General features: G+C 43.9%; 2 protein-coding genes across 2 annotated transcripts in view; both read right to left on the bottom strand.

Annotated features, from left to right (window-relative positions):
- Positions 1-15,725, bottom strand: part of acad9 (acyl-CoA dehydrogenase family, member 9) — a 20,441-nt gene extending 4,716 nt beyond the window's left edge. The window contains exons 1-15 of the mRNA XM_079242266.1: positions 15,453-15,725; positions 9,496-9,589; positions 9,136-9,237; positions 8,074-8,180; positions 7,904-8,004; positions 7,105-7,183; positions 6,858-7,029; positions 6,713-6,786; positions 2,518-2,593; positions 2,357-2,427; positions 2,164-2,283; positions 1,966-2,094; positions 637-716; positions 310-436; positions 143-220 (exon numbers count right to left, since the gene is read on the bottom strand). Of these exons, the coding sequence (XP_079098392.1) occupies positions 143-220; positions 310-436; positions 637-716; positions 1,966-2,094; positions 2,164-2,283; positions 2,357-2,427; positions 2,518-2,593; positions 6,713-6,786; positions 6,858-7,029; positions 7,105-7,183; positions 7,904-8,004; positions 8,074-8,180; positions 9,136-9,237; positions 9,496-9,589; positions 15,453-15,632 (1,590 nt within the window). The 5' untranslated portion in view covers positions 15,633-15,725. The remainder of the gene's footprint in view (positions 1-142; positions 221-309; positions 437-636; positions 717-1,965; positions 2,095-2,163; positions 2,284-2,356; positions 2,428-2,517; positions 2,594-6,712; positions 6,787-6,857; positions 7,030-7,104; positions 7,184-7,903; positions 8,005-8,073; positions 8,181-9,135; positions 9,238-9,495; positions 9,590-15,452) is intronic.
- Positions 15,726-23,993: 8,268 nt separating this feature from the next.
- iqsec1b (IQ motif and Sec7 domain ArfGEF 1b) lies at positions 23,994-51,143 on the bottom strand. The gene is made up of 13 exons (XM_079241567.1): positions 50,869-51,143; positions 42,476-43,725; positions 40,904-41,065; positions 39,076-39,198; positions 36,685-36,851; positions 36,139-36,278; positions 35,588-35,617; positions 35,383-35,508; positions 35,200-35,299; positions 32,901-33,062; positions 32,635-32,811; positions 31,702-31,751; positions 23,994-25,071 (listed from the first exon to the last, which is right to left on the bottom strand). The coding sequence occupies exons 2-13, from the start codon at positions 43,717-43,719 to the stop codon at positions 24,541-24,543; spliced, it is 3,012 nt and encodes a 1,003-aa protein (XP_079097693.1). The 5' UTR covers positions 43,720-43,725; positions 50,869-51,143; the 3' UTR covers positions 23,994-24,540.
- Between the last annotated feature and the right edge of the window lie 20,946 nt (positions 51,144-72,089).

Here is a 72,089-nt window from a genome sequence, read left to right as displayed (position 1 = left end):
CAAGCTTTTTCCAGATGTTCAAATGTTTAAAGAGGGAAACAAACTCATTTCTAACTAAATCAAACACACATTGTTTTTATTTTTGGAAAGCTGTGATGCTGAACAGCATACGTTCCTGCCGTCACCATAGCAACAGCCTTACCTTCCCGTATCTGTACAGCAGGCTCTCCACGGTCGATCCAAAATGATGGACGTTCTGCTCAAACTTCTTTGCACTTTCCTTCAGACGGAGGCAGAGAACAGCTCTGCATCAGGAAAACAACTCGTATGACGAGAAAGGAAAGACGAAACCTGATGAAAATGTCTCACCGCCAAGCTGGGATGCACCACTCCATCCTTCCCTGTCAGGCCCAGGTCCACCGATGCGCCCAGTGACGTCCTCAGCTTCTTTCCAACCATCCCCATCGCCATGACGATATTCCCTCTCTTCATCTCCCTGCGAGCAGCATAAAGGAAAACACCACACTTAGAATAAACCACCTCATATGTCAAACTTTTCACAGGTTTTTCTGGAACACAAGCGAAACGGATTCACTCAACTTTGAATTAAACACAAAAAAATCCCTCTAATTTCTATCGAAGAGTTAAATCCAGGCACATCTCCTCATAACAACACAGAGTAGCATGTAAACGTACTTTATCTTCCCAGTCAGGACTTTGCCGGCGTACTGCATCCCCGTCAGGGCGACGTACATCCTCAGGATCTCATTGGTTCCCTGCAGGACACAGTTTAATCAGGATTAAACTAAAACCAGTTTATTCTGTCGGAGGACGGTTGAAAACTCGATTCACCTCATTTACATTCATCAGACTTGTTCAAATTCACCAAAACTAACATAAAATGCTGTCTGCATGTGACTGAACTTCACTGGATGCCATAGACCAGGAGTGTCCAGCTCCGGTCTTCAGGGGCCACAATCCTGCAGGTTTTCCATGTATTCCTGCTCCAACATGCCTGACTCAGACTAATCAGTCCGTGTGCAGATTGGGATTGGCTGTCGGATCCATTTAATGGAAGCAGGTGTGTTGGAACAGGAATAAAACCTGCAGGACAGCGGCCTGAAAGGACTCTGCCACAGGCTGGGTAAAAGGGCTCAATCCACACACCTGTGGCGCCACCTGCTGGACACTCGGAATAAAACTAGTTTTGTTTTTTCAACCTGAACCCGCCTGGAGAATCTGAAGCTTTTAGTCCCAGTCAGCCTGCAGACATGATGTTTCCATGGCGACGTGATGTTTTCAGTCTCAGCGGTCAGATTTTTAGGTGATCTTAATCCTTAAAACTCTGAGCCATATTGCTATTCTTGTTTTGTTTTTGTTTTTTTTTTTACCAAAGACATCAAGTAGAATTTGAATAATTTCAATCCCAGTGAGCTTGCAGACATGATGTTTAACAACATGTCAGATTCTGAGGCTAAAATGTAAAATCTACCTGCTATCCTCACTGCAGCACCTCCACCTCAGCTGCATCCCAAACGTCTTCTTGGCTTTATTCCAGCCATAGAGGATCATTATTTTCCTGCTTTTCTCATCACTTGTTGATCTTTGGCTGCTCCTGATTGGACGTTACCGTCAGTTTAAGCTCTCTGATCGGTGGAAAGTCTGACAGGAAGTGTCTTCATCATCATGTCCAGGTGAAAATAGAGGTCTCTTAGCAACATGGTAGTGATGGTGATGAAGATGTGATAAATAATGATGGATTTACCATCTAGAGTCTCTGAATAAACACTACATGTTGTGTCTGGATTGTAAACCTCCTGGACGGATAAAAATGCTGGAAAACCTCCGTAGATCAGCTGAAAGGTCACATATCCATCACCGAGTTAAACACTGCTGTTCCTGAGACTCTGATGATGACAGGAGATGTGACCCTAAATGGGTTCATTTCTCTTCAACCTGTTCAAACCTCTGCTGGTCAGATATTTGTGTAAACTGGAAGTTAGAACCAGTGAATGAGTTTCATACCTCAAAGATGGGAAGGATGCGACAGTCCCTGACGTAGCGCTCGAAGGGGTAGTTCTTGGTATAACCCAGACCCCCGAGAACCTGCAGAGCCTCGCTGACACATATCCAGCCTCCCTCCGAACTGAAGACCTGCACAGACCGACACACGTCAGGCATGTTGCTCCACAGGAACACTGTACGGAAACAAAGCTGTCTGACCTTGACCATGGCCGCCTCCAGAGAACAGTCTGGAACTCCCGGTCTGTCCATCATCCCCGCCGTCAGGTACGCCATGCTCTCCATCACAAAGGCGTTGAGAGCCATGACCGCAAACTTCTCCTGCAGCAACAGCAGCAACAGTCTGTCAAGTCAGCGAGAAACGGAGCTGTGCTTCCTGAGAGGGAGAGCGTACCTGGATCAAACCGAAGTCGCTCAGGCTCCGGTTGAACTGCTTCCTGGTGGCGGCGTACTCAGAGGTCAATTCTACAGGGAGTCAGACGGCGAGACAACAGCAGTGAAGAAATCCTCCAGAACCGCCATCAGCAGCTGGTCTCGGTTAAAACCAGTCGTTACCTATGAGCTTTTTGATCATCCCAGCAGAGGAGCTGCCCATGCTGAACCTGCCCGAGTTCAGGATGTTCATGGCAATCTGTCCACACAGCAGCAAGGCCAACGCCGCCGTTCCATCCCAGGATGACGTGGGAATAGGAACACAGTCATGCCGTCAGTACTGAGTCATACAGAGCTGCCGGTTGTGACTGAATGGTGCAGATCTGTTAGTTAGTTAGCATGAAAAAGGCTTTTTAACTGCTGCATTAAACCTGAATCTGACTGCAGCAACTCATCCGGAGGGAAAAGCTGGACGCGCGGCTGGAGGAACATGTGGCTACGGTGCTGTGAAAACGTGTTCACCTCCTTCCTGTCACACTGAAACGTTTCAGATTAACACATTTTATCAGACAAACAAACAAAAAAACGCTGTTTAAAGCCAACAGGTTTGTTAGCCTTTCCAACAGATGCCGAAGCAACATGTTTATAAATAACCCATCTTACGCGACAAAAACTCTTTCATTTGGACGAGACTGACATGATTTCATGATAAAAAACTAAATGAGAAACACACTTAAAGGAAGAAAAAACTTTTAGCCTTCATGACGGTGTGAGAAAGTATTTTAACCCGGAACCGAATTACTGCTCGTTCCACCTGCAGCAGCAGCGTGTGTGATACCCACAGACCGTATCAGAAAGATGGACGGAGCCTCCGGAGGTTAAAAGTGAAATCTATACAGAATTGCATAAACCTGCAGTTCCCCCTTCATCCACTAGGGGCTGCAAAACAGAGCAAATCCCCATAGACTCCCATGTTAAAAAGACCAACTTCACAGCAGAAATAAACATGTTTACAGCCTGGTTCAAAAATCCATTTTCGGTTTTTAGGTCAGGTTTACCTTCAAGACAACTGTGGGGGGAGTGAATTTTTTTTCTAACTCGCCAGTTTAAAAGTAATTTAATCTCGAAGTTCGGCATATTTAGGGGCGTGTCCTTTTGATTAACAGGTACCTGATCTCCTCAGTCTCGTCAGAAGAACGTAGAACAACCGCGGTTTTTAGCCGGTTAACAACGTGACTTAGCTTTAGCCCGCTTACCTCCGTTAGCTGGTTAGCTCCTGTTATCTCCGGGTTAGCTCGGTTAGCTCTTAGCTACAGGCAGCTCGGAGTTCGCTCGATGTCAACCATCCACCATGACGCTCACAGCCCCCCTCTCAGCTCCACCTCTTTGCCCATATTTGTATTTTGCAGGCGAGACGACACGCATGCCCCTGCCAAGATGGTGATGGTAGGAACCGCCCACCGAGCTTCAATTCAGCTCTTCCGAAACCTACGGGTGACGTCACGGAGGCTCCGCCCATCTCTTCATATACAGTCTATGGTGATAGCTGGCAACGAGTCTTTAACACAACTGGAGGAATTCTGGCCACTCTTCTCCACAGAGCTGCTGTAACTCCGCCACATGGAGGCTTTTCCAGCATGAGCTGCCTCTTTAACGTCCCACCACGGCATCTAAACTGGATTCTAGTCTGGACTTTGACTCCAAATCCTTCATTTAGTTTGTTTGGAAGCGTTGGGAAGTGGACTTGAGGACGTGTTTCGGGTCGTTGTCCTGTAGCAGATCTACAGCGAACTCGAGCTTGATGTGACAAACTGATGGCCAAACGTCGTCCTTGAAGCGGCGGAGATGATGGCTCCATCGATCCCAGCAGGCGGTCCAGGTCCTGAAGCCGCCCCAGACCATCACACTACCACCACCATGGTCCTGGCACGATGTTCTCCATTTACGTCAGACACACAGCGTCAACCCAAAGAACGATTTTCCAGAAGTCTTCAGGATCATCCAGACGTTTGGCAGATGTGAGACGAGTCTTTGTGGTCAGTCATGGTTCTGGCCTTGGAAATCTCCCATGATGCATTTCTGCCCAGTTGTTGAATCATGAACACTGAGTTCATAACCTGCGGTTATTCACATGTTCTTCAGTGGCCTTCTGGACGAGTCGTCGTCGTTGTTTTTTGGCGAAATGTTGGAAAGCCGACAACAGCGAGGAGGGTTTGAGTAATTTTTCACATCTAGATGTACAAAACTTCTTTTCTTTAATAAATAAAATCAGTTTAAAAACTGTAGTTTTATTTGTTTTGTCTAATATTAAACTGTGTGATGATCTGAAACATTTCAGTGCGACAAATAGTAAGAAATCAGGAACTGGTCGGTAATATGAGAGGAGCTGAACGCAGCTGAAACAAACATCTAGACGCCGCGGACGGGAAGGAAAGCATTCACGATTAAAAACATTTTAATAACATGATGTCATGTAGGGTTAATCCAGCGACTCCCAAACGTTTTGAGCCACAACCTCAAAGTAATTGACCAATGGCATGAGCGGAGCCAGCAACTCATTTCTAACCAATCAGAAGTGAGCTTGGAACGCGATGGTAAAGAGTTACGTCACATCTGGGGTGGGGGGGGTGAGTTAGTGGCGCCCAAAGAAGCTGTCCCAGTTAGAAGGTGGCTGGATTAATAACTTATTATCACAGACGCCGTCGCAAACAGGTTCAGAAACGAACCAGGAGGAGGCGGAGGTTTGGTGAAGCTGAACCACATCAGACCCGTTTCAGGGTCCAGCCTCCTCTCTTGGCATGGTAGATAATCTGCTATGAAGCGAAGCGGCCTGAAATCTCAGACAGAAATAATCTGGAAGTAGAGCTGGGCGATACATAGAATATACTGGAGATATCGTGGCTAGTCCCCTGTGGAATATAGAAAATGTCTATATTCGTCATATTCGAGTATCCTGTTGTCACGCAGTTGTTTTTAGCTGTGGGCGGGGTTTCCTCCCTCCTCCTCGACTCTCTGCACCGCTTTGCCCAGAGAGTTAAAGCAAGCGCTCCTAGCTATGTACATAACGTGAGCTACGTGCTACGTCATGAGAGGCAGCGTGGAGCAGCTTTTCTAGCAGAGAACTCCGGTAGCAGCGCGAGTTACAAAAAATGGAGAGAGAATTTCTTCCAAAGAAAAACAGTACAGGATCCATCATCTGGCGGTGGTTTGGATACCGGAGAGAGGATGTTGACCAAACAACTGTCGTATGCAAAGTATGTCGCAAAAGTGTTGCTGCAAAAGGTCGTAGTACCACAAATTTAAAATGACATGTTTCTGCCTTTAACTGTTCAATAAATACAGTTTTGACCAATTTGCTTCATTACAATTTCATCCTTTTGGCATGAATGTTTAAAATCAGCATATCTTAATGCAGTATGAACAATTATGTTTTAATGTAGACACAAAATCATCTCACTGATGTGATTGTATGCACCAAAGCATTCATTCAAGGCTAAGGTAAGTATCGAGATATATATATTTATAATATATATATATATATATATATATATATATATATATATATTACTAAAAGGTCATATCGCCCAGCCTTATTTGGAAGATTATGTTTGAGGTTAAAGGCAAAGTATGTACGATTTCAGTGCGATTCTTTCCACCACCAGGTGGCAAACACCAGGTTGTGAGCAAAACCACAAAACTGCTACCTCCACAAAGGACCAAAGGTTGGCAGTAATGAGCAAAACTGACCCCTCCTCCTTGCCAGCTCCAATGAGGGCAGGAATCGCTTGTGAGCTGTAGCTCAGAGCCGCTCTGCAATAAATGGGCTTATACTCCCCCTACTGGTGGAAAAAAAGTACTTTTTTTTTTTTAGTGGTCAGAAAATATTCAAGAAGGGTCTTTGTCATTAATTAAACTTGTAATTTAATAACACATCAAAAATGGACAGACTGGAACCTACATGTTTAAAAAAACTAATTATGATTGTAGTTACTTTTTCAGATAACTTATTTTTAAAAATATTGAAAATCTTACATACTCTACCTTTAAAGTAGGAAAAAATTCCAGGTTTCTTTTTTTTCGCTCTATTTTTTGATTTAACAAAAAAAAACAAAAAACGCTGCATCGAGCAGTTTCTGAAGAATCTGAAGGAATCTCTGTGCACCGGGCAGAAATGCAGAAGAGCAGCTGGAATCCTGCATCGGACCAGAACGGGACCTCCTCTCCTAAAACTCCAGCTGCTCTCCTCACCAGGCAGATGTTAAAGGGAGACGATGCTAAACATCATCCTGGAACGACGTTTCACAGACGTGTTTCTGCAGATCCACCCCACCACTTTCATCACCTGGTCTCCAGAAAACACCACAAACATCTAGTTTACCTTGAATCCGCTTCCGACTTCTCCGATTACGTTTTCAAGCGGCACCGGGACGTTGTCGAAGGACACCTCACAAGCTAGAAAAGATGAGAAGTCGCGGTGTGATGGACGCCGTGGAGGTAAAACCGGCAGAGAGACCAGGACTTACTGTTGGAACCCCGGATGCCCAGTTTGTCCTCAGGTTTGCCACTGGAGATGCCTCCGAACGCCCTCTCCACGATGAAGGCAGAGATCTTGTCTTTCTTCACGCCGTCCACCTCCACCTCAGTCCTGGCAAACACCGTCATGATGTCCGCCATCCCTCCGTTGGAGATCCAGATCTGAGCGGGAAATCAGGCAAACATGGAAGCTCCAACGTTTCAGGAGAACTGTGGGAGGAGCCGGACCCCACTCACCTTGGAGCCGTTGATCAGGTAATGTTTTCCGTCCTCAGACAGGGTGGCGCGGGTCTGGATGGAAGCCGCATCGCTTCCGCTGGAACAGTGACGTCAGAGTGCCGTTAGGTCATAAAGAGCTCCTGTCTGATTGGCTGGATGGTGGCGTGGGCCGTCTTTGGACCTGAACGTCTCTTGTTGTGTGAATCAGTAGCCGTTAGTGAATATTCCTGATCCAGCGCTCTACACACAACAACACGGCTGTCTAAAGCGCTACCAGTAAAGAAAAACCCCAGTAAAACCACAGCGGGAAGACCAGCGACGATCAGCTGGAAACGGGAAAAGTAAAAACCGGGCGAAAGCCGGAAGAAAAAAGTCTTTTAGACATTCATTGTTTTACAGTAAATATCGAAGCGCGTCAACGTTTCGGATCCGGAACAGGGAAAGCCGGACCAGTAAACGCCCGGTAAACCCGGTAAACTTCCCAACACACTCAGTACACACACCTGGTAAACGCCCCAACGCACTCAGTAAACGCCCCAACACACGCTTGTCCACCTTCCACACCCTCCCGACGGATGTGCCGAAAGGCTCTAAAAGGCACAGCGCTCTGCTGCAACAACGCTTGGCAGCCGATGAGTTCATGAAAGTAAAATATGAGGAGCACCCGAGGGAGAGACTTCCTGAAGAAAGCAGGACTACGCGTGTTCACGATGTGACGTCTAAATAAAGTTATAACAGTAAGTTCCAGCTTGTTTTACCACGCAGCACTGGAAGGTTTTCTGAGCGAAACATGAAAATGAGACGTGAGACTTTTTACCTTCCAGGTTCAGTTAGGCAGAAAGCTGCGATGTGCTCTCCTGACGCCAGTTTGGGAAGATACTTCTGCTTCTGGGCTTCATTTCCTGCCATCAGAATACCCTGAAACAACAAACAGCTGCTAGAACTTCCCCTAGAACTGCCTCAAACCAGACCCCCACAGACCTTTACCTTCAGCCCGATGGCTTGATGTGCTGCCAGAGTCACCGCGATGGAGCCGTCTAACGCGATGATCTCGTTCAGACGGGCGTACATGGTGTTGGACAAGCCCAGACCACCTGGGATTACAGAAGACCTGATCTTTATACTGCAGCTACACCTCACAGAAACATTCAACTCCAACATTTACATATAAAATATCATTTCAGACAAAAACATCAAATATGGAGATGAAGCTACAATATAATCATCTCATTATATTCCAGATTACATCATGTCTCATTATATTACTTTACATTAATATATTATATTAAAATATATTACATTACATTATCTGATATTATATTATTTTTTATTATATTATATGACATCACATTAATGTATTATATTATATTACAATATATTACATGATCTTATCTTACATTACATTATACCATATCTCATATTATATTATATTATTTTATTTTATTACATTATATTACTTTCTCTTATCTTACATTACATTATACTATATCTAAAATTATGTTATATTAAATTACATTATTTGAGATTACATTAAATTATAATATATTTTTTATTACATTATATTACATCATCTTATCTTACATTATACTATATTTTATATTATATATCATGTTATTTTTTTATAACATTATATTACTTTATCTTTTCTTACATTATATTATATCATTGTACATTATACTATATCTTATCTTATATTATTTTTCATTACATTATATTACTTTATCTTACCTAAAATAACATTATATTATATTATAGTATAGTATAGTATAGTATAGTATAGTATAGTATATTATAGTATAGTATAGTATAGTATATTATATTAGATGTTATAATGAATTATACTATTGAAATATATGATAACTATGAATTATACATTATATTATACTATATTATCATATATTATATTATGAAAAAGCAGGATCCTCTGCTGCCCACCTTGATCCCATTGGGGGAAGTTAGTTATTCTGATGGAAGTGGAAACAGCATGTATGAAATGTTGTTTTTAGCCAGTGGCTTCAGATGAGACGTCGTTAACAAGCATCACCTCACCGTACTCCTCAGGAATCATGATCCCAAACAGTCCCAGCTCCTTCAAGCCATCCAGAGTCTCTGGAGGGATCTTGGCTTCCTGGTCTATCTTCGCTGAGTCCACTGCAAATACAAGATAATTAAACCGGGTTTTTACATAAATTATACATTTAACAAAATAAAAAGTTTGAAAAAAATTTAATTAAAATAAAATTGAATAAAAATGTGAATTTAAATTACATTAATATAAAATCTTTATGAATAAAGAATAATATAAAATCAAACAAAAATTAAATTAAAAAGAAATAAAAGTAAAAATAACATAAAACTAAACATAAAAAAGTTTAAACAAACAAAATACAATAGTTAACCCTTTCTTACCCTCTTCACTGAAGAATTTCTCCACCGGTGCCACAAACTGCTTGATCTCGTCCAGCTCTTCATTTCCAATCTCTGGATAAGGAAAAACCTCCGACTGAAAAAAACAAGAGATTTTATATTTACAGTAAAAAGTCACGTTGTTTTCATCTGATTCATCGGTTAAATGGAAATCTAAAAAGGAAACTTCATGACAAGAGGAAGAAAATGAGCAGATATGATGTAACTAAACGGTTCTGGTTGTTCTCTGTAATCACCTCCGGGTTCTGTTTCTGTTAGAGTTTATCTGTCTGTTTGTCTGCAATGCCACGCAAAAACTACTGGACGGACGTTCACGATGTGTTTCTGAAAACTAGTACAGGAACAACATTCTGGATACCACCATCCAGAAAAGGAAGAACATTCTGGATACTACCATCCAGAACAGGAACAATGTTCTGGATACTACCATCCAGAACAGGAACAATGTTCTGGATACTACCATCCAGAACAGGAACAATGTTCTGGATACTACCATCCAGAACAGGAACAATGTTCTGGATACTACCATCCAGAACAGGAACAATGTTCTGGATACTACCATCCAGAACAGGAACAACATTCTGGATACTACCGTGCAGAACAGGAACAACATTCTGGATACTACCGTGCAGAACAGGAACAACATTCTGGATACTACCGTGCAGAACAGGAACAACATTCTGGATACTACCATCCAGAAAAGGAAGAACATTCTGGATACTACCATCCAGAACAGGAACAATGTTCTGGATACTACCATCCAGAACAGGAACAACATTCTGGATACTACCGTGCAGAACAGGAACAACATTCTGGATACTACCGTTCAGAACAGGAACAACATTCTGGATACTACCATCCAGAACAGGAACAACATTCTGGATACTACCGTGCAGAACAGGAACAACATTCTTGATACTACCATCCAGAACAGGAACAACATTCTGGATACTACCATCCAGAACAGGAACAACATTCTAGCTACTACCATCCAGAACAGGAACAACATTCTGGATACTACCGTGCAGAACAGGAACAACATTCTGGATACTACCATCCAGAACAGGAACAACATTCTGGATACTGCCATCCAAAACAGGAACAACATTCTGGATACAACCATCCAGAACAGGAACAACTTTCTAGATACTACCAGCCAGAACAGGAAAAACATTCTAGATACTACCATCCAGAACAGGAACAACATCCTGGATACTACCATCCAGAACAGGAAAAACATTCTAGATACTACCATGCAGAACAGGAACAACATTCTGGATACTACCGTGCAGAACAGGAACAACATCCTGGATACTACCATCCAGAACAGGAACAACATTCTGGATACTACCATTCAGAAAAGGAAGAACATTCTGGATACTACCATCCAGAACAGGAACAACTTTCTAGATACTACCAGCCAGAACAGGAAAAACATTCTAGATACTACCATCCAGAACAGGAACAACATCCTGGATACTACCATCCAGAACAGGAAAAACATTCTAGATACTACCATGCAGAACAGGAACAACATTCTAGCTACTACCATCCAGAACAGGAACAACATCCTGGATACTACCATCCAGAACAGGAACAACATTCTGGATACTACCATTCAGAAAAGGAAGAACATTCTGGATACTACCATCCAGAAAAGGAAGAACATTCTGGATACTACCATCCAGAACAGGAACAATGTTCTGGATACTACCATCCAGAACAGGAACAATGTTCTGGATACTACCATCCAGAACAGGAACAATGTTCTGGATACTACCATCCAGAACAGGAACAACATTCTGGATACTACCGTGCAGAACAGGAACAACATTCTGGATACTACCGTGCAGAACAGGAACAACATTCTGGATACTACCGTGCAGAACAGGAACAACATTCTGGATACTACCATCCAGAACAGGAACAACATTCTAGCTACTACCATCCAGAACAGGAACAACATTCTGGATACTACCATCCAGAACAGGAACAATGTTCTGGATACTACCATCCAGAACAGGAACAACATTCTGGATCCTACCGTTCAGAACAGGAACAACATTCTGGATACTACCGTTCAGAACAGGAACAACATTCTGGATACTACCGTGCAGAACAGGAACAACATTCTGGATACTACCATCCAGAACAGGAACAATATTCTGGATACTACCGTGCAGAACAGGAACAACATTCTGGATACTACCGTTCAGAACAGGAACAACATTCTGGATACTACCGTGCAGAACAGGAACAACATTCTGGATACTACCATCCAGAACAGGAACAACATTCTGGATACTACCATGCAGAACAGGAACAACATTCTGGATACTACCGTTCAGAACAGGAACAACATTCTGGATACTACCGTGCAGAACAGGAACAACATTCTGGATACTACCGTTCAGAACAGGAACAACATTCTGGATACTACCGTGCAGAACAGGAACAACATTCTGGATACTACCATCCAGAACAGGAACAACATTCTGGATACTACCGTGCAGAACAGGAACAACATTCTGGATACTACCATCCAGAACAGGAACAACATTCTGGATACTACCATCCAGAAAAGGAAGAACATTCTGGATACTACCATCCAGAACAGGAACAATGTTCTGGATACTACCATCCAGAACAGGAACAACATTCTGGATACTACCATCCAGAACAGGAACAACATTCTGGATACTACCGTGCAGAACAGGAACAACATTCTGGATACTACCGTTCAGAACAGGAACAACATTCTGGATACTACCGTACAGAACAGGAACAACATTCTGGATACTACCATCCAGAACAGGAACAACATTCTGGATACTACCGTGCAGAACAGGAACAACATTCTGGATACTACCATCCAGAACAGGAACAACATTCTGGATACTACCATCCAGAAAAGGAAGAACATTCTGGATACTACCATCCAGAACAGGAACAATGTTCTGGATACTACCATCCAGAACAGGAACAACATTCTGGATACCACCATCCAGAAAAGGAAGAACATTCTGGATACTACCATCCAGAACAGGAACAATGTTCTGGATACTACCATCCAGAACAGGAACAACATTCTGGATACTACCGTGCAGAACAGGAACAACATTCTGGATACTACCGTTCAGAACAGGAACAACATTCTGGATACTACCATCCAGAACAGGAACAACATTCTGGATACTACCGTGCAGAACAGGAACAACATTCTTGATACTACCATCCAGAACAGGAACAACATTCTGGATACTACCATCCAGAACAGGAACAACATTCTAGCTACTACCATCCAGAACAGGAACAACATTCTGGATACTACCGTGCAGAACAGGAACAACATTCTGGATACTACCATCCAGAACAGGAACAACATTCTGGATACTGCCATCCAAAACAGGAACAACATTCTGGATACAACCATCCAGAACAGGAACAACTTTCTAGATACTACCAGCCAGAACAGGAAAAACATTCTAGATACTACCATCCAGAACAGGAACAACATCCTGGATACTACCATCCAGAACAGGAAAAACATTCTAGATACTACCATGCAGACCAGGAACAACATTCTAGCTACTACCATCCAGAACAGGAACAACATCCTGGATACTACCATCCAGAACAGGAACAACATTCTGGATACTACCATTCAGAACAGGAACAACATTCTGGATACTACCATCCAGAACAGGAACAACATTCTGGATACTACCATCCAGAACAGGAACAACATTCTGGATACTACCATTCAGAACAGGAACAACATTCTGGATACCACCATCCAGAACAGGAACAACATCCTGGATACTACCATCCAGAACAGGAACAACATTCTGGATAAAATATTACAGGTACTTTCATTAGAATCTTACAGTTACCATCTTTTACTTTGTTGACACATTTTCCAGATTCTTCCTGTTGCCAGACTGGATTCTGTGGTGGACCAGTTTCAGTCCCTGGTGTTTGACACGCTGGTCTACACAGCTGAGCAGTTCTTTTACTCATTAAATAACAAACAGACCCTCAGTTTCGGGTTAAATGAAGATTTATTTCCCTGAATCCCAGAACGTTTTTCCTCCTCTCTGATGTTTCGCTTTGGACGTGGATGGTTTATTGCAGATGTCCCCAACCCTGGTCCTCAAGGACTGGTGTCCTGCAGGTTTTCCAAGTGTCGCTGCTGGAACACACCTGACTCACATTCAGACAAGCTCTGCCCATGTCTGCTAAATGCACATGCACATTTGAATCAGACGTGTTGCAGCTGGGACACTTGGAAAACCTGCAGGACACTGGTCCTCGCTGTCCAGGATTGGGGATCCCTGGTTTATTGGACCCAGTCGGCTTCCGTCTGCCATGGCTGTGTTAAGATTTTACATTCTCGTATGTCACCGCGTTCACTCTAGTATATCACCGTGTGCCCCAAACTTTTCTGTTTTAACACTTCCTTTTGTTATTAAACCAAAGTTTTCTTCTTATCCGCCCTATATGATAAACAGCTGAGCGGCAGCAGACATGGGAAGTGCTGCGGATTGTTTAATGCAAGCCTGACTCGGTCACTGACACAAAAATAAACCTAAAACCCCTTATGAGGCTGAAATTAGCTTCCGATTCGCAGCTTCCGATTCGCAATATGTGTAAAGGGCAATTCCACTGAATTTTTCGGAAACAACACCACATTAGACCATGTCCTGACAAAAAACTACAACACTTAGACTCTTCAAACCTGGGGTAAAATATTCCACATACTATGCAGATTCAATAAAACATAGTGTCTGATTTGTGAAACCTTTATTCTATTTGTGAAAATGCAAATAAGGCTCATTTTATGACATTTTTGGCATGTGGACCACATTACACCAGGTCCTGACAAAAAAACTACAACACTTAGACTCTTCAAATCTGGACTGGAATATTCTAAATAATATGCAGATTCATCAAAACATAGTCTCTGATTTGTGAAACCTTTATTCTATTTGTGAAATTAATTCATTTTGTGACAAGCGAAATTATGGAATTTTTTTATATTGTACAAACTTTAACCCATTTGATATTTTGTTTTGCAGATTATCATCTTGTATCAAATTACAGTTTTGTAATACAAGACAAAGTCATACTTTTTCGTTCTCATTTTTAAACAACAAAATTAAATGTAAATGTTTGTATTATGTGAATCTTGAAGCATGCTTGTAATATTTCCCCATTATCCAGCATGTCATTTTTTATACAATAAGTAGTGTTTTTAATTCCACTGTGTAACACACAGTAGCTGTGTGAGGCAACTGATGTTATCACTCTCTTGCAGTACATTGAAGACACCAATCTTTCTTGTAGTTAAATGTGTTTTAAAGTTATGACAAAATTATATGAGTCAAATGTCATTCTTACTTGTTTGCCCCAGTATATCTGGAACCGTAACATATTAAAACATCTCTTTTATTTATCTTTACAGCTGCAGTTGGTGAGCCTTATTTGCATTTTCACAAATAGAATAAAGGTTTCAGAAATCAGAGACTATATTTTGATGAATCTGCATATTATTTAGAATATTCCAGTCCAGATTTGAAGAGTCTAAGTGTTGTAGTTTTTTGTCAGGACCTGGTGTAATGTGGTCCACATGCCAAAAATGTCATAAAATGAGCCTTATTTGCATTTTCACAAATAGAATAAAGGTTTCACAAATCAGACACTATGTTTTATTGAATCTGCATAGTATGTGGAATATTTTAGCCCAGGTTTGAAGAGTCTAAGTGTTGTAGTTTTTTGTCAGGACATGGTCTAATGTGGTGTTGTTTCCGAAAAATTCAGTGGAATTGCCCTTTACAGATATTGCGAATCGGAAGCTAATTTCAGCCTCGTAAACCCCTTTTCACTTGTCTCTAACCCAAACACAACCCTGACAGGTCCTCCGTCTGCAGGTGAGTTACCTTGTTCACCTGGCCGAGGAACAGATCCTTTGCATAGGCCAGATTTCTGGAACTAGTTCTGATGTTCCTCCGCTGCGGAAGCCGAAGCACTCCTTTCGCAGAGTGTCTTAGATGACCGGAAATGAGCTGCTTCCCGGCGGGAAAAGTTCTGGACAAGACCAGGAATCTGTTCACATTCATCTTTCCTTCTCTACAACCTTCTACTTCTGACAGTCCATGGATGAATTACTAAACACTGCCAGGCCACCTTTCACCCCTTTCTGGAACACACTGATGACGTCCACATGGGTTAGAGAGGCGTTCACTGCCCCTCGTAAATATTAAGACTGTATAAATCTGCCCTCATTCCAGGGTTCTTTCCGCCTCGTGCCAATCAGTCAAACTTAACAAATTAAATTAAATTAAATTAAATTAAATTAAATTAAATTAAATTAAATTAAATTAAATTAAATTAAATTAAATTAAAATGAATTGAATTGAATTGAACTGAATTGAATTGAATTGAATTGAATTGAATTGAATAAAATTAAATTAAATACTAACACCAAAGGTTAATTTGACACTCAAAGATGAAAAGACATAAACAGTCTTCACTCAGGATTGTTTCTAGACTCTTTTTCACACATCTAAGGTCATTTACCATGAAAATTTATTTTCTATTCTATTCTATTCTATTCTATTCTATTCTATTCTACAGTGATTTAGCTGATGCCTTTCTCCAAAGCGACTTACATATGAGAGTAAGAACAACACATGTAGGTTTTGACATGTAGCGCTTCAGGCTGTGTTTTTCTTCCTCACCATACAATACTTCTTATTATAAAATACAAAGTATAAATACTACAATATTTGCTACAGAGAAATGGGCTAAGTTCTTGAGAGTAGGAAAGTAAAAAAAAGAAAAAAAATCTTTTACTTAATTTACATTTCAGATTTTAGACATGAACATATAAACATTGTTACATTGATTTTTTTTATGCGAATAAAAAACAGATTCAGACAAAATTACAAATCACATTTTAAACCTTCTTCTTATTTAATACAATGAATCTCAGACTGGCCTGTTTGTGTATATGTGTGTGTATGTGTGGGTACATGCATTTATATAGGCGAATACGTATGGGTGTATATGCGTATGTTTATGCAAATGTCTGTTTTTTTTTCTTTCTTTCTCTCTCTATCTCTCTCTTTTCTTCTTCTCTATGAGGTGTTTTCTTTCTCTTTCCCTTTGTCTCTCTGTCTCTCTTCTATCCTCTCCGGTCTGGTCCAGCAGTAAAACTGTGTATGAAAATCATACACAATAAATAGAGAAATAACATAAGAATCCAGAAAATCAAGGGGATCATCATACCAGTAATGCTCCCCTTAGCAAAGTAAATTTGCTCAGCAGAACAGCATCCAGATCATCATTCTGCTTGCTTAAATGCTGGACAAGACACAAATTATAATAATAATTATTAATAATAATAATAATAATAATAATAATAATAATAATAATGTCAGTAATAAGGACGTTTTTCTTAATTTATACATTTATTTAATTCTTAAATCAAAACAGTCAAAACATTTTATTGAAAAGGTGTAGAAAGAACGAAAATCTTGTCTTTTCTGCTCCTCTCGCACAAAAGATTAATTAACCAACATTTATTTATCCATTCATTCATCATAGCATCCAGTCCTGATAACCTGAAATGAAGAGAAATAATCTATATGCCATATGGTCTCTTTTTCTAGGTGTATTTGAACGCATCACCAGTAAACAGCTTAACTGCGCCTACAGCAAGGCGGCCACTAGATGGCGCAATGCGTGAAGGAACACGTCAGAAGAAATAAAACAATAAAACAAACATGTAAGATTTTCATTACTTTTCTTTCTCTTTTATTTTGTAGGTATTTAGCTGATGGAGTTATTTCAGTCATAAAATAATAAAATATTTCTAAGAAACGGAAAAAAACAGAAAACATCCTTATTCTTCCTACCAACCAAAGCACTGGTATGTGTTGCTGGACTGAACACAAGCTGGTAAAAAGAAGCCGTCCCTCCCTGCCATCTGATTCTGACGTCACACACGAGGATGTGACCCTGAGTGCTTCTGTCTATTTTTAGTCCCTACCTCAAGGCCCAGACAGACTAACTGTCACTCCGACCACCTGCCAGAGTCAGGCGGGCGGCCAAGCCATGCTGCTCCTCACTGCTGCGCTGACCTTCATCTGCACCGACAACTTCCAGAGATTTTTGTTGATGTTGATAGCTCCGCGTAGCTCGGTGTCCCTGCTGGCCTGTGAGGGGGGTGTTGAACACACACATGGAGGCAGGACTGTGTACCTGCGGAGGACAGATATGTCCTGTCCTCTGGGTCGTTTCTGGGGAGATTTTGACAGATGAAGGTGGGTTCAGTGGTGATAAAGAGAGCTAAGCCGTCACCATGTGGAAGTCTGACGTTCGTGTGGTTCAGCGTTCGCTTGAAACATCTCAGAACAAAGGTCGTCAGGGTCGTATCTAGAGAATTAACGTTATTAATGTTTCTGACAGCGGCAACATTTATTCCAGGGGTCCTGAAGTCACAGGGTCACAAGGGTTCAAGGTCTGAACGTTGGAGGACCAATTAGATCCAAGGCTGAAACTACGATGTCATGGCATCATGAAATGTCACAGTCTCACAATATAGATGTTGCCACGACTACACTTCCATCCATTTACATGGAAACGACTCATAGAGACGTCCCGCTGCCTGGTTAATAATACGGTCCACCTTTGATGTTTTGCTCCATGACGAGGACGGTGTAAGGACCCAGATCCCGCTGAGGAAACAGTCTGAAATGAAAGCTCATTGGGCGGTTTCCAACCGTCGCCATCTTGGCAACATCACTCCAGGAAAATAAAAAATGGGCAAAGAGTTAGAGCTGAATTGGGGGGTAGATGATTGACATTTGTCAAAATCCAAGCTGCCTGTAGTTAAGAGCTAACTGAGCTAATGGGAGTCAGTCGGGTAACGGAGGTAGGCGGGCTAAAGCTAAGGACACGTTCACATCAGCCTTTTTGATCCGAGTCCGTTTGCTCGGAAAGTCCGATTCGTTTGGGGAAATGTGAACGCACCAAGCAAATTCTGATTCGGATCAAAGAAGCGGACTCGGTCCGCCTACAAACGCAGGTCTCGGCTCGTTTCATTTCTGTAGTATACTCGCATAAGACCAAATAAAAAACACAAAACAGCCATAGTTTCGTCTCGATGGAGTTTTCTTCTTCACTTCTTGTCCTCTCTACTGCTAAATACTAGTGCTGTAAACCTGTTTATTTCTGCTGTAAACCTGTTTATTTCTGCTGTAAACCTGTTTATTTCTGCTGTAAACATGTTTATTTCTGCTGAAAACATGTTTATTTCTGCTGTAAACCTGTTTATTTCTGCTGTAAACATGTTTATTTCTGCTGAAAACATGTTTATTTCTGCTGTAAACCTGTTTATTTCTGCTGTAAACATGTTTATTTCTGCTGTAAACATGTTTATTTCTGCTGAAAACATGTTTATTTCTGCTGTAAACCTGTTTATTTCTGCTGTAAACATGTTTATTTCTGCTGAAAACATGTTTATTTCTGCTGTAAACCTGTTTATTTCTGCTGAAAACATGTTTATTTCTGCTGTAAACATGCTTATTTCTGCTGTAAACCTGTTTATTTCTGCTGTAAATATGTTTATTTCTGTTGTAAACATGTTTATTTCTGTTGTAAACCTGTTTATTTCTGCTGAAAACATGTTTATTTCTGCTGTAAACATGCTTATTTCTGCTGTAAACATGTTTATTTCTGCTGTAAATATGTTTATTTCTGTTGTAAACATGTTTATTTCTGCTGAAAACATGTTTATTTCTGCTGAAAACATGTTTATTTCTGCTGTAAACATGTTTATTTCTGCTGTAAACATGTTTATTTCTGCTGTAAACATGTTTATTTCTGCTGTAAACCTGTTTATTTCTGCTGTAAATATGTTTATTTCTGTTGTAAACATGTTTAGTTCTGCTGAAAACATGTTTATTTCTGCTGTAAACATATTTATTTCTGCTGTAAACATGTTAATTTTTGCCATAAACATGTTTATTTCTGCTGTAAACATGTTTATTTCTGCTGTAAACATGTTTATTTTTTGCTGTAAATGTGTTTATTTCTGCTGTAAACCTGTTTATTTCTGCTGTAAACATGTTTATTTCTGCTGTAAACATGTTTATTTTTGCTGTAAACATGTTTATTGCAGCTGTAAACCTGTTTATTTCTGCTGTAAACATGTTAATTTGTGCCATAAAGATGTTTATTTCTGCTGTAAACATGTTTATTTTTTGCTGTAAATATGTTTATTTCTGCTGTAAAGCTGTTTATTTCTGCTGTAAACATGTTTAGTTCTGCTGTAAACATGTTTATTTCTGCTGTAAACCTGTTTATTTCTGCTGTAAACCTGTTTATTTTTGCTGTAAACATGTTTATTTCAGCTGTAAACCTGTTTATTTCTGCTGTAAACATGTTAATTTGTGCCATAAAGATGTTTATTTCTGCTGTAAACATGTTTATTTTTTGCTGTAAATGTGTTTATTTCTGCTGTAAACCTGTTTATTTCTGCTGTAAACATGTTTATTTCTGCTGTAAACATGTTTATTTTTGCTGTAAACATGTTTATTTCAGCTGTAAACCTGTTTATTTCTGCTGTAAACATGTTAATTTGTGCCATAAAGATGTTTATTTCTGCTGTAAACATGTTTATTTTTTGCTGTAAATGTGTTTATTTCTGCTGTAAACCTGTTTATTTCTGCTGTAAACATGTTTATTTCTGCTGTAAACATGTTTATTTTTGCTGTAAACATGTTTATTTCAGCTGTAAACATGTTAATTTGTGCCATAAAGATGTTTATTTCAGCTGTAAACATGTTTATTTTTTGCTGTAAATGTGTTTATTTCTGCTGTAAACCTGTTTATTTCTGCTGTAAACATGTTTATTTCTGCTGTAAACATGTTTATTTTTGCTGTAAACATGTTTATTGCAGCTGTAAACCTGTTTATTTCTGCTGTAAACATGTTAATTTGTGCCATAAACATGTTTATTTCTGCTGTAAACATGTTTATTTCTGCTGTAAACATGTTTATTTTTTGCTGTAAATGTGTTTATTTCTGCTGTAAACCTGTTTATTTCTGCTGTAAACATGTTTATTTCTGCTGTAAACATGTTTATTTTTGCTGTAAACATGTTTATTGCAGCTGTAAACCTGTTTATTTCTGCTGTAAACATGTTAATTTGTGCCATAAAGATGTTTATTTCTGCTGTAAACATGTTTATTTTTTGCTGTAAATATGTTTATTTCTGCTGTAAAGCTGTTTATTTCTGCTGTAAACATGTTTAGTTCTGCTGTAAACATGTTTATTTCTGCTGTAAACCTGTTTATTTCTGCTGTAAACCTGTTTATTTTTGCTGTAAACATGTTTATTTCAGCTGTAAACCTGTTTATTTCTGCTGTAAACATGTTAATTTGTGCCATAAAGATGTTTATTTCTGCTGTAAACATGTTTATTTTTTGCTGTAAATGTGTTTATTTCTGCTGTAAACCTGTTTATTTCTGCTGTAAACATGTTTATTTCTGCTGTAAACATGTTTATTTTTGCTGTAAACATGTTTATTTCAGCTGTAAACCTGTTTATTTCTGCTGTAAACATGTTAATTTGTGCCATAAAGATGTTTATTTCTGCTGTAAACATGTTTATTTTTTGCTGTAAATGTGTTTATTTCTGCTGTAAACCTGTTTATTTCTGCTGTAAACATGTTTATTTCTGCTGTAAACATGTTTATTTTTGCTGTAAACATGTTTATTTCAGCTGTAAACATGTTAATTTGTGCCATAAAGATGTTTATTTCAGCTGTAAACATGTTTATTTTTTGCTGTAAATGTGTTTATTTCTGCTGTAAACCTGTTTATTTCTGCTGTAAACATGTTTATTTCTGCTGTAAACATGTTTATTTTTGCTGTAAACATGTTTATTGCAGCTGTAAACCTGTTTATTTCTGCTGTAAACATGTTAATTTGTGCCATAAAGATGTTTATTTCTGCTGTAAACCATCAGCTGACACCATGAAACTGCACACAGACTCCGTTCAGGTTTTACAGGATATCATTTTATTTTGCGTTCTCAACATCGTCACAGTACTAGTTTTACATCAACAGGGTTTCTCTACTTAAAAACAGAATTCATAATAAAATAAGAGCGCTCTTCCGTCGGTCTTCGGACCGTGAGAGTGTAAGTCAGAAGCGTGGTAACCGTATACCGTTTGGAGTTAGCTGTTCCTTGCTAGATCCTATGATAATTCAGTCCTGTCAGAGGCAGGAAGAAGCAGTTCCATGATTATGTAGAGATCAGACGGCAGCAGGAATGTGCCTTCAACTGCAGACATTGAGTAGTAATAATTATAACTAATAATAGTAATATTCATTTACAGAGTATTTACATAGGTCTATCATACTTTACCCACCCTGAAAATATGTCATCCACTTCTTTCCTTGGTTAAGTTACATTTAGTATTTACACCCAGCACAGACAGCAGCGTGCTGCCGCATCGTCTCACTGTACAGCGGAAAACAAAGGGTCATGGGACACACGGTTAAAAAGAAAAGACACACCAGCAGGCAAGAAAGCATCTAAATGTAAACAAGCAACAGTTTGAGAAGTTTGGGGTCTCGTCGAGCAAACCGCTCGATAGAAAACAGTAAAAAACAAAAGGTAGGCATCAATGGCATGCAACAAAGCACCTCACATGGAATCGGGTCGGGTCTGAGTGGAAATAGCCAAAAATGGAGTTATCACTTCATCACGTCATAACGGTGGGGGTCACTTTTATTTCTATTAAACTCATTTTTAACTCATTTTATGTGGTAAATAGTCCCTGCAACATAAACAAAGTGCAAAACGTCAGATTATAAATATTATACTGTGAATCAACCCACAGTACAGTGCATTAAATACAACATATTGTCACATACGTTTTGCAAACAGCATAACTCTAAAGAATCAATAAAGTTTGGTTCATTTATGACCTTAAAACTAAAAAACGCAGTTAGGACGGACCTTTAAAATGCCAACTTCATGACTTGATGCTACATTTTATTCTGAAAGGTCCATGACTGATTTCACAATGAATCCTGCACGGTTGTTTTATGGAAAATAACGTTTGTTTTCACAAATATAATTAGCATTAAACTGGTTAAAAGTCCAATATTTATTCAATTGTTTTGACAAGGACTGGCATTTTAATAAATTTAAACCAGAAAATAAGTTTATTCTGTTGGGTTTTAATAGCAGGTTGTTGTTTTTTTTTAAAGTGGACATTTTTGTCCTTAATGGCTTAAAAGGGTAGAAAATGCTCAACCTGGTGCTACACAAAAAAATAACAATGCATCTGAATCATGCATCTGAATCGATGTTTTCCTTGACATGTCAACGACAGATTTAAGAAAAAAAAAAAAACAGCAACACAAAATTCCTTTTATTTAAAATATAATTTTTACTATAAAACCTAACAGGATTGGGTCATCCAGCCGGCCTTTAAAGGGTTAAAATCCCCCGGATGTCTGAAGAGTTTAAAGACGTCAGAACTCGTGTGTTCTTACGCTGATGTTGTTTGGGAATACGCGAGTTGTTGAATATACTCTGTTACATGCAGTTAAGTTACGTTTAGTGTCCCAGGTTTGGGTCCAGTACCTCCGAATCCACGTGGATACTCGCACTTCACTGAAACACCGAGGAGGAAATGACAAAGAACATGGGGGGGTTGGGATGGGGGGGGGGGGGGGGGACAACTAAACAGGATGAAACCGACGGATGTCCATCAGATTCACTCAGACATAAAACAAGATTTATTCATATTGCACGAGTAAAAAAAAAGCAGAATCAGACTAACTTCTACCGTTGCGACGCTAAACACAACCCCCCCCCCCCCCCCCCCCCTGCTACTGTGCACTGGATGGCTGGTGCTACAACCAGCCATCCCATAATATGTCAGAAACACGACTGATATAAAACTGCTAGTTGTGATAAACAGGGATTCCCGCAGGGCGCCGTCGTTTAGTCACCTGGGAGCTTCCAGGTTAAAATGCACCCCACCCCCCCAACCTCTCCAACACACACCCCCCACCCACCCCCCCCCCGCTACTGCGTATTTCATCTCCATTCAAAGTGTGCTGCTGATTCATTAGGAAATGCTCATTCTTTATGAAATTACGACTAAATATTTGACTTGTTGATGGACTAGAGGAGCGCTGCGTCGTTGCTCTGAGTGAGTGTGATCGCACGTGGCATGTTTATGGATCCACTGCAGTTGGGCAAACAAGGGGGCCCCAAAACAGCATCTTGCATAGGGCCCCCACATGTCTAGAAACGGCCCTGAGGAGGAGGAACAGCTCCACACCAATGAGACGAGCAGAGGATGGGAGTTGTAGTCTGCTGCGTCCGGCCCACAACCGCCTGCGGATAAAATCCCCCCCCCCCCCCCCCCCCCCCCCCCATATGTGCGAGTATAATACTGAGAGTTTAAACTGTTCAGTAATAATCAGAACAGCTGATATCATTATTTTACAAAATATTAAGCACAACATACATTAAGCAGTTTTGTAACTAAATCAATAAATGCTTGAGTAATTGGCACATTTCTCACCGCTACCAGAGATATCACAGTGCACCGTCAGCTACTGCTACGTTAAATAATCAGCGACTAATGAGGCTGACTGCGTGTGTTCACGCCGGACTAAACCACTTTCTTCTGCTGCTATTTACCGCTTTTGTAAAATACTTGTAAGATATTTGATGGTGCTCCATTTTGTTTATGTAGAGGAACAGTCGATGTGGTCGTTGTGCATGCGCTCACGTCGGTGTCTGCGGCTCCTGAAGCACGCAGACACTTTGTGACACGAAACGAAAACACCAGAAAAAAGAAGAGCTGGAGAAATAAAAAACAGCGAATGGAAGCGCAGGATCTGGTCTGGCTTCACAGTGGGGCCGTCTTGTCCTCCGAGGACATACTAAAGTTCAGTCAGGGGGCCCCCAGGGGCCGCTGGGCTCCCCTCACACCACCGTACTGATGCCGCTGTGCTTGGGCTTAGTGCTGCTGGGGCCCTGAGAGGATGGCGGCGGCGGCGGGCCGTGGAGGTGGGGGCCGTGAGCAGGGTGGTTACCGTGGCCATGCTGCGAGTGAGGGTGAGGCTGGTAGGGAGGCTGCTGGCTGTGGGAGGAGGGGGGGAGGTACTGGTGCGGGGGGTGCTGTAGGTGTGCCGGTGGGTGGTAGTGGTGGTGGTGGTGGTAAGGCGGGGGGTTCTGGGCGATGTGACAGAACTGGGCGTGGTGGGGGTGCATGGGGACTGGCGTGTCCGTCTCCACCCGGGCCGTGTGGTGCAGGTTGGCGGGGTGCGGGGTGTGGGAGATGAGGGTGGGGTGCGGGCTCTGAGGGGTGGGGCTGGGGGACTTGACCCGCCGGGTGCCAAACAAAGATCCGAGCAGCGAGGCTGAGTTGGGCAGGGACTGACCGCTGTGGCGGGATGGGCAGTCTCGACTGGAGGGGGGTCTCCGCCGTATGTGGGGGCTGCTAATGATGGAACCCTGCAAGAGAGAAAAAGGTGAGATCATGGAAACAAACGGAGGAAAAAATCCAGCAGAGAGCAGCTGTATCATGTTGTCCAGGGCCGGAGCCAGACCTTTATGCATGAGGGGGCCGGGTCGGTGGGGGGGAGGCATAGTAAAGTACACGGATCTGATAACTTTGGTCACGTAAGAGAGATGTGAGAAATAAAATTATCTGGATCAGAAACTAGATTAAAAGAGCCCAGAGCAAGATAAGTATGGATCAGGTCTGGTCTACGCTCTGGTGGCGGTGGTGGACTGGATCCTGATGAGGTAGTAAAGGGATCGGTTCTGGTCTACGCTCTGGTGGCGGTGGTGGACTGGATCCTGATGAGGTAGTAAAGGGATCGGTTCTGGTCTACGCTCTGGTGGCGGTGGTGGACTGGATCCTGATGAGGTAGTAAAGGGATCGGTTCTGGTCTACGCTCTGGTGGCGGTGGTGGACTGGATCCTGATGAGGTAGTAGAGGGATCGGTTCTGGTCTACACTCTGGTGGCGGTGGTGGACTGGATCCTGATGAGGTAGTAAAGGGATCGGTTCTGGTCTACACTCTGGTGGCGGTGGTGGACTGGATCCTGATGAGGAGGGATCGGTTCTGGTCTACGCTCTGGTGGCAGTGGTGGACTGGATCCTGATGAGGTAGTAAAGGGATCGGTTCTGGTCTACACTCTGGTGGAGGTGGTGGACTGGATCCTGATGAGCTGGTAAAGGGATCGGTTCTGGTCTATGCTCTGGTGGCGGTGGTGGACTGGATCCTGATGAGGTAGTAAAGGGATCGGTTCTGGTCTACACTCTGGTGGCGGTGGTGGACTGGATCCTGATGAGCTAGTAAAGGGATCGGTTCTGGTCTACACTCTGGTGGTGGACTGGATCCTGATGAGGAGGGATGGGTTCTGGTCTACGCTCTGGTGGCGGTGGTGGACTGGATCCTGATGAGGTAGTAGAGGGATCGGTTCTGGTCTACACTCTGGTGGAGGTGGTGGACTGGATCCTGATGAGGTAGTAGAGGGATCGGTTCTGGTCTACACTCTGGTGGAGGTGGTGGACTGGATCCCGATGAGCTAGTAAAGGGATCGGTTCTGGTCTACACTCTGGTGGAGGTGGTGGACTGGATCCCGATGAGCTAGTAAAGGGATCGGTTCTGGTCTACGCTCTGGTGGCGGTGGTGGACTGGATCCTGATGAGGTAGTAAAGGGATCGGTTCTGGTCTACGCTCTGGTGGCGGTGGTGGACTGGATCCTGATGAGGAGGGATCGGTTCTGGTCTACGCTCTGGTGGCGGTGGTGGACTGGATCCTGATGAGGAGGGATCGGTTCTGGTCTACGCTCTGGTGGCGGTGGTGGACTGGATCCTGATGAGCTGGTAAAGGGATCGGTTCTGGTCTACACTCTGGTGGCGGTGGTGGACTGGATCCTGATGAGGAGGGATCGGTTCTGGTCTACGCTCTGGTGGCGGTGGTGGACTGGATCCTGATGAGGAGGGATCGGTTCTGGTCTACACTCTGGTGGAGGTGGTGGACTGGATCCTGATGAGCTGGTAAAGGGATCGGTTCTGGTCTACACTCTGGTGGAGGTGGTGGACTGGATCCTGATGAGCTGGTAAAGGGATCGGTTCTGGTCTATGCTCTGGTGGCGGTGGTGGACTGGATCCTGATGAGGAGGGATCGGTTCTGGTCTACACTCTGGTGGCGGTGGTGGACTGGATCCTGATGAGCTGGTAAAGGGATCGGTTCTGGTCTACACTCTGGTGGCGGTGGTGGACTGGATCCCGATGAGCTAGTAAAGGGATCGGTTCTGGTCTATGCTCTGGTGGCGGTGGTGGACTGGATCCTGATGAGGTAGTAGAGGGATCGGTTCTGGTCTACACTCTGGTGGAGGTGGTGGACTGGATCCTGATGAGGTAGTAGAGGGATCGGTTCTGGTCTACACTCTGGTGGAGGTGGTGGACTGGATCCTGATGAGGTAGTAAAGGGATCGGTTCTGGTCTACACTCTGGTGGAGGTGGTGGACTGGATCCCGATGAGCTAGTAAAGGGATCGGTTCTGGTCTATGCTCTGGTGGCGGTGGTGGACTGGATCCTGATGAGCTGGTAAAGGGATCGGTTCTGGTCTATGCTCTGGTGGCGGTGGTGGACTGGATCCTGATGAGGAGGGATCGGTTCTGGTCTACGCTCTGGTGGCGGTGGTGGACTGGATCCTGATGAGCTGGTAAAGGGATCGGTTCTGGTCTACACTCTGGTGGCGGTGGTGGACTGGATCCTGATGAGGAGGGATCGGTTCTGGTCTACGCTCTGGTGGCGGTGGTGGACTGGATCCTGATGAGGAGGGATCGGTTCTGGTCTACACTCTGGTGGAGGTGGTGGACTGGATCCTGATGAGGTAGTAAAGGGATCGGTTCTGGTCTACGCTCTGGTGGCGGTGGTGGACTGGATCCTGATGAGGTAGTAAAGGGATCGGTTCTGGTCTACGCTCTGGTGGCGGTGGTGGACTGGATCCTGATGAGGAGGGATCGGTTCTGGTCTACGCTCTGGTGGCGGTGGTGGACTGGATCCTGATGAGGAGGGATCGGTTCTGGTCTACGCTCTGGTGGCGGTGGTGGACTGGATCCTGATGAGCTGGTAAAGGGATCGGTTCTGGTCTACGCTCTGGTGGCGGTGGTGGACTGGATCCTGATGAGGTAGTAAAGGGATCGGTTCTGGTCTATGCTCTGGTGGCGGTGGTGGACTGGATCCTGATGAGGTAGTAGAGGGATCGGTTCTGGTCTACACTCTGGTGGAGGTGGTGGACTGGATCCTGATGAGGTAGTAGAGGGATCGGTTCTGGTCTACACTCTGGTGGAGGTGGTGGACTGGATCCTGATGAGGTAGTAAAGGGATCGGTTCTGGTCTACACTCTGGTGGAGGTGGTGGACTGGATCCCGATGAGCTAGTAAAGGGATCGGTTCTGGTCTACGCTCTGGTGGCGGTGGTGGACTGGATCCTGATGAGGAGGGATCGGTTCTGGTCTACGCTCTGGTGGCGGTGGTGGACTGGATCCTGATGAGGAGGGATCGGTTCTGGTCTACACTCTGGTGGAGGTGGTGGACTGGATCCTGATGAGCTGGTAAAGGGATCGGTTCTGGTCTACACTCTGGTGGAGGTGGTGGACTGGATCCTGATGAGGTAGTAAAGGGATCGGTTCTGGTCTACACTCTGGTGGAGGTGGTGGACTGGATCCTGATGAGCTGGTAAAGGGATCGGTTCTGGTCTACACTCTGGTGGAGGTGGTGGACTGGATCCTGATGAGCTGGTAAAGGGATCGGTTCTGGTCTATGCTCTGGTGGCGGTGGTGGACTGGATCCTGATGAGGAGGGATCGGTTCTGGTCTACACTCTGGTGGCGGTGGTGGACTGGATCCTGATGAGCTGGTAAAGGGATCGGTTCTGGTCTACACTCTGGTGGAGGTGGTGGACTGGATCCTGATGAGCTGGTAAAGGGATCGGTTCTGGTCTAATGTCTGGCTGTGGTAGACTAGATCTTTGCATTGTGAGCGGGGGCTGCTGATACGTGGTCTGGTGAGCCTCCTGATCGCCTCATGATACTTTAAAACACAGGTGTCAGACCCCAGTCCTCGTGGACCGGTATCCTGCGGGTTTTTGTTGTCTCCATGCTCCAACACACCTGACCGAAATGAATAAATAGGTTTATAAGAAGCTGCTGGATCCATTTGATTTGAATCAGCTGTGTTGGTGGCGGGAAACAACAAGCCCCTGTTGGATACCGGCCCATGAGGACTGGAGTTTGACACCCCTGCTTTCAAACAAACTAGAAACACCAGCGTCCTTGCTAGCCATCTGTTTAAATGAAACCGGATCATGAACGGTGACGTTCTCCTTGAGCATCTTCACTGGTCCGTGCAGGTCTGGGATTATGTTTCTGTCCTCTGCCTCCAGAGACCGTTCAGTCACTGAAGTGCCACCCAGGCCGCCCCTCTAGCTCCGCCCCTGTCGGTTTCCATTTTCAGATCACTGCCTTTGTTTGTCTTTCCATCTCACAGCCGACTCGCTCCAAATGGTCTGGAGGCTCAACTTGCTGAGTCTGGAAGAGCTGGCGGTTCATGTGCTGTCATGAGGAGACAAACAGCTTCTCACGCTTCAGACTCTCCCTGCTGCTGCTGCTGGGGCTTTCTGTCGCTAATATGTTCTGGTTTGGAGCATTTTATGTTTCCTTTATCATGTGGAGAACCTCTAAACAACACGCTTCAGTCTTTCAGACAGAACTCACACTGACAGCTGGCTTGACTGAAGTTTGTTGACTTTAAAATATTCGGCAAGACAAACAGTAAAAAAGAAAAACAAGGAAACTTCGCAGTCTTTTTATTCTGGAGCAACACAGACTAACATGAAAGAAGGAGGTCCTTCAGAGCCATGCAGAACATGCAACAGGAGCTTTGTACACATGTTTTCTACTGAAAATGTGATGAATTTAAACCCTCTGGCCTACTAGGGTGGCGTGTGATTCTTAAAGTGTTGTTTCTGTCTCAGTGTCATCACTGATATCACATGGATGTTGACATCACATGGACGTTGACATCACATGGACGGTGGGGGAACGTGGTCAGGAATAATCTCCACACAGTCTAGCTCTGCTCCAGAAAGGTTGTTTTAGTCATTTTTACTGCTCAACTGAGAATAATATGCAAAAACAGATCCACATTGTCATCTCTAATCCATCCAAAATCAGCAAAGATACCATCCAGGATGCAGAGCCACCGCAGGGTGTTTTTTTTCTTTTTCTTTATTTAATCATTCATTTATTTGCTAACTAAATGGTTAAATGATTCAACTGAAAGTCATTTTTTACACTAAAAATTCATAATCAGCAGCAACCAATTTATCCGACCAAAGATTCAAAAGTAAGGTTGTCCTTAGTGGATAACATTCATAGTGAGAAAATATACAGGTTTCAGGGCTAAATATTCAGAGTAGTAACTGAACAGCTAAATTAAACTGAAGTTTTTGGCTTCAAGGTTCATGAAATGGAGAAAAAATAGAATAGCTTTAGCCTACAGTGGCCCGATACTGCAGCTGAGAACCTAATCTGAATTTAATAGCAATAAGAAATGGACTACTTAAAGTATTTGTTGACAGTCTATTCTGAAAAACCGCTTGGAAATTGTTGAGGTAAATTAAGTAAATTATGCACAAAAGATGCGTATTGACAATCTATTATGCAACAGTTAATGAAGTTGTTGCTAATTTAAATGATCATTATAAGTTTGATTAAAATATCCACCGAGTAATCTTCAAATCTGCATGTATTCTTGGCAGCATGGCATCAATTAGCTAATATAGTTCACCTAGCAAGTTTTAATGAGCTAGCATAGTATGAATTAGTTAAATAATTAAATTAGCTAGCATAGTTTTAACTTGCTAGCATAGTATCAGTTAGTTAGCATGTTTCAAACTGGATAGCATAGTGTCGGCTGGCTAGCATATATAAAAACTGCTAGCATAACCTAAACTGGCAAGCATCGTATCAAATAGCTAGGTAAATACCAAATAGCTAAGCTGCTGCACCTCGTAGTGTTCTAGATATCTTGTATTATAACTGTGTAATGCAATTCTGAGTTGTTTAATCCGCTAAAGGCATTTTCCACACAGTAAACATTTTATAACAAATGTTTATTTATTTTACAAAAACTTGCTAAATATGCTGAAGTCCAAGATCTATTTTATGTTGGCCTTAATATGCTTTTTATGCTAAATAACCAGCAAGCTACACATTTCTCTCATTCACCTCTCAAAAGCCAGAATCAGTTCATTAATGTGTTGCTATGGTGTTAATGGAGTAATATTACAGTGATTTGCCTAACTATGTCTGCATATATACAAAAATAACGCAGCCAGTTGGTACTAGAATGAACACTGATCATGGCATAACATAGTTTGAACTAGCTAGCATTGTATCAATTAGCTAGCATATCAGTAGTTTTCAATTAGCGAGCATAGTTTTGTTGTATTTTGTATCAATATTCTGCCAAAACCTGTTTGTACATCAATGTGCAATATTATCTTCTAAAGTTTGTAAAAAAAAAACCCAAAAACAAAACAAAACAAAAAAAAACCCTAACAAAAACTATAAAAACTAAATAAAGTAGTAAAATCTACTTTAAAGTACAGAAAGTACATGTGCTGCTCTATTACTTTTTGTGGTGGATAAGTGTAAGATTATAAAAAGGAAACAGAAACAGGTGGGATAAACTTGTGGAGATCAGTGAGAAAAAGTAGTGGATGTGACTTTAAATTTGTGTACATGCAGCAGCTTTGTGTGCATTCAGGGACTGAATCCAGGAAACATCTTAAATACAAACCCACAACACAAAGAAGATGATTCAAATGAAAATGAAACCCAAAAGTGAGTCAGCGATGATGTTAGTCAAGTCATGCTGCATATACAATGGGTTAATGCAGCAACGACACCATTCCTGGTCAGCCAAGTGCATGCATCAAGATGCTCACATCAAAAGCAACAAAACAGAGAAGAACACCACAAAGTATAAATAAGATTGTGTGCTAGTAGTGGACAACATTAAGGCGAGGGACAGCTCGGCGTCATTCGCTTCCTACTTACTTCCAGATTGCTGTCTAGTGATCCTGCACTGCTGCGTCTCCCACGCTTGCCTGCCCAGAACATGGGACATGACAGATTAGACACGCCTGGTGAAAATGTTGAGGTGCACACTTCCCTTCTGTCTAGTTTGGAAGGATGCTAACACACTAAGGTGGCGTCTAACTAGCTAGCAGCCAACTGAAAGGATGCTAACACACTAAGGTGGCGTCTAACTAGCTAGCAGCCAACTGAAAGCACTACAGCAAGGGGAATCTCACCATCATGCTAATCTCAAGCAACTCCTTTTTTTTAAGGTGACTACGAGGCAATCCGAGGCGCTGCTGGCAGGAAAGACTGTCATTTGGATTTGAAGCGTTTAAGCGTTAACCCATTAAGTTAGCATTTAATTCCTGTGAAAGTCTGATAATCTGAAATGCTGATTTTGTTATCATAGCAACTCCTGCCCTTCCATAAGGTCTGGTTATCTAAAAAGATATCAAAACTACAAAAACCCCAAGATATTTTGTTCTTAGATGTGGCTTTACAGGTTGGACGTAGTGTTAGTGCAGAGCATCAGCGCTCTGCAGCCTGAGTGAATCCACAGCAGAACATTAATTCCTCTTACAGCTAAGACGCTCAAATTGATCACAGTAACCTAGATAACGCTGCTCACACAGGATTATGAGTTGATAGCCTCTAGTAAATAACACCAAGCCCCATTTGCAAACAAACCCATGACCATCTCTACCCTGAGACTCTGCAAATGGCAGGCTGGTTGCTATGGCAACTACCCAAACCGGAGCCGCACATTAAGCAGGAATCCACGTTTTTCCAAGTTTCTGAAACAAGTGCAGTCAACAGTAATGTGCCAGCATCCGGCCTGGATGTACGCTCTACTCCATCCAACACGAGAGTGCTACAGGAGTGCGTTACCGTGGCAACCTCTGACTTTACCTGCATCCGAGAGGTCCCGCAGGGAGCTGCTGAGGGCGCTCCTCTTTAGACCTTCGCCAATGGCGTAGCTGTCATCGAGGCTCGCTCGGCTGAGGTTGCCGTTGCCAGTTTCCTTCTTTAAGCCGGAACTCTGGGACATGCTGGCTCTCACCACCCCCTTCTGCTTTTCCAGTTCAGCTGTGTCGGCGAAACATGAGCAACATAAATCATGATTCAGACTTTGCACATAAATCCACCCAACAGCATGAACGGAAATGTCTGCTCACACTCTATCCGGTACTTCTCCATTTCCTGGACTTCTGCGATAGATTCTCGCAGGTCGTCTGTAAACTTTTTACGATCCTGAGGGTTGGGGGCGTTGAAGTTGATGAGGACCTTGATGTCAGCTCCAGGTATGGCCGAGGTCAGGCGGACTCCATTAGGATAATCTAGAATATTAAAAAAGACACAAAGTCTTTAACCGACGGCTTAAAGTAGTGAGTTTACTGCCATTTTCACACAAATGAGTGAAACAAATGTTTCTTCCAGAAGACATCTGGAACAAGTCCAGAGCTTGTTCTGCTTCTATGTGAAGCTTTTTTAAGACAATTTCATCCAAAATGAGAAGGAACAAATATCAGATTCATCAAATGCAGCTTAAATATCACCAAGGTGACTGCACATAAAAAAGACACAATGAAACTGGAATTAAACTTAACTTTATTTATACTACTTCTGACTTGCAGAATAGATCTGACATGTGTATATGTGTACATTCCGACGCACATAGTCTGGACAATCTTCTGCCTTCGTTAACTGCACCAGTGTTTAAAACAGTGAGTATGTAACTGCATGTAATCCTCTGCAACTTCTCTAGCTATTCCCTTTATCTACACTGTCACAGTGGTGGAAATTTAAGACCCACATGCCACCCAAATAGGTCAGAGGTTTCAAATTCACCACATGATCAGCAGAAAACCTGTTGGATCATCATCAAGCCCACATGACAAAGCATATCTGCATGTTCTGCATGGCTTTGAAGGACCTGCTTCATTCATGTTAGTCTGTGTTGCTCCAAAATAAAAGCACTGTAACGTTTCCTTGTTTTTCTTTTTTTTACTGTTTGTCTTGCTAATTGGAAATATTTTAAAGTCTACAAACAGTAAATAACTTCAGTCAAGCCAGCTGTCTGTTCTTAGAAGTTCTGCACATGATAAAGGAAACAAAATGCTCCAAACCAGAACATATTAACAGCAGAAAGCCACTGCAGCAGCTTAATAGGAACTCTACATACAACGTAGGCTGCTGGATCCATTTAACATAAGCCAGGTGTGTTGGAACGGGAATAAAAGGAAAACCTGCAGGACAGCAGCCCCAAAGGACCGACTTTGGACACACCTTGTGTAACATTTGTTTTCAGTTGTTTATTCCATTTCTACATGCGTTATCATTGGTGTTTTCTGAATTCTGCTAATAATCTGACACATTTCTGGAAGCAAAAAACTTTAGATTTGTTTCTACATATTTTATTTTACCATTTATTCTTTTCTTTTCTTTTCCATAATATATTGGCATATCCAAAAAATAACAACAGAAAATATACTCCAGAGTTACAACAACTGCTACACAACCACGTAGTACATTTCATGCAAAAAGAAAAGAAAATTGGAGTAGGACAAAGAATTAATCTTATAAACATGACCCCATCCTCAATTCAAAGTAAACCAACTGAAAGGCATTATCTACGGTAAACACTAAGAACCAAACACAGGTATGAAATGCTCTTTTTTGTCTTTTTTTTTTAATCAGATTTTTGCAAACAGTTTTATAATGTACTCTTTATATTTCAATTTAAATTGAGAAGGATTTGAACAACTTTTAAAATCGCTTTTAAGTGCGTTTCATTGTTTTACACCAACCACTGAAATATGATGGGTAAGCTGGTTGGAGACGCTCCATGACAGTCTGCCATCTTGAAACTACAGTCACCGTTAAGGGACAAATAGCGCCAACATGAAATAATTCCCTGCAAGCCAGCGCACAGTGACTGAAGATCAATGAGGGAAGCTTACTACCCTGGCAAGTTGGAAAATAGGTTCAATTGTCATTTCCCAATATGCAAGAGCAGCATCTGCAGCAGCTGTATTCACCATCAACAAGAAAAAGAACAATGCACTTAAAAACTAGTATAACTGGAGCAATTAAAAAAAAGAGGATCAACAAGGAGGTGGCCTTCCACAGGTAGAAGGAGAAACTTTTTAAAGGGAAGCTGAAGATGCAGCCAGAAGTGAGTCAACCATAGTGCCCAAATTGGCCTGAAGCTAACTGTTTTCATTGGGTTTTGTTGAACGATGCTGCTTGTTACCATAGACAACATAACAGTAGTGAAGTACAGGATGCCATGGTTACACCAGAGTTGTGGAGGCATTGGATCCATGGCCTGTTGGTGAGGCGCTGCAATACGTTATTTGTTTCACAATTTCGGTGTAGGTGTGAGTTATTCGAATGTTCCTTTAGAAGGTTTTTGGAGATTCGATCGAGGGTTGAAGGATAACCGGAATCCTGATTGGGAAAAATAAAACTTACACTGATTCTCAAAGAGCAGCACTTGCATCCCATAAAGCGAGAAGGACTGCCGGAAGCTGTACGTGACAGAGTTCTTCTTCTTCTGAAAAATCTTTGTAACCTGGGAGGAGAGCAGATCGTAAACAGGAAGTCGGACTCGGCCCGGTTTGTTGTCAGCGCGCTGGAAGAGTGATGCTACCGTACCACAAGCAGGTCATTGAAGAGGAAGATCTCCCTCTGATGCAGGCCCAGTTTCTGTGGTTTGTTGGGGTCGGGTACTTCAAAAAGTCTGCAATAACAGACCAGTCTCCGGTGGGGGAGTGATAGGACCTGCAGAGACAGTCATATACGTTTATTTCTGTTCCTTCAAACGTACAAAAAATGTCTCAATAAAGTCTGTAATACTCACACAGCCGAGACCTTGGTGTAAAGAGCCAATCTGCAGAGTAAAGAGACATTTTACAGATTGGTGAGCACTACGGGACCTTCTGTGATATAGTAGTTCAGTACATTTACAAGCAGGAAGCATGGCCAAAGTCCAAAGTGTTTGATTATTTGCAGAATGTGTCAACCTTCAGGATGCCACGAAGAGTCGCCGGCTGAGAAACGGTACGTTTAACATAACGGTCATCAGATGAAAGAAGCTACGAGTCCTTGGGTTTGTGGCTATTTTTCAGTCATTATTATGGAGCTTGTCAGCTGGCTCCGGAAAAAGATATATTTTAGTTTTTCAGCATGAAGGTCCCCGTCTCTGATGTGTCACAGGGCAGAAAATGCATTCAGATAAAGAATGCTCTTTCATTTCTGCTCATTTTTAGAGAACATTGGCCATGAATAAAGCAGGGCTCTCAGAGGTACGCCGGGTAATTTGACTTCTGAACATTGCAGCTCTTGAATGGCGAGCCAGATGAAAGTGGTCACACTCTACATGCAGCAGCCGGAGGGCGAACTCAAACTCACCGGCTTCTTTCCAACAATCAGCTTTTCCACTTTCTGAACCTGGGAGACGTGGTCTTCGTTAGTCTTGAGCTCTCGCTTGCGAATCCGCTCATATATGCCCACCAGCATCTCTCTGGGGATGTCCTCCCCGTCATCGACTCCTGTCAGAGGACGAACAAAAACAGAATAAAAAGGGATTAATGACTAATTTACAGGGCTGTGTATGTAGACGAAGCCTTACTGGGATGCACTTATGTCTTACAGCGTGGACAGAAGTGTCCTTCAGGCTTCCTGAAGACGAAGATTTCTTAATATTGTACTTTAATTACAGACTCTCCAATAGGCAGAAAAATGAGCTCGTCATGCAACACAGCCTTTAGCTAATACCCACAAAATCTGCTCAGGGTGGCTTAACAGCAAAGCTTTCTTGGTCCTTATTTTAAAAGAAGTTCCTTATTGACACAGCCATTGATGAAGGCGAAATGATTATATACAATATTAAAGCTGGAAGATGTGGCTGGAAGTGCTGATTCTGTCACATTGAGCTGGAAGCAGAGAAGGAAGCACCTCGAAGGTTTTTGACAAAGTCCTCCAGTTTCATCTTCCTCTCTGGCTTAACGTTTGGGCTGTACATGTCAGTGTTGAGGAGGATGATGGCAAAGGCAAGGATGAAGATGGTGTCTGGGTTTCTGAACTGTCGCACCACGCCGGGATTGCAGATGCAGTAGCGTTGGCTGCAAAGACAAAACCAGAAAAAGGAAACTCTGGTAAATCGAAACTGAAAACCCGACTTTTATTTCCAGCCAAAACTTTATGGTCTTATCAGCAAACTCATCGATGTATCACTTTACATTTGTTGATTTGGTATGAGTAGTCTACAAAGGTTAGTTTGCATGAAAAACACTTGTTAGACCCCCTTACATCATAACCCGAGACAAACGTAGCTGTCTCACAGACATACATTGCTAACACAGAAGGCTAAGCTAACGGGCTCAGACTTTAACTTTAAGCAGTTTCTGTTTCTAGCTGCTGTGATCCCTTCAGCTTCTTTATATAATATGAACATCCAGAACCAACAGCAGTTGCTACGTCTTTGTGTGCTCTCATTAACAGATGGTGCTTGAATGCAACACAGAGACCAACACAGAACTGCTAGCGGTAACGTAGCATAACCGGACATGCCATCTATGCAGAATCGGGTTGTTTATTTTATGTTTATATTTATGTTTATTTGTTTTATTGAACAGATGCGACTAGAAAATTACTACAAAGATAAAAGAAAGTAAACAAAAATGAACTAAAAGCTTGTTTTCAGTTGTCTTTTGCTTTTGGTTTGATGCTAATTGGGAAGGTTTCTACTGTTAAGGCTGTTACATCATGAGAAACCAGAACTTTTGTGTTGCTCTTGAGGCCACAAGTAAAAAATCGTATAATTTAGTTTTCATGGACGTGATTGAGGACATCTCGTGGTTTGATCTTGACGCATCAGCAAAGCAGTACTTTCTTCTCATGTGGCTCTGATTAGTATTGTGTGATTGGTTGGATATTTGAGGTGGGCATGGTTAATGTGGAAAAGCACGCAGTGGACGTTTGCCGCATATTTGCTGATGTAGGTTGAACAGATAGTTTTAATACACAGCTGTTTGAAGTGATGATAAAGTATGAAGATTTCTACAACACATGGCTTTTAAAGACACAAACCCCGACAGTAATCCCACTCCTTTGCAGAAAGCTTGGTGGGAAGTATGAACTGATCGGACAAATGCAAAAAGTTTTTCTAGTTCTTTGATATAAAAATAATCTAGAAGTGTAGAATTATGGCCTCTGTGATTGGTGTTTATTCAAACACTTATGTTTTAAAGCTGTAAAATACTTCGACGCTTCACAAACTGCGGTTCTTGTGACCCCCATATTGATACGCTTAAGATGGGAACCAAATTACAAACTATGCTCTGAGATTTTTGTATATTACATTTACCATTATGATCAGCTGTAAATCAGCATCAAATGGAAACTTAAGAGTGGGACATTTTGAACACAGCGTAGCAACAACTCTTTGTCACCTGGAGCTGCTGTCTTCACCATGTAAAATTCTTGGAATTTTTCTATTATGTTGACAGATTATATAAAATCAGACATGTAATAGTCTGCATTGACAAGACAATAATATTTATTCCAGCGTACAAAAATAGAGGGATGAACAAGTGCTGCATTTTCTTATCAATAGATTCATGATATGAAAACCTTTGGTAAAGACAACATAATTGCAAGTGGCTCTTTTTGTTGGTTTTATGGTGGAATCTCTGTGTGAATAGACAACTGCTTTTCAGCTTTTAGTGACAATGGAGCACAGATTTAATCCGTCACCACAGCCTGCAGCCGTCCAACAGGCCATTTTACGTGAGCTTGTGATTATATCTGGACTGAGCTTCAGGCAAGCGTCAGATGAGCTGTTATCATTAACCCCCGTCCCCCCCAGGCAACGGCGACTGCGGTGTTTACAGGTGTCCTTCTTCAGAGCTGATCAAAGCTAATTCTCTGCAGGCAGTAGAGCACCTTGCTAGTCGATGTTTGGGGAAAGTAAATGAGACAGAAACAACATCAATCAGCAGCCTCGGGGAACGTTTGCCTCAACTTCCTAAATGATTTTTCTCTAAATTACTTTCAGTAATGATCTGGTCGGACAAAGTCTGGGTGGGAAAAGGCTTTGATCTGCTCTGATGACTTCTGTTCAACAACGTCAAATTAGGATTTCAGCTTCTGCCTCTGTTGTATAACAGATCCTCTGCTATCCATTCATTATACTCTGCGTCGATGGCAATGAACACAATGATCATTTTATTTAAAATGTGCGTCTTAGCTTATCTAAAGAAATACCTTATTAATAAATTCTGTTTAAAGCTCTTTATGCTCTGTAAGCTGGATCTGAAGTAAAGCCATGTTTCAGGAGTTTCTTACCTGTAGGCCTCAATCAGCCGCTCGACCTTCTGCGCTTCCCCCTGAACTCGGATGTGGGCCTGAAACTTTCTGAGTGCTTCATCCAGCTCCATGGCCGAGAAGTCCATTTCATCCACCACACAGCTGGAGAAAACACAGGGAGGCTCAGTAACCATGACAACAGGTTTTCACTGAGTAAATGAATCCCAGGAATGAGTACAGACATCGTCAGCAGTCTCCGCCTTGTTTGTGTGGAGAAATGATCAGACAGTGATGTTCTTAAGTTTTCTGCTTGGGGTTTGTAGGTAGCTATGTTGGTAGAGTCTTTTAGCTGAGTTTCTAACTGTCATGTTGCTATGCTATATGTTAGCATTGATGCTACGCTACATGTTAGCATTGATGCTACGCTACATGTTAGCATTGATGCTATGCTACATGTTAGCATTGCTGCTCCCTGGTGTATGCTAACATCTTCTGGACAGTCGGCTCTCATGCTGAACCCAGTACAGGGTGTTTGCTCAGGAACAGGTTAAATTAATGAACATCTTTCTCAGCTGAGAGCTGGTAAGGCTGCTCGATTATGACAAAAATCATAATCACGATTATTTTGACTGAAATTGAGATCTCGATTATTTAACACAATTATCCAGTATTTTTAAACAACGCTGCGTGTCGTGGTGTTCTGGACTCCGCGTCGTGCATTATAACCGTCTAATGTACGGTTCCGACTTGTTTAATCCGCTTTTACCGCTTATACAGGAACTATTTCATGTTAGCCTCAATGTACGTTTTATGCCAAACAACCGCTGTCAGGCTGCAGCGCGTTTCTCTCATTCACCTGTTAAAAGACGGCTGATCTGAACCAGCTGGTTAACGCGTTGCTATGGTAACGCCCCGTAATGGAGGGACATTACAGTGTTTAACTCACTGAATTATGTATAGGAAAATAATGCAGCCAGTTGTCACTGACAATGGTATAAACTATGTTTAGGTGAACTTCCACAACCTACTGCAGTTATTCTACATTGACCTGCAGCCGGAGCCGACTGAGACTGGCCGCCTGGGAGTGCTTTAGGACGGGAGATGCTCCCGCTGCTCCTTCCTTACAGTAACTGCAGAACAATATGTGCCTTCAAGTCAGTCGCCAAAACACCAGAAAAGTCTCTAATAACTCCAGTAAAAGCTGCTAGATTTGTCGCTTTTAACAAAAAAAGTCACCAGATTTAGCGATAAAGTCACCAAGTTGGCAACAGTGTCTGAATGAAAGCAAAGCGGCTGTGGGAGGAGTTTACAGCACAGATACTGCAATGCCAGAGACGCTCGATTAGCAGCTGAAGACAGCAGGAGAGAAAACTGCAGAGAGAAAATAATCACACCCTAGAGGAGGGTTAACCCTAACCCTATTGTGACTGATTAAGAGGTCTGATAGGTCTATACCGTTCCTGTCAGGCTTTCTAGTGCTCCAGCTCTCTACATGTGTAAGTCAGACCTAAACAGACATTTTCTGGCCTTTTACGTCATGTTACAGAGCTTTGTGGAGCTCTGTGTAAATGCTTCTTGAGTGATCCAAGGGACTCTTTTACGAAGCTCTTGGGAAGACGTTGGGAATATAAATAGGATTGTTTATCAGAGCATCACAGCTGCTTCCTGACTGTGTTCTATTTGTGTTTATTTAACTTTAGTCATTACGTGGTCCTAAAAGACCTTTTCAGTCAGGGTACTTTGCAAACTGACACCCATATTAATTCATAAGAGGCAGATGTGTGATTTTGTTTGGCCATGAAAGGCCTGAAAGGATTCAACTGGACAAACAAATGGGCCAAAGAGCAGGCAGAAGTAAAGCACTCACTCGAGGACATCCCGGTTGAACTGCTTCTGCCTGTTACCCAGGAACTCGCCAATCATCTGCCGACTCAAGCCTTTCCTCTGCAGCAGGAAGTGGGCCACACCCACTGGAGTGTCCGGAACGAAGCTTCGCTCTATCAGATACTGGATGCCTTTTTCTGGTTTCCTTTGGACACACGAAAGAGTGAAGAGGGTTAAATCAGCAGAAGCACAAAGAGGAAGGAGAGAGGACACAAACCAAATCTATGATTATCCTACTGCACTTCTGGCCAAATGTGTGTCACATGAGGAATAGGATTTAGGAAAAAAGAGGGGGAGGGAGGTGAGTGATGGGATGAGGACTGAGATTCTTCACTCTGTGGTGTTGATCACATAGGATTAAAATGAAGTTAATGGTTGGCTTTAAAAGAAACCAAGTCCACAACATTTTTCTGATTAAATGGAATCAGAGAAGCTGCAGAGTGGACCTCAAGAAAAACAGGCAAAAAGATGTTATCAGACAACAGCTTCATGCCAAGCTGTTCAGCAATATAAAAACATACTTCATGGGATCAAAGATCATTGGCGATAGAGGGTGAATTCCATAGACTTTATATAAAAAGATGGACAGAGCTGAATTGAAACTCGGTGGGCGGTTCCTACATCGCCATCTTGGCAGGGGCATGTCGTCTTGTCCGGAAAATACAAATATGGGCAAAGAGGTGGAGCTGAGAGGGGCGCTGTGAGCATCATGGTGCATGATTAACATTGAGCGAACTCCAAGCTGCCTGTAGCTAAGAGCTAACTGAGCTAACCCGGAGATAACAGGAGCTAACCAGCTAACGGAGGTAAGCGGGCTAAAGCTAAGTCACGTTGTTAACCGGCTAAAAACCGCGGTTGTTCTACGTTCTTCTTACTTGAAGCGGGAGATCGGGTACCTGTCAATCAAAAGAACACACCCTTAAATATGCCAAATTTTGAGATTAAATTACTTTAAAACGGGTGAGTTAAAAAGACAGTCACTCCCCCCACAGTTGTCATGAAGGTAAACCTGACCTATTAAACCTAAAATGGATCTTTGAACCAGGCTGTAAACATGTTTATTTCTGCTGTGAAGTTGGTCTTTTTAACATGGGAGTCTTTGGAGATACGCTCCGTTTTACAGCCCCTAGTGGATGAGGGGGGAACTGCAGTTTTATGCACTTCCGCAAAGGCTTCACTTTTAACCGCCGGAGGCTCTGTCTATCTTTTATATACAGTCTATGGTGCATTCACACCAGTTTAGTCTTGGGGACCCATTTAGATCGGGAAGGAATTACTAAAATATTCATTTCATTTCTGCCTTTGCTTGGTTTGCTTTTCTTTCAAATTGAACTAAACTGAAGCGAACAAAACCACCTGGAAACGTAAAACAGTTACAACAACTGCTCACTAGGGGGCGATAATCCCCAAAACGACCAAGTAGAAAAACTGGCTTATTGAGTGAATGAATGTTAACGCTACTCCAACAAACAATCTGTGGAAGTAGACCAGGGTTTGTTTAAAGCTTCCCAATAGTGCCAGTGTGTGTCCTATGACGTGTCAGAGGTGTACATACTTGTTGAAAAGGTTTAAACCAATGCGGTAGTGTCTCTTGCGAATGATGTCATTGCTGAAAGCGGGCGAGTCCCAGCTGTTGCGAGTTTCCTTGTGGTACGTCTGTTTGCTGAGGGTCTGCTCCCTCAGGCTGTCCCTGGACGAGGACTCAGAGCTGCAGTTGATGGTATCGTTGGAGTTCGATGTGCTGTTGATGCTGTCGTTGTCGCCGTCTGAGAAGTCCGACTCTGACTTGCTCTGCCGGTTCGCAGTGCCGTTGATGGCCAGGTGGGCCTCCAGCTGCCGGGGACGGTGGCGGGAGACATCGTCCTCTCTGGAAGGCCCCCGAGGTGGCAAGCTGTGGCTGATGTGTTTGGGACTGCTCTGCTGGTTACTGAGGCTACGCTCATAGGCGTTCTGTCTTTTTAAAGAGCTGCGATCAGAACGATCACTCAGTTCCACCGAGCTATCGCTGGGAGGCTCTATGGTCAGTAAGGGCAGGTGGTCCACCCGCAGACGCTGCTCTTGGCATTCTAAGGAAGGTGTACTGCGGCAGCTGGTATCAGTATCTCCCTTTTCATCCTTATGCACCAGGGACCAGTAATCTTGGGAGGAGTTGAGGGAACGCTGCCGCAGGTCAGACTCTGTGCTAGATGGGCGATCTACAGACTGAGACAGAGGCAAGGGGGGCGATAACTCTTCCTCATCAATGTAAAGAGTCACATCGCTGTAAGATGCTGTCATCTCATCGAGTTTGCGGTGTTCTGAGGAGCCTTGGGAAGGTTTCCCTTCCCTGTCCATATCGTGGTGGCCCCTCCCTGGTTCGGGCTGGCCGTCGTCACTGTGTAGACTGCGGCAGTTCAATGCATCATCTATGGACTCCGCTAGAGATTTGACCTGCCTGGAAAAGGCATCTTCTAGTTCCGTGATGGCATCGGTGAAGTCGCTCTGTGCTGTAGGGGTCTTTGCCTGCATGCCTCTTTCCCCACCATGTTCGGACTGAACTAGTGCGCTGATTTTCGTGCCATCATCTGTTAGTGAGACCTGCTTCCCCTCAAAGTAGGAGCTGTTGACTTTTTCAGGTCCTTCAAAGGAAAACTGCATTCTCATATTGGATAAAACAATCCGTCTGGACATACGGTTCTCAGACATAGAACTTCTAAGACGCTCAAAGTTTTTGTTCATCTGGTACTGGCGGAAGGCTGTCTGGATGGTACGGGCAGCATGCCGGGTTATGAAACGCCCACCATATTTACGCTCTAGCATCTCCACCTGCAAAAGAAACAAGAAAGTTGATGTTGTAAGGGTCCAGAAGAAAAGAAGGCACATGAGCAATCTCCTAATGTTCATCCTAAGTCTTAAACGTAGTTTACCAGAAGCATTCCCTCAGATTCCTTAGCTGCTGTGTGAACACATACTAAAGTTTAACCACTGTAATGTCATACGCAGGCTTTATTCGCTCAATGCGATGTAACTTAAAGTTTACTAAAAATTTGCACAACCGTTGGGTTGGAAATGCTGGACAAAAGCTTGAATTTATGTCTGCATACTCATTCATACTTTGTTAATCCCCAAAGGAAATTCTATTCTATTCTATTCTATTCTATTCTATTCTATTCTATTCTATTCTATTCTGTTCTACTCTACAGTCATTTAGCAGGCGCTTTTATCCAAAGTGACTTACATATGAGTGAGAACAACACAAGCATGAAATCAAACAGTAGAGAACATCATAGGAAGGTGCTGGTGGACTGTCCAGTTGGATGCAGATCCTTCCATGAAGTGCGACAGGCCTTTTTTTTTTGTTGTTTACTCCCTTCCCACCCCATAATATCACCAATGTTATAATACAAAGAATTTATACCATCATGTTTGTTGGAAAGAACTGGGCTAAGTTCTCCAACTTTCCAACAAATATAGCTATACGAAGTGTTGATGTGCTCCTTGAAGAGCTGAGTCTTCAGCTTGCTCTTAAATGTAGACACGGACTCTGCATGACATGATAGTATTGCTGTATAATTAGCCACTATAAACATTCATTGTGTTAGGATATATGTCTGTGGGACAGATGGACCCAAGGTTTGGTGAAGGAGAGCTGAAGTAGCCTCTCCATGAACTGGTAATGCAGACGGTGTGCAGGCAACTTGTGCAAAGCAGACACAGAAGTGATGTAACATCTTGGTTTCAGCAGGGAAGGAGCTAAGCTTCTTCAGAAAGTCTCTTCTTGTGGAGACAGCCATAGTCCACCTGAAGTCCCAGGTGCTTGTTGTCCTCCTCATGGTCAGACAAGATGGAAATGGCGTTCAGCTTACTCCAGCTCCTCATATAATCCACAACCCTCCCCTTAGTTTGCTTTAGATTCAAGCTGAGATGCAACTTAAAATTTGTTGGACCTGATTAGCGGCATTTCCAGCATGGAAACACTGATTTAACAGCTGGTGCTGCTATTTACTTTGCTGAAGACCATCCATTCATCCATCCATCCATCTTCTGCTGCTTATCCGGGGTCGGGTCGCGGGGGCAGCAGCCTAAGCAGGGAAGCCCAGACTTCCCTCTCCCCAGCCACATTTGCCAACTCTGCGGGGGGGGGATCCCGAGGCGTTCCCAGGCCAGCCGAGAGATATAATCCCTCCAGCGTGTCCTGGGTCTTCCCCGGGGTCTCCCCGCCTGGTGAGGTGTTCCGCCTGGAACACCTCACCAGGGAGGCGTCCAGGAGGCATCCTGACCAGATGCCCGAGCCACCTCAACTGGTTCCTCTCGATGCGGATGAGCAGCGGCTCTACTCTGAGCCCCTCCCCGATGACTGAGCTCCTCACCCTATCTCTAAGGGTGAGCCCGACCACCCTGCGGAGGAAACCCATTTCAGCCGCCTGTATACGGGATCTCGTTCTTTCGGTCACGACCTACAGCTCATGACCATAGGTGAGGGTAGGAACATAGATCGACTGGTAAATCGAGAGCTTCGCCTTCTGGCTCAGCTCCTTCTTCACCACGACAGACCGGCGCAGAGTCCGCATTACTGCAGACGCGCAACCAATCCATCTGTCGATCTCGCGCGCCATCCTTCCCTCACTCGTGAACAAGACCCCGAGATATTTAAACTCCTCCACTTGAGGCAGGACCTCACTCCCGACCCGGAGAGGGCAATCCACCCTATTCCGGCTGAGGACCATGGTCTCAGATTTGGAGGTGCTGATTCTCATCCCAGCCGCTTCACACTCGGCCGCGAATTGCTCAAGCGAGAGCTGGAGATCACGATCAGATGAAGCCAACAGGACCACGTCATCTGCAAAAAGCAGGGACCCAATCCTGAGGCCACCAAGTCGGATCCCCTCAACACCTCGGCTGCGCCTAGAAATTCTGTCCATATAAGTTATGAACAGAATCGGTGATAAAGGGCAGCCTTGGCGGAGTCCAACCCTCACCGGAAACGGATCCGACTTACTACCGGCAATGCGGACCAAGCTCTGACACCTGTCATACAGGGACCGGACAGCCCATACAAGGGGGTCCGGTACGCCATACTCCCGGAATACCCCCCACAGGAGCCCCCGGGGGACACGGTCGAATGCCTTCTCCAGGTCCACAAAACACATGTAGACTGGTTGGGCAAACTCCCATGCCCCCTCCAGGACCCCAAAGAGGGTATAGAGCTGGTCCACTGTTCCGCGACCAGGACGAAAACCACACTGCTCCTCCTCAATCCGGGGTTCGACTATCCGGCGGACCCTCCTCTCCAGGACCCCTGAATAGACCTTACCAGGGAGGCTGAGGAGTGTGATTCTCCTGTAATTGGAACACACCCTCCGGTCCCCCTTCTTAAAAAGGGGGACCACCACCCCAGTCTGCCAGTCCAGCGGTACTACCCCCGATGTCCACGCAATGCTGCAGAGGCGTGTCAGCCAGGACAGCCCCACAGCATCCAGAGCCTTAAGGAACTCCGGGCGGATCTCATCCACCCCCGGGGCCTTGCCGCCAAGGAGCTTTTTGACCACCTCAGCGACTTCGGCCCCAGAGATAGGAGAGTCCACCCCTGAGTCCACCAGCTCTGCTTCCTCATGGGAAGACGTGTTGGTAGGATTGAGGAGGTCTTCGAAGTATTCCTTCCACCGACCCACTACGTCCCGAGTTGAGGTCAGCAGCTCTCCACCTCCACTGTACACAGTATTGATGGAGCACCGCTTCCCCCTCCTGAGCCGCCGGATGGTGGACCAGAATCTCCTCGAAGCCGTCCGGAAGTCTTTCTCCATGGCCTCGCCGAACTCCTCCCATGCCCGAGTTTTTGCCTCGGCAACAGCCGAAGCCGCATGCCGCTTAGCCCGCCGGTACCCATCAGCTGCCTCCAGAGTCCCACAGGCCAAGAAGGCCCGATAGGACTCCTTCTTCAGCTTGACGGCATCCCTCACTGTTGGTGTCCACCAACGAGTCCTGGGATTACCGCCACGACAGGCACCAATGACCTTACAGCCACAGCTCCGGCCGGCCGCCTCAGCAATAGAGGCACGGAACACAGCCCATTCGGACTCAATGTCCCCCGCCTCACTCGGGACATGGTTGAAGCTCTGCTGAAGGTGGGAGTTGAAGCTCGCTCTGATGGGGGACTCAGCCAGACGTTCCCAGCAGACCCTCACAACACGTTTGGGTCTGCCAGATCTGACCGGCCTCCTCCCCCACCACCTGAGCCAACTCACCACCAGGTGATGATCAGTTGACAGCTCCGCCCCCCTCTTCACCCGAGTGTCCAAGGCATGTGGCCGCAGGTCCGACGATACGACTACAAACTCGATCATCAAACTGCGGCCCAGGGAATCCTGATGCCAGGTGTACATATGGACACTCTTATGTTGGAACATGGTGTTCGTTATGGACAATCCATGACGAGCACAGAAGTCCAATAACAAAACACCATTTGTGTTCAGAGGGGGGGACCATGACTCCCAATCCCTCCCCTCCAGGTCTCACTGTCATTGCCCACGTGAGCATTGAAGTCCCCCAGCAGAACAATGGAGTCCCCAGAAGGAGCACCCTCCAGCACTCCCTCCAAGGACTCCAGAAAGGGTGGGTACTCTGAACTGCTGTTCGGTGCATAAGCACAGACAACAGTCAGGACCCGTCCCCCCACCCGGAGGCGGAGGGAAACTACCCTTTCATCCACCGGGGTAAACCCCAACGTGCAGGCACCAAGCTGGGGGCTGATGAGAATGCCCACACATACTCGGCGCCTCCCACGATGAGCAACTCCAGAGTGGAAGAAAGTCCAGCCCCTTTCAAGGGTACTGGTTCCAGAACCCAAGCCATGTGTCGAGGTGAGTCCAACTATATCTAGCCAGAACCTCTCAACCTCGCGCACAAGCTCAGGCTCCTTCCCCACCAGAGAGCTTCTGCAGCCGGGGATCGGACTGCCAGGGTCCCCGCCCCTTGCTGCCGCCCAGCTCACATTGCACCCGACCCCTACGGCTCCTCCCACAGATGGTGAGCCCACGGGAGGTGGGGCCCATGTAACCCTTTCGGGCTGAGCCCGACCGGGCCCCATGGGCGAATGCCCGGCCACCAGACGCTCGCTCTCGTACCCCACCTCCAGGCCTGGCTCCAGAGGGGGGTCCCGGTAACCCGCGTCCGGGCAAGGGAACATTCATGCCCAGGTTGGTCGTCATCGTAGAGGTCGATGAGCCGTGCTTGGTCTGGTCCCTCCCCTAGACACCTGTTTGCCATGGGTGACCCTACCAGGGGCATAAAGCCCCCGACAACATAGCTGCTTCTACGGCATGGGAGTTTGCCCAACCAGTCTACATGTGTTTTGTGGACCTGGAGAAGGCATTCGACCGTGTCCCCCGGGGGCTCCTGTGGGGGGTATTCCGGGAGTATGGGGTACCGGACCCCCTTGTACGGGCTGTCCGGTCCCTGTACGACAGGTGTCAGAGCTTGGTCCGCATTGCCGGTAGTAAGTCGGATTTGTTTCCGGTGAGGGTTGGACTCCGCCAAGGCTGCCCTTTATCACCGATTCTGTTCATAACTTATATGGACAGAATTTCTAGGCGCAGCCGAGCTGCTGAAGATCCTAGCAGCTTTGCTGAAGACAAACCTGAAAAATTCTTTCAAACTGACATGCATTAGCCTCACGTGTCCATAAGTCACTCCTGAAACTGGGAAAAGTGGACAGAAGTCCATCTGGTGTAAACTACATCTGGTGTAAACCCCATCTGGTGTAAACCTCATCTGGTGTAAACCACATCAGGTGTAAACCACATCTGGTGTAAACTACATCTGGTGTAAACCACATCTGGTGTAAACTACATCTGGTGTAAACTACATCTGGTGTAAACCCCATCTGGTGTAAACCACATCAGGTGTAAACCACATCAGGTGTAAACTACATCAGGTGTAAACCCCATCTGGTGTAAACCCCATCTGGTGTAAACCCCATCTGGTGTAAACCACATCTGGTGTAAACAACATCTGGTGTAAACTACATCTGGTGTAAACCCCATCTGGTGTAAACTACATCTGGTGTAAACCTCATCTGGTGTAAACCCCATCTGGTGTAAACTACATCTGGTGTAAACCCCATCTGGTGTAAACCCCATCTGGTGTAAACTACATCTGGTGTAAACCCCATCTGGTGTAAACCTCATCTGGTGTAAACCACATCAGGTGTAAACCACATCTGGTGTAAACTACATCTGGTGTAAACCACATCTGGTGTAAACTACATCTGGTGTAAACTACATCTGGTGTAAACCTCATCTGGTGTAAACCACATCAGGTGTAAACCACATCAGGTGTAAACTACATCAGGTGTAAACCACATCTGGTGTAAACCCCATCTGGTGTAAACCCCATCTGGTGTAAACCCCATCTGGTGTAAACAACATCTGGTGTAAACAACATCTGGTGTAAACCCCATCTGGTGTAAACCCCATCTGGTGTAAACTACATCTGGTGTAAACCACATCTGGTGTAAACTACATCTGGTGTAAACCACATCTAGTGTAAACTACATCTGGTGTAAACTACATCTGGTGTAAACCACATCTGCTGTAAACCCCATCTGGTGTAAACTACATCTGGTGTAAACTACATCTAGTGTAAACTACATCTGGTGTAAACTACATCTGATTTATACCACATCTGGTGTAAACCCCATCTGGTGTAAACCACATCTGGTGTAAACCACGCTGCATACTACCGTAAACAGAAATGACATTCTTATTGTTGGAAGGGTGTTCGGCACGGACTTCCATCAGCTTTACATTCACACATTGACCTAGTTTCTACCTGAGGACTCACAGTGTAAAATGACACTAATCATGTTTAACTGGGAGGAGACAAGAGGGTGTAAACATGACAGCCAACTGCTTAATCCAATTCAGGGTCACGGGGAAGCTGGAGCCTATCCCAGCTGGCTTTGGGCGACAGGCAGGGTACACCCTGGACAGCTCGCCAGTCCATCGCAGGGCCACACAGAGAGATGAACAACCACTCACACTCATTCCTAGGGGCAATTTAGAATAACCAATTAACCTAACATGCATGTCTTTGGATGGTGGGAGGAAGAGAACCCACGCATACACTGGGAGAACATGCAAACTCCACACAGAAAGGCCACTGACCAAACCCCTCCCCAGCCAAGGATTGATCCAGTAACCTTCTTGATGTGAGGCCAGAGTGCTAACCACTGTGCCACCGTGCAGCCCAATGGATATAATTTAGCAATAATTAGGATTCATTTATTGAATTAGCAGTTTAACTCTTAAAGCTCCAAACCAGTGTTTTCTGTCTGCTTTTTAAAATGTATTTATTTTTTATCTAAACATCCTGCAGAATCTGAAGTTATTAGTCTCAGTCAGCAAGCCGACATCAGCACTGACCAAACCTTTTTCTCACCTGGACGTCACTCTCTCAAGTCTTTCAGGAGAAAAAAATAAACATGCAACAGAAAATATTTTTACACTTTTTCCTCATTTCCAGCCACAGAGAATCATTATTTTTTTCCTGCTCGCTTGTTGATCTTTGGCTGCTCCTGATTGGACGTTACCGTCAGTTTAAGCCCTCTGATTGGTGGAAAGTCTGACAGGAAGTGTCTTCACCATCATCTCCAGAAGAAAGTAGAGGTCTCTTAGCAACACTACAGTATGTGGCTGGACTGTAGACCTCGTCATACATGACATGTTGTAGGAACCTGCCTTGCTTTTGGGATTGACCCTAAGACCTGCTGTAACTCCAAAACCCAAAGCGTGCTGACACACAGCAGACAGCAAACACGGTCACATGGAGATGTGTCACACCTGTCATTTTACTCCAAACCATTCTGAAAACGCAGCTGCATTAAGCTGGAACTTTGTGAAGTTCTGGTGGGACCAGATGTGTGGTACACATGCGACAAACAAGCACGATGTGGGACGTTTCAAAGCTCACCTGCTTGTCCTGGAGGTCAGAGGAGAGCTCATAGCTCTCGGACAGCGAGCGGGAGCGCTTGATGGCCTCCTCCTCGGCCTGCTTGCGGAGGATGGACTGTGAGTGCTGGAGCTTGGGCCTGCGGGGCCGTAGATGGCCCGGCAGCAAGATGCGTCCGTAGAGCTGGCTGTCTAGGTGCTCCGGGCCGAGGCCGCCGCTGTGGGTCACTGGGATGCAACCGTAGCCGCCGCTGGGGTCCACAGAGGCGCCCACCTCGCTGCCTGGGGCATCACCTTCCACACTGGACACACAAACACACAGAAAACAGGCTAACTTAGCAGGCTGAGACGACACGCTGCCTTGTGTGTCAGCAAGGAGCATGTGACAGATGGCAAATGTGAACTTTGATACTGCTGGCGGGGGGTATAAATACGAGGCAGAGAATTTATAGCAGCAGCAGTCTGGTTGCCGCCTGTCAGTTTCACACAGAAACAACCTCCAGCCACGAAGATCTCCGTCTTAATTACAGCAGACAAAGTCTTTATAAATCAGTCGGAACTCCTCAAACGCAACAAAAAGCTTAACACTCATTATAATCGCCACAACGTTATGAGGAGCTCAATCATCGGCTGGAATGGAGCGACTTGATGTCAGGACTGATTTAGGTGTGTGAAGCCACGTCTTGAATGTTAAGATCAATCTCAGATCCTCATAAGCCGACCTAAACAGCTCATTACATAAGCAGTTTCACTTTCCCTCCCCTCTCACACTGCTAAAGGCTTACAGCGTGTTCTGTTCTGCTAAATCACTGCTTTACTGCTAAACTCACACCTGATAACAAGCTGCTGCTCTCCCAGAACAGAAACAGAACAGGATGCTAAAATATGCCAACAGGAAGCAGATTACACCACGTATCACCGCTTCTGTTCAGCGCAGCCAAACACGGTAAAATGCAGCTAAAGTAGAAAAAGCTGCACGTTTTTCAGCACGTCATACACCGAGGAAGGAATCTCTGCAAAGATCTGGAGCTTTGTTATCTTATCAGGATTCTTTGTTCAGGCTCAGATGCTCTTTTTTTTCGGTGATCTTAACCCTTAAAACTCAGACATTTAGCTATTCTTGGTTTTTTCACCAAAGACATCCAGTAGAATTTGAATAATTTCAATCCCAGTCAGCTTGCAGACATGATGTTTCCATGCAGACATGATGTTTCTATGCAAACATGATGTTTCCATGCAGACGTGATGTTTCCATGCAGACATGATGTTTCCATACAGACGTGATGTTTCCATGCAGACATGATGTTTCCATGCAGACGTGACGTTTCTATGCAGACATGATGTTTCCATGCAGACATGATGTTTCCATGTAGACATGATATTTCCATGCAGACGTGATGTTTCCATGCAGACATGATGTTTCTATGCACACATGATGTTTCCATACAGACGTGATGTTTCCATGCAGACATGATGTTTCCATGCAGACGTGATGTTTCTATGCAGACATGATGTTTCCATGTAGACATGATATTTCCATGCAGACGTGATGTTTCCATGCAGACGTGATGTTTCCATGCAGACGTGATGTTTCTATGCAGACGTGATGTTTCCATGTAGACATGATATTTCCATGCAGACGTGATGTTTCCATGCAGACGTGATGTTTCTATGCAGACATGATGTTTCCATACAGATGTGATGTTTCCATGCAGACGTGATGTTTCTATGCAGACATGATGTTTCCATGTAGACATGATGTTTCCACGCAGACATGATATTTCCATGCAGACGTGATGTTTCCATGCAGACATGATGTTTCCATGTAGACATGATGTTTCCACGCAGACATGATATTTCCATGCAGACATGATGTTTCCATGCAGACATGATGTTTCCATACAGATGTGATATTTCCATGCAGACGTGATGTTTCTATGCAGACATGATGTTTCCATGTAGACATGATGTTTCCACGCAGACATGATATTTCCATGCAGACGTGATGTTTCCATGCAGACATGATGTTTCCATACAGATGTGATATTTCCATGCAGACGTGATGTTTCTATGCAGACATGATATTTCCATGCAGACGTGATGTTTCCATGCAGACATGATGTTTCTATGCAGACGTGATGTTTTCAGTCTCAGCTGTCAGATTATGAGGTGAAAATAATGTATAAACAAATGCATGAACAGATAAAACATCATGAAGAGCAACCAGAAGAAAAAAAACAGACGTTAGTAGAAATAACACACAGATAAGCAGTGACCAGCTGTTTTCTCATCATTCTCTCATGAAACACACACACTGTTTACATATTTCCACTTTTCCCATGTATTTTTGCTACTATCTACCTGCTATCCTCACTGCAGCACCTCCACCTCAGCTGCATTTCCCAAACGTCTTCTTGGCTTTTTTCCAGCCATAGAGGATCATTATTTTCCTGCTTTTCTCATCACTTATTGATCTTTGGCTGCTCCTGATTGGACGTTACCGTCAGTTTAAGCTCTCTGATTGGTGGAAAGTCTGACAGGAAGTGTCTTCATCATCATGTCCAGGTGAAAATAGAGGTCTCTTAGCAACATGGTAGTGATGGTGATGAAGATGTGATAAATAATGGTGGATTTACCATCTAGAGTCTCTGAATAAACACTACATCTGGATTGTAGACCTCCTGGACAGGTAGAAATGCTGGAAAACCTCTGTAGATCAGCTAAAAAGTCAGACATTCATCACAATTGACTTCAAAAAGTTACACACTACCCTTCCTAAGATACTTATGATGATAGAAGAGATAGCGCCGGCAGATAGCTAGCAGGGTTTTACTGTGGTAAATGGTTGATGTGGTAAATCTCTGTGGTAAACCATACTGTATGTCGGTGAAGACAGAGGCATCGTCTGATGTTATCTGATATTAAATAAGTCTTCATTTAACAGCAATCCCAGCAAGTTAAATCACTAACATGTAAAGGCCTCACTGAGTCACAGCAAACATGCCATGTTGGAGAACGTGTTGCAGGCGTGTTGTTATCTGTCTGCCAGCTGACCTTGGATCAGCTACACGAGGCATCATTCAGAGAACGTCTCCTCTGCAACGACGTCCAGCTTTAAAACCAACGCCAGCATTTCCTCACTGTCACCCCGACAGCCAGACTCTGCTGATCAACTGGAGCTTTTTCACCTTAAAGAAACTTTTATCCAAACAGAACAAGATTGATATAATTTTATTTAGTTTATCATTACTACGAGGGATGAAGCAGAAAGCAGAGGAAGGACATCCGCCTACAGATCATCTATCACTGTGCCTAACCTTGTCAGACAGGCAGACCTCTGCAGGAAGAGGTCAAAATGGGACAATAAAGCTGAAACAAAAAGCTTCAACCATGAGATCAGTGGCTGAATTTATCATCTTCATAGAATTCCTCCAAACGACAACCGAGTCGACTTGGTAGTAAAAAAGTTGCATTAAACTAATCACAGACTTTTAGTGACGTGTACGACTGAATCTTCAGTCTCAAAGCAGAGTTATGGAAGTACGAAACGCGTAAATGGAATTTTAGATGACGTCACCTCCAACTTCGTTAAATTGACCAGTCGCTGAATGGAAACATTTATCCAAGAATAAACACATGTACCTTTGAGAGACGTCTCAGCAAAGCGTTAAATGGACGGTGGGAGTTTTTATTTTGACAATAAATAAGGAATGATACAAAACCCAAACATTGGTGATGAATCAGAAAAAAAAGTGTCCTATTTAACTCCTTTTTTAAACAGATTTATTGTAAATATCGTCCGTAACAAAGGTTATACCTGATATCGATATCGTTTGATGAGCTGCTCATCGTCAAACAAAGCAAAACCTTCCTTCCTTTCCCCTCTGTCCTCTACAGGGACCCAAAGCAGGATCCTCTGGAGGACTCTGAAACATTTGAAGGAAGAAGAGGAGTGATTCCCAGACTGGAGACAGTTGATAAATAACTTTTATCTTAGCTTTGACAGCGGGACTACATGGCACTGAGACCAAAGATAACCCTGAAGTCCAGAACACGCTCGCGACACGAAAGCAGTGAAGCAGAGAGAAGAACGTTATTTTCCTCGATACGGTTGATGTGCTCCAAAGATCTGATATTAAAAACTAGGATGATCTAATCCCAAAGACCCTGAACAACTTTCCATGTGGGATCATGGTTAAACCATGTGATCAGATCCTGGTCCAGGTAGAGGTCCTGGTCCAGGTAGAGGTCCTGGTTCAGGTAGAGGTCCTGGTCCAGGTAGAGGTCCTGGTCCAGGTAGAGGTCGTATGATGTCTCATGGTATCGTATAGTATTGTATTGCGATATATCACATTTCATTGTGTTGTATCATATTGTATCAGATCAAATTGTGTTTTGCTGTATTGTATCATACCGTATCGTTTCATACCGTATTGTATCGTACTATACCCTATCGTATCGTATCGTACCGTATCGTACTGTACCGTATTGTACTGTACTGTACCGTACCATACCGTACAGTATCGTATCGTACCGTACGGTATTGTGTTTTACCGTATCGTATCATATCATACCATATCGTATCGTACCGTATCGTATCGTATTGTATCGTATCGTACCGTATCGTACCGTATTGTACTGTATCGTACTGTATTGTGTCGTACCGTACCATACCGTACTGTATTGTATCGTACCGTACGGTATTGTGTTGTACCGTATCGTACCGTATCATATCATACCATATCGTATCGTACCGTATCGTATTGTACCGTATCGTACTGTATTGTATTGTACCTTATCGTACCGTATCATACCGTACTGTACCATACTGTATCGTATTGTATCATACCGTGCCGTACCGTATTGTGTCGTACTGTATCATACTGTATCATGTCATACCGTATCGTACCATACCGTATTGTACTGTATCGCATCGTATCATATCATACCGTATCATATCGTATCGTACTGTATCGTATCTTACTGTATTGTATCGTACCGTACCCTATCGTATCGTATCGTATCGTACTGTACCGTATTGTATCAGACCGCATCATACCGTATCATATCATACCGTAACGTATCAGACCGTATCATATCATACCATATCGTATCAGACCATATCATACCGAATCGTATCGTATCGTATTGTATCGCATCGTATCGCATCGTATCATATCACACCGTATCATATTGTATCGTATCGTACCGTATTGTGTCGTATCATATCGTATCGTACTGTATCCAACTGTATCGTACTGTATGGTCACCAGAGTTGAGACCACTAATAAAATATATTTGATCTGACATATTTGTAGATCTGGGCCTTATTTTCTCCCTTTCAGCTACATCCCAGTGAAATAAGCTGAAGGCTGCGATTGAATAAGATCTGTGGTTCATCCTCGTCATCCTCAGTTTAACAGGCAGAAGTGCTATCAGACACAAACAGTTCATGACCGGCTGAATGTTGGACTCGGACCAGTTGGCAGAAGTTTGATCTGGAGTCTGTGTCGAGATGGTCAGAAGCTTAGCTTCATGCTACACAGCTTAGCTGAAGCTTAGCTTCATGCTAATAGCTTAGTTGAAGTTTAGCTTCATGCTACATAGCTTAGTTGAAGTTTAGCTTCATGCTACATAGCTTAGTTGAAGTTTAGCTTCATACTGCATAGCTTAGTTGAAGTTTAGCTTCATGCTACATAGCTTAGCTGAAGCTTAGCTTCATGATACACAGCTTTCTGTTTGCAGCAGTCTGCACGAAGTCAGACCAGAGCAAGAAAACACCTCCAGTATGTTTCCTGTTAGCAGCAGACACTGGAGAAGAGCACGTTCTCCTTCAGAAAGGAGGAGGACGATGAGGAAGAGAGGAAGATATGAGAATGATGGATAACTTGCCAGCGTACCAGCTAGCATGTGTAGCATACAGCAGATGACATGAATTCATTTTCTTGCTGAACATCAGTGAGAAGTCAAAGCCTTTCAAGGCTGTTCTGAGACGCACGTGGAAGAGAAGAGATTACTGCAGTCCAAGCTGGAGACCAGCTGACTTCATCCAGCCTCATTAAAATAAAAACCCAGGGCCTCACCAGAAAATCCCTTTTTAAAGCCGAGGCAGATAAAAACAGTAAAGCAGAGGAGAAATGAAAGTCCGAAGTTCTTAGAAAATGTCAACGCAGGGGGGCTCTCTATAGCAACTCTGCCTCATCCTTTAATGAACAGAACATGAGGTGAAGACCACTGCTGGAAGGAAGACTGAAGGAATATCAGGGGAATAAGTTCTCATTGAACTTTTTCTGATTTGCACAGTAAAAAAAACTAATAAAAAAAAAATAAAACCCAGACAAAAATCCTTTAATGAAGGTGTGTAACGAGAACTAATGAAAAATAAAATTGCATTTTAAATCAGAGATCAGACTTTTATAAATCAGTTTAAAGTTACTTTAAAGTTCAAGATGAGTTTGGTTTCACACCAGCACATAGAATTATACCCTGGAAATGCACTGATACCAGTATCTGATATCAGTCTAATGCAATATATAATATCATTCCAATACCAGTATCTGAAATCAGTCTGGTGCAAGTATCTGATATCAGTCCGATACCAGTATTCAATATCAGTCCGATACCAGTATCTGATATCAGTCCGATACCAGTATCTGATATCAGTCTAATGCCAATATATAATATCAGTCCAATACCAGTATCTGATATCAGTCCGATACCAGTATCTGATATCAGTACGATACCAGTATCTGATATCAGTACGATACCAGTATCTGATATCAGTCTAATGCCAATATATAATATCAGTCCAATACCAGTATCTGATATCAGTCTAATGCAATATATAATATCATTCCAATACCAGTATCTGAAATCAGTCCGATACCAGTATCTGATATCAGTCCGATACCAGTATTCAATATCAGTCCGATACCAGTATCTGATATCAGTCCGATACCAGTATCTGATATCAGTCTAATGCCAATATATAATATCAGTCCAATACTAGTATCTGATATCAGTCCGATACCAGTATTCAATATCAGTCCAATACCAGTATCTGATATCAGTCCGATACCAGTATTCAATATCAGTCCGACACCAGTATCTGATATCAGTCTGATACCACTACCTGATATCAGTCCGATACATCAGTTTGATACCAGTTTCTGATATCGGTCTGATACTAGGTCAATGTACTTGTACTCAGTATTCATAAATGTGTCAGGTGGTGACGGCGACAAAACTTCCCCTTAGGACATCTATCAGCTGCTGACTGAGAGGATTCTCCTGTTGGCTGCTCTGAGAAACTGTTGAACGCTTTCGGGTTAAAACACTCGTATTGATGGTGGGGGGCAGTGGGGGTGGGGGGTGAGGTGCAGTAACAAAGCCACTAACGTAATGTATGTCCCCTCCCTCCCTCACTGCATGGCTGTTGGCACGGACCCCTGCATTACAGGCGATGAGCAGCAGCTTGCTGGACATGAATAAGTGATTTCTCTCCGGAGCTTGGCAGCAGTCCTCCAGTCGAGCAGAAGTGAAACGTGAAACCTGCATCCCACGACTTAGTCAGCGCCAAACCAGAGAACATGTCCACTTACCAGCTGTCTGCATCCAGCTCCAGTAAGGACTGCGTCCTGTCTGAGGTGCACTGCAGACACCACATGTTGCCCCTCGTCCAGACCCACAGCCCCCTGATCTCCTACTCCATTCCTGACCGGTTCCCTCTGTCCTGACAGGAAAAATGCCTCCCTCTCCCCGGACACCTCTTCAGCTCCGACCTTCCTTCAGAGGAGGGGCGTCCGCAGGAAGAGGGAGGGAATTCCTCCAGAGGAAACTGGGTCGTGTGGCTGTGGGAGCACTGATATCCCAGAGATCTGGAGGGTCTCAAACAGGATGGGACATTAAGTCAGAAGAAAAAACTCATCTGAGAGAGAGCGAAGCGAGCTTTATTAATAGTAACAGAGTAAGAACTGAGGCCTGGGAAAGCCCTGGATGGACTGCAGCAGCAGAAATGTCTTCAGACGTCGGCCTGGAAGAAATATTCAGCTGCTGATCATCACCACCTCTCCTCTGCTGATCAAAGCTCCAGGAAAACCATCCGATCATGACCATGTTTTCTAACAGCGTCCTGGAGCAACAGCTGCCTCCAGCTGACCCACCGAAACCAGTCTCAGTTAACCCCCAAAGCTCCACCAGATCTCCCAGAAGTCTGTCCTATCGTCATCAGAGTCTCAGGAACAGCTGTGATGGTCATGTGACCCTCTAGCTGATCTACGGAGGTTTTCCAGCGTTTCTATCCGTCCAGGAGGTCTACAATCCAGATGTAGTGTTTATTCAGAGACTCTAGATGGTAAATCCATCATTATTTATCACATCTTCATCACCATCACTACCATGTTGCTAAGAGACCTCTATTTTCACCTGGACATGATGATGAAGACACTTCCTGTCAGACTTTCCACCAATCAGAGAGCTTAAACTGACGGTAACGTCCAATCAGGAGCAGCCAAAGATCAACGGATGAGAAAAGCAGGAAAATGACGATCCTCTATGGCTGGAATAAAGCCAAGAAGACGTTTGGGATGCAGCTGAGGTGGAGGTGCTGCAGTGAGGAGAGCAGGCAGGGCCGGATTAAAAGTGCAGGGGCCCCTGGGCCCAGAGTGTTCCAGGGGTCCCCCTATCCCCACCACAACATTTTGAAATGTGTGGATGATACACTGTGAATCAACATTTTTAACATCTCTCAGCCAGTGGGACCAATAGCAACACACTAGACACTATGGTGTAACTATCTGGCTTTTATGTACATTTTGTTTCATGTCCAAACTGCTGGTGCTAACCCCACATGGACCCCACATGGGGGGTGTGGGCCCCTGGGTCTGTGCCCTTAATGCCCATTGGATAATCCAGCCTTGATAGCAGGTAGATAGTAGCAGGGAGAAGTGTGTAAACATGTAAACAGTGTGTTTTGTGTGTATTTCAGACATGAGAGAATGATGTGCCGATGAGAAAAGGCTGATCTGTGTATCATTTCTACAAAGTTCTGGTCTGTATGCTGCTATATCTACATTTTACATTAAAGGTCTTTGTGCTGTCGTTTGGGGTGATTCCCTCCACCACTCCAATTCCCGCCAATCCCTTGTCCCAGAAAGCAAAGCAACAAGGAGACTGCTTCAGTTCTGTAAATTGACATCACTACACAAACAATGAAGTGGAGATTTTATTTCTGCAGTAAAGCTCTACGATGATAACAGAGCTGAGAGGGATGCGGTAGAAAACTGGCTCTGGTGAACGACAACCTCAGAATAAACATACACATTTTCCACTCAGGAAAACAAACTCTTAATGAGTCAGTATGATGTTTACCTCTTTCCTACTGCAGTAGGAAAGAGGTAAAACTGATGCAGGATTTGGGACGTTATGAACTACAGTTTAACAAAGAAGAGCAAAATGTTTCCACATGGCGAAGGTTCGAATAAAGTGCAGCAGAGACACATGTTGACTTTATTATAGTTATTATTAGCTGCACTGTTTTTTTTGTTGGTTTTTTTTTACTTTCTCTGCTGTTTGGTTAGGTTTAGGCACAAACTCTTCTCAACTAGTTTCACTAGAATAACTGATTTATAAAAAATCAATTTACAAAATTAACCTTTAAATCTTTTCAAAGCATACAAAGTATAATTTCACAAAAACTGCTGAAAACAAACATTTTCAAGGCTGCGTAAATATCCCTCCAAAAGCTGCAAAATGGTGTGTGTTTGACATAATCTTCATTTCTCACTGAGGTTATCTATAAAGCTTCATTACCAAGTCATTCTAACCCTCCAAGTGATGAAAATAAAGACAGAAAAAGACCAACGCTGTTTTGCATCAGATTCCCCGTCTGACCTTTGAGACACGCGAGGAGAATCACAACAGCAGAAGAAGACAGACTGCATGGCTGGAATTAATAAAAAGATGTTCAGAGTTGAACTTCTTCATCACAAAGTCTATTTTTCTGACTCCTGTCTGAATTTACTTACACATAACAAACCTTCTGAACTGCAGTGGCTGCATGTATACTACAGAAAGCTGAGACATGTGACACGACCACATATATGTCACAATCAAGACGTGTTCCTCGTTCTTTCTCTCTACAGGTGTTTTCTGTTTTCTCTTCTTTTCTGTTCTCTTTCTGTTCCTCTTCTGTCCTCTCCGGTCCGGTCCAGCAGTGCAAACTATGTAATACAAACAATTGTGCAAAATAAAGAGAAAAATTAAATTAAAATCCAGAATATGAAGGGAAACATTATATCTATGATGCTTCCCTTGGCAAAGTAAATTTACTCAGCAGAACGCAGCATCCAAAAAATCCATTTTGCCTGCTTAAATGCTGGACAAGACAACAAAAAAAAAGAAAAAAAAACAAAACAAAAAAGATGTGTTTTTGTGTCAAATAGTCGACAATTTAAATGTTTTCTCCTCCTAAAAGAAAACTACATTACTTTCAGTGAAAAAAGTAATGAATAAAGTAATGCTAAGAATGAGTTTATGAGTTGAGTTTATTTATTTCAGTCAGTCATCAGTCAGTAAATAAAGCCTTTTACAACTTTGTTACAACTTAAAGCAGAAAGCTTTCAGCTATTTCAGCAAGAATAAAATCATTTCAAAGTATTTTACAAAGTAAATTCTCAGTATACATACATGCATTTCTTTTATCAATTCCACTCAAGTGACTTAATTTAAGAATGAGACAAAACAAATAAAAATAATAGATTATATGTTGTTAGATTCTAAAACTGTATATTTGATTTTCCTTTTAGATTTACAGATTGTTTGAAAACTTTACCTGATGTGGAGCTTTTCAGTGTGTTATGAGGCGATAACATGAACGTTATCATGTTTAGTTGTTTCTTTGTTAATTCAGCTCCATGCCTCCATGCCTGCTGTGGTTGGTCCATTTGCTTCTATAGCTGCGTTTCCATTATAGTTTTTTGCAAAATAAAAGCGACATTTGTAAGTTTCAGCAAACAAAAATTGTGATTTGCAGGTGTTTCCATTGAACGGAGTTCAGCGCATTAGCCTCAAGTCTCGCCAAATCTCCTTCCTCTCGCAAGATTTTACCAATATTACAGCTTATGCAAGGTAGCCACATGATGTTATTTTGGGGTTTTTTACTTGCTGCGGAGAATTTTCTACGAATTTTCTCCCTCTTTTTTTTTTTTCCTAAAACTGAAATTCTGTTTGTTTTACACCGTGCCATCTTTATTAAAAATGAACTGGTCACAACCCCCCACATCCTGTCCAGGGACACGTAAATGCGAAAAAAGTTTTTCCATTACACTTTTCCGATAATTTTTATATCAAAACATCTAAAAAAAAAAAACCACCTCATGAAAGCATAAAAACATTTTAGCGATATTTGACTTGAAATGAAGTGTTTCCATCATTGGTTTTTATTGCAATATTTAGTTTTTGTACAATTATAGACGTCATGGAAACGCAGGTTCTGTGTTTTATTAGCGATAAATCAGCTCCTGATCGAGTCGCTAACATCACATGCACTTAGAGTGAGTTTACAACGAGACAACTCGTCAGACGCACCTGTCACAGTGTGTCTAGATCTCAGCGTGGAGCCAGCTGGAAGCCCTGAGCTGGTATTCAGACCTACGGGGGGTGTCATGGCTCTCCGTGAAGACGTCCACGCCTCTAGCTCGTGCCATGGCCAAATGTTGGGACCGCTCTCCGCCTGCAGCCCGTATGCAGGCTGACAACATGCAGGGCGATGTGAGACTCTTCTCATTCAGCAGGTGTAAAAATAGACTCATTGACGGAGACGGCGCTTTCTGCTTCGCTTGCTGAGTAAATTGAGCAATTTGTGTGCGTGGAGTCGCTGCATGTCCACGTCTCCAGATGTTAGCGTCTGTGGCTGAAGACAACAGGGCTGATTAGAAACGCAGGGAGACTGCAGAAAGACACCCAGGGGTTGCTCCAAGGAGAGATGTTTATATAAAGCACTGATGAAAAAGCAGATATGGGAGGCCTCAACTGAGATAGCGTTACATCTGTCTGCATTTCTATGGCTGCATATAAAACATCTGGAGACTCAGACTTCTTTTAACTCTGAACATTTTCGAAACAGATTGTGGTCAGTCTGCCTTCCTTTAGGATTCAGTTACATTTTCCTTAATCTGCTGGGAGTTTGATGCTTCCTTTAAAGCAGTGAAAAGATCCCAAACGACACAAACTAGTTTTATATTCAGCAGCTCGGTGGAAGCAAACAGAAGCAGGAAGACGTTTAATCTGGATTTATCATGAAACTCCGAGGCTCTTTCTGGAGTTTCTGCTGGAAAATAAATCCAACAAGAAGAGATTATTTCTTCGTTGAAACAAACCACATTGGTACGAGAATAAAGCTTCATCTGAGGTGGAAGCATCACTGCAGGTGCCGATGCGTTACAGGATGGGACAAAAGACGATATGAAGGAGTTTATTGTGCTGCAGGAGAGAAAAACCTCCATATAAGAATATTTATTCTGACTGGACGTTGCTCTAAAGCAACATGTGGATGTTCAGTATTCACCGAGTTAAAGTGAAACAAAGTTCCAGAGGTTTTAGGCAGGAAAATAGAAAAGTTTTGTTGCATTTTCATCTCTTGTTTACACATTTACCAAGTTTTGGTCCACTAGAGTGAAGTTTTCTTGCAACGCAACGGGAGTCCTGTCGAATCGTAATCTCTGCGGGACGGCGACACCGTTCACATAATCAGACCCTGTTTAACCTGCGAAAAGCAGAACAACCTCCGTGTTGAATTTATGCAGCTGAATGTTGTTGGTTTTTTTGGTTTGTTGATGCAAAACCTGCTGGAACACGTGTGCTGTCAGCGGAGAAGCAGAGGTTACATCCACCAGCTAGCTAGCGGTTAGCTTGCGACTCTAGCGTTGATTATGATGCAGCGCATGCCTGAGTGTGTTAATAAAGTTTTACTGCGCGCTAGAGGCCTGGCATGCACACATCGTTTCTGGTCCTATTTACGATTTTCCTCCACGGGAAACCAAATGAATGGCTCCTGTTTTTGTCCAATCAGATCCATGCAGCCAGTTTTGGAGGGACACAGCTCAAAAAGGATTCTGGGAAATGGAGTTTTCCAGTGCATGGTGGAGGACAGACGTCGTGGAGGCCAGACAGCAGAGTGAAGACAGAATTCATGATGAAGAAGCAGAGTTTAGCTTGTTCTACTTCTGGTTCAGTCAATCCTGTTTGGAGTTGATGAAACTTGCAGTTTCTGCTTTCAGCAGAGACGTGGTTAGTCCGTCTACATGCTGCGGGGGGGAAAGGCGGAGCCGTGAATCACGTTTACCTGATCTTTAAATGATTGTTGTGTTAACTGGAAGTCTGGAAAGTCTTTTGCCTGAAGACGGCAGAACCAGTTGACGATGCTGATGCCGAACAATGGAAGAGAAACCTCCATAGCTCTGTTTAAAAACATGTTTACAGACCCTGACGTATCTCAGCCGACGGGATGACGAGACCTGGAGTTACTTAGACACTTGTAAGTTGCTGGAACTGCAAGCATGCTGCCATGTTGGACCATCTGGAGGGGGTTGATAAAAAATGCTACTTGCTGCAAGAGCCAAAAACATTCTGGGTTTGCATCGTGTGCCCATCTTTAAATGCAGCAGCGCTTTCTTTCTTTGATCTAAACCGACTCTGTTTGGGAAGCAGAATACACAAGACGACATCTGTGGGTCAGATAGCTTTATTTAATATTTTTGAGTCTTTGTGTAAAAAAGTCTCTTTGCTGCAGACCATTTTTTATTGCAACTCAAACAAGTCTGAGAAGCTGTGGTGCATCATTCATTACAATCCCAATGACATTTTCCTGATTTCCTGCTTCATTTCCATCACCAACAATTCTGTTCCTCTCTGATGTATGTCCGTTACCACGGCCCATTTACAACATGTACATTACCTTCTCACGGCCCATTTACAACATGTACATTACCTTCATACAGTCCATTTACAACGTGTCCGTTACCTTCTCACAGTTTACAACCGTTTACAACGTGTCCGTTACCTTCTCACAGTTTACAACCGTTTACAACGTGTCCGTTACCTTCTCACAGCCCGTTTACAACATGTCCGTTACCTTCTCACAGCCCGTTTACAATGTGTCCGTTACTTTCTCACAGCCCGTTTACAACGTGTCCGTTACCTTCTCACAGTCCGTTTACAACGTGTCCGTTACCTTCTCACAGCCCGTTTACAACATGTCCGTTACCTTCTCACAGCCCGTTTACAATGTGTCCGTTACTTTCTCACAGCCCGTTTACAACATGTCCGTTACCTTCTCACAGCCCGTTTACAACATGTCCGTTACCTTCTCACAGCCCGTTTACAACGTGTCCGTTACCTTCTCACAGCCCGTTTACAATGTGTCCGTTACTTTCTCACAGCCCGTTTACAACATGTCCGTTACCTTCTCACAGCCCGTTTACAACATGTCCGTTACCTTCTCACAGCCCGTTTACAACGTGTCCGTTACCTTCTCACAGTCCGTTTACAACATGTCCGTTACCTTCTCACAGCCCGTTTACAACGTGTCCGTTACCTTCTCACAGCCCGTTTACAACATGTCCGTTACCTTCTCACAGCCCGTTTACAACATGTCCGTTACCTTCATACAGTCCATTTACAACATGTCCGTTACCTTCTCACAGCCCGTTTACAACATGTCCGTTACCTTCTCACAGTCCGTTTACAACGTGTCCGTTACCTTCTCACAGCCCGTTTACAACATGTCCGTTACCTTCATACAGTCCGTTTACAACATGTCCGTTACCTTCTCACAGCCCGTTTACAACATGTCCGTTACCTTCTCACAGTCCGTTTACAACGTGTCCGTTACCTTCTCACAGTCCGTTTACAACGTGTCCGTTACCTTCTCACAGTCCGTTTACAACGTGTCCGTTACCTTCTCACAGTCCGTTTACAACATGTCCGTTACCTTCTCACAGCCCGTTTACAACGTGTCCGTTACCTTCTCACAACCCGTTTACAACATGTCCGTTACCTTCTCACAGTCCGTTTACAACGTGTCCGTTACCTTCTCACAGTCCGTTTACAACATGTCCGTTACCTTCTCACAGTCCGTTTACAACGTGTCCGTTACCTTCTCACAGCCCGTTTACAACGTGTCCGTTACCTTCTCACAGTCCGTTTACAACATGTCCGTTACCTTCTCACAGCCCGTTTACAACATGTCCGTTACCTTCTCACAGTCCGTTTACAACGTGTCCGTTACCTTCTCACAGCCCGTTTACAACGTGTCCGTTACCTTCTCACAGTCCGTTTACAACGTGTCCGTTACCTTCTCACAGCCCGTTTACAACGTGTCCGTTACCTTCTCACAGTCCGTTTACAACATGTCCGTTACCTTCTCACAGCCCGTTTACAACATGTCCGTTACCTTCATACAGTCCATTTACAACGTGTCCGTTACCTTCTCAAAGCCCGTTTACAACATGTCCGTTACCTTCTCACAGCCCGTTTACAACGTGTCCGTTACCTTCTCACAGTCCGTTTACAACGTGTCCGTTACCTTCTCACAGTCCGTTTACAACGTGTCCGTTACCTTCTCACAGCCCGTTTACAACGTGTCCGTTACCTTCTCACAGCCCGTTTACAACGTGTCCGTTACCTTCATACAGTCCATTTACAACGTGTCCGTTACCTTCTCACAGTCCGTTTACAACATGTCCGTTACCTTCTCACAGTCCGTTTACAACGTGTCCGTTACCTTCTCACAGCCCGTTTACAACATGTCCGTTACCTTCTCACAGCCCGTTTACAACATGTCCGTTACCTTCTCACAGCCCGTTTACAACGTGTCCGTTACCTTCTCACAGTCCGTTTACAACGTGTCCGTTACCTTCTCAAAGCCCGTTTACAACATGTCCGTTACCTTCTCACAGCCCGTTTACAACGTGTCCGTTACCTTCTCACAGTCCGTTTACAACGTGTCCGTTACCTTCTCACAGTCCGTTTACAACATGTCCGTTACCTTCTCACAGTCCGTTTACAACGTGTCCGTTACCTTCTCACAGTCCGTTTACAACGTGTCCGTTACCTTCTCACAGTCCGTTTACAACATGTCCGTTACCTTCTCACAGCCCGTTTACAACATGTCCGTTACCTTCTCACAGTCCGTTTACAACATGTCCGTTACCTTCTCACAGTCCGTTTACAACATGTCCGTTACCTTCTCACAGCCCGTTTACAACATGTCCGTTACCTTCTCACAGCCCGTTTACAACGTGTCCGTTACCTTCTCACAGTCCGTTTACAACGTGTCCGTTACCTTCTCACAGTCCGTTTACAACGTGTCCGTTACCTTCTCACAGTCCGTTTACAACATGTCCGTTACCTTCTCACAGCCCGTTTACAACGTGTCCGTTACCTTCTCACAGCCCGTTTACAACGTGTCCGTTACCTTCTCACAGTCCGTTTACAACGTGTCCGTTACCTTCTCACAGCCCGTTTACAACATGTCCGTTACCTTCTCACAGCCCGTTTACAACATGTCCGTTATCTTCTCACAGTCCGTTTACAACATGTCCGTTACCTTCTCACAGTCCGTTTACAACATGTCCGTTACCTTCTCACAGCCCGTTTACAACATGTCCGTTACCTTCTCACAGCCCGTTTACAACGTGTCCGTTACCTTCTCACAGTCCGTTTACAACGTGTCCGTTACCTTCTCACAGCCCGTTTACAACGTGTCCGTTACCTTCTCACAGTCCGTTTACAACATGTCCGTTACCTTCTCACAGCCCGTTTACAACATGTCCGTTACCTTCATACAGTCCATTTACAACGTGTCCGTTACCTTCTCAAAGCCCGTTTACATGTCCGTTACCTTCTCACAGCCCGTTTACAACGTGTCCGTTACCTTCTCACAGTCCGTTTACAACATGTCCGTTACCTTCTCACAGTCCGTTTACAACATGTCCGTTACCTTCTCACAGCCCGTTTACAACATGTCCGTTACCTTCTCACAGCCCGTTTACAACGTGTCCGTTACCTTCTCACAGTCCGTTTACAACGTGTCCGTTACCTTCTCACAGTCCGTTTACAACGTGTCCGTTACCTTCTCACAGTCCGTTTACAACATGTCCGTTACCTTCTCACAGTCCGTTTACAACGTGTCCGTTACCTTCTCACAGTCCGTTTACAACATGTCCGTTACCTTCTCACAGTCCGTTTACAACGTGTCCGTTACCTTCTCACAGCCCGTTTACAACGTGTCCGTTACCTTCTCACAGTCCGTTTACAACATGTCCGTTACCTTCTCACAGCCCGTTTACAACGTGTCCGTTACCTTCTCACAGTCCGTTTACAACGTGTCCGTTACCTTCTCACAGTCCGTTTACAAAGTGTCCGTTACCTTCTCACAGTCCGTTTACAACGTGTCCGTTACCTTCTCACAGTCCGTTTACAACATGTCCGTTACCGTCTCACAGCCCGTTTACAACATGTCCGTTACCTTCATACAGTCCATTTACAACGTGTCCGTTACCTTCTCAAAGCCCGTTTACAACATGTCCGTTACGTTCTCACAGCCCGTTTACAACGTGTCCGTTACCTTCTCAAAGCCCGTTTACAACATGTCCGTTACCTTCTCAAAGCCCGTTTACAACATGTCCGTTACCTTCTCAAAGCCCGTTTACAACATGTCCGTTACCTTCTCACAGTCCGTTTACAACATGTCCGTTACCTTCTCACAGTCCGTTTACAACATGTCCGTTACCTTCTCACAGTCCGTTTACAACGTGTCCGTTACCTTCTCACAGTCCGTTTACAACGTGTCCGTTACCTTCTCACAGTCCGTTTACAACATGTCCGTTACCTTCTCACAGCCCGTTTACAACATGTCCGTTACCTTCTCACAGTCCGTTTACAACATGTCCGTTACCTTCTCACAGTCCGTTTACAACATGTCCGTTACCTTCTCACAGCCCGTTTACAACATGTCCGTTACCTTCTCACAGCCCGTTTACAACGTGTCCGTTACCTTCTCACAGTCCGTTTACAACGTGTCCGTTACCTTCTCACAGTCCGTTTACAACGTGTCCGTTACCTTCTCACAGTCCGTTTACAACATGTCCGTTACCTTCTCACAGCCCGTTTACAACGTGTCCGTTACCTTCTCACAGCCCGTTTACAACGTGTCCGTTACCTTCTCACAGTCCGTTTACAACGTGTCCGTTACCTTCTCACAGCCCGTTTACAACATGTCCGTTACCTTCTCACAGCCCGTTTACAACATGTCCGTTATCTTCTCACAGTCCGTTTACAACATGTCCGTTACCTTCTCACAGTCCGTTTACAACATGTCCGTTACCTTCTCACAGCCCGTTTACAACATGTCCGTTACCTTCTCACAGCCCGTTTACAACGTGTCCGTTACCTTCTCACAGTCCGTTTACAACGTGTCCGTTACCTTCTCACAGCCCGTTTACAACGTGTCCGTTACCTTCTCACAGTCCGTTTACAACATGTCCGTTACCTTCTCACAGCCCGTTTACAACATGTCCGTTACCTTCATACAGTCCATTTACAACGTGTCCGTTACCTTCTCAAAGCCCGTTTACAACATGTCCGTTACCTTCTCACAGCCCGTTTACAACGTGTCCGTTACCTTCTCACAGTCCGTTTACAACATGTCCGTTACCTTCTCACAGTCCGTTTACAACATGTCCGTTACCTTCTCACAGCCCGTTTACAACATGTCCGTTACCTTCTCACAGCCCGTTTACAACGTGTCCGTTACCTTCTCACAGTCCGTTTACAACGTGTCCGTTACCTTCTCACAGTCCGTTTACAACGTGTCCGTTACCTTCTCACAGTCCGTTTACAACATGTCCGTTACCTTCTCACAGTCCGTTTACAACGTGTCCGTTACCTTCTCACAGTCCGTTTACAACATGTCCGTTACCTTCTCACAGTCCGTTTACAACGTGTCCGTTACCTTCTCACAGCCCGTTTACAACGTGTCCGTTACCTTCTCACAGTCCGTTTACAACATGTCCGTTACCTTCTCACAGCCCGTTTACAACGTGTCCGTTACCTTCTCACAGTCCGTTTACAACGTGTCCGTTACCTTCTCACAGTCCGTTTACAAAGTGTCCGTTACCTTCTCACAGTCCGTTTACAACGTGTCCGTTACCTTCTCACAGTCCGTTTACAACATGTCCGTTACCGTCTCACAGCCCGTTTACAACATGTCCGTTACCTTCATACAGTCCATTTACAACGTGTCCGTTACCTTCTCAAAGCCCGTTTACAACATGTCCGTTACGTTCTCACAGCCCGTTTACAACGTGTCCGTTACCTTCTCAAAGCCCGTTTACAACATGTCCGTTACCTTCTCAAAGCCCGTTTACAACATGTCCGTTACCTTCTCAAAGCCCGTTTACAACATGTCCGTTACCTTCTCACAGTCCGTTTACAACATGTCCGTTACCTTCTCACAGTCCGTTTACAACGTGTCCGTTACCTTCTCACAGCCCGTTTACAACGTGTCCGTTACCTTCTCACAGTCCGTTTACAACGTGTCCGTTACCTTCTCACAGTCCGTTTACAACGTGTCCGTTACCTTCTCACAGTCCGTTTACAACATGTCCGTTACCTTCTCACAGCCCGTTTACAACGTGTCCGTTACCTTCTCACAGCCCGTTTACAACGTGTCCGTTACCTTCTCACAGTCCGTTTACAACGTGTCCGTTACCTTCTCACAGCCCGTTTACAACGTGTCCGTTACCTTCTCACAGTCCGTTTACAACATGTCTGTTACCTTCTCACAGCCCGTTTACAACATGTCCGTTACCTTCATACAGTCCATTTACAACGTGTCCGTTACCTTCTCAAAGCCCGTTTACAACATGTCCGTTACCTTCTCACAGCCCGTTTACAACGTGTCCGTTACCTTCTCACAGTCCGTTTACAACGTGTCCGTTACCTTCTCACAGCCCGTTTACAACATGTCCGTTACCTTCTCACAGTCCGTTTACAACGTGTCCGTTACCTTCTCACAGTCCGTTTACAACATGTCCGTTACCTTCTCACAGCCCGTTTACAACATGTCCGTTACCTTCTCACAGCCCGTTTACAACATGTCCGTTACCTTCTCACAGTCCGTTTACAACATGTCCGTTACCTTCTCACAGTCCGTTTACAACATGTCCGTTACCTTCTCACAGTCCGTTTACAACGTGTCCGTTACCTTCTCACAGCCCGTTTACAACATGTCCGTTACCTTCTCACAGTCCGTTTACAACGTGTCCGTTACCTTCTCACAGTCCGTTTACAACGTGTCCGTTACCTTCTCACAGCCCGTTTACAACGTGTCCGTTACCTTCTCACAGTCCGTTTACAACGTGTCCGTTACCTTCTCACAGCCCGTTTACAACATGTCCGTTACCTTCATACAGTCTATTTACAACGTGTCCGTTACCTTCTCAAAGCCCGTTTACAACATGTCCGTTACGTTCTCACAGCCCGTTTACAACGTGTCCGTTACCTTCTCAAAGCCCGTTTACAACATGTCCGTTACCTTCTCAAAGCCCGTTTACAACATGTCCGTTACCTTCTCACAGTCCGTTTACAACATGTCCGTTACCTTCTCACAGTCCGTTTACAACGAGTCCGTTACCTTCTCACAGTCCGTTTACAACGTGTCCGTTACCTTCTCAGAACCCGTTTACAACGTGTCCGTTACCTTCTCACAGCCCGTTTACAACGTGTCCGTTACCTTCTCACAGTCCGTTTACAACGTGTCCGTTACCTTCTCACAGTCCGTTTACAACGTGTCCGTTACCTTCTCACAGCCCGTTTACAACGTGTCCGTTACCTTCTCACAGTACATTTACAACGTGTCCGTTACCTTCTCACAGCCCGTTTACAACGTGTCCGTTACCTTCTCACAGTCCGTTTACAACGTGTCCGTTACCTTCTCACAGTCCGTTTACAACATGTCCGTTACCTTCTCACAGTCCATTTACAACATGTCCGTTACCTTCTCACAGCCCGTTTACAACGTGTCCGTTACCTTCTCACAACCCGTTTACAACATGTCCGTTACCTTCTCAAAGCCCGTTTACAACGTGTCCGTTACCTTCTCAAAGCCCGTTTACAACATGTCCGTTACCTTCTCAAAGCCCGTTTACAACATGTCCGTTACCTTCTCACAGCCCGTTTACA

The sequence above is a fragment of the Telmatherina bonti genome, assembly GCF_933228915.1.
Source record: "Telmatherina bonti genome assembly, chromosome: 6".
Lineage (NCBI taxonomy): Eukaryota > Metazoa > Chordata > Actinopteri > Atheriniformes > Telmatherinidae > Telmatherina > Telmatherina bonti.
The sequence above is the reverse complement of the archived record's forward strand: the minus strand, read 5'-3'. Positions and strand labels throughout refer to the sequence as shown.

Coding starts and splice junctions, on each gene's coding strand:
- iqsec1b (XM_079241567.1), bottom strand. CDS start 43,719: ATGCTAGAGCGTAAATATGGTGGGCGTTTCATAACCCGGCATGCTGCC. Junction 35,618..36,138: donor TGATTGTTGGAAAGAAGCCG/GTGAGTTTGAGT, acceptor TTTACTCTGCAG/ATTGGCTCTTTACACCAAGG. Junction 31,752..32,634: donor GCGGGACCTCTCGGATGCAG/GTAAAGTCAGAG, acceptor TGTTCTGGGCAG/GCAAGCGTGGGAGACGCAGC.